The 71,536-nt window shown below is 51.6% G+C and overlaps 3 protein-coding genes across 3 annotated transcripts; all 3 read right to left on the bottom strand.

Moving 5' to 3' along the window:
- Window positions 1–27,472: 27,472 nt before the first annotated feature.
- On the bottom strand, window positions 27,473–28,204 carry LOC112271042. Its single transcript, XM_024459946.1, has 2 exons — window positions 27,791–28,204; window positions 27,473–27,686 (listed from the first exon to the last, which is right to left on the bottom strand). The coding sequence occupies exons 1-2, from the start codon at window positions 28,107–28,109 to the stop codon at window positions 27,670–27,672; spliced, it is 336 nt and encodes a 111-aa protein (XP_024315714.1). The 5' UTR covers window positions 28,110–28,204; the 3' UTR covers window positions 27,473–27,669.
- Window positions 28,205–33,987: 5,783 nt separating this feature from the next.
- On the bottom strand, window positions 33,988–34,638 carry LOC112271060. Its single transcript, XM_024459965.1, has 2 exons — window positions 34,306–34,638; window positions 33,988–34,201 (listed from the first exon to the last, which is right to left on the bottom strand). The coding sequence occupies exons 1-2, from the start codon at window positions 34,622–34,624 to the stop codon at window positions 34,185–34,187; spliced, it is 336 nt and encodes a 111-aa protein (XP_024315733.1). The 5' UTR covers window positions 34,625–34,638; the 3' UTR covers window positions 33,988–34,184.
- A 5,864-nt stretch (window positions 34,639–40,502) lies between these two features.
- Window positions 40,503–41,234, bottom strand: LOC112271041. Its single transcript, XM_024459945.1, has 2 exons — window positions 40,821–41,234; window positions 40,503–40,716 (listed from the first exon to the last, which is right to left on the bottom strand). The coding sequence occupies exons 1-2, from the start codon at window positions 41,137–41,139 to the stop codon at window positions 40,700–40,702; spliced, it is 336 nt and encodes a 111-aa protein (XP_024315713.1). The 5' UTR covers window positions 41,140–41,234; the 3' UTR covers window positions 40,503–40,699.
- Between the last annotated feature and the right edge of the window lie 30,302 nt (window positions 41,235–71,536).

The following is a 71,536-nucleotide window of genomic DNA, read 5'->3' as shown; positions in this document are numbered from 1 at the left end:
CTTCGCTAGTGTAGGAAGCTAACTACGAGCCGGTCGAACTTAGCCCCACTGTCTACTGCAGCCAACTGATCCTCTGCCGAACCACCTTCTCCTCCTCTGAACTCAGCTCACGCGGAACTTTTGACCGTTGGCATGGGTCCTCCTTTTATACTCAAGGGGATGCCACAGGCGCCACGGTGCATGAGCTACAAGTGTCGGGCGGGGAGGCATACAACTCCCCCCGGTGAGCTGGTGGCGTGCATGGATGCCACCTCCGCCGCTAGGGGTCTAAAACCCCTAGAGTAGGATCGGACAGCCACTGTTCCTTTGATCGGACGGGTAACAACCCATCGGTCGGCTCATTTACTGAGCCGTGCGCCTTACTCCTTGCCCTGGTGGGACCGCGCATCCCACGCCCCCCACGCGTCCTCGTGGCGCTATAGATCTGGCTACTGGGCCCCGCGCCTGAGGCGGGGGCATGTGCCCAGGAACCCCCTGTCCCGGAAAGTCGCTCCCCCGAAGTGCCCGGGCCCAGCGCACCCGGGAAGCGGCTTCCCGGGAGGTGCCCAGGCGGGAAGATTCCTCGAAGCCCTGCTAGCCCTTCCGGGCTGGTAGCTTGCCGGGCTGCTCATAGCCGCCGCCCGGGATGGAACGTTCCCGGGAACTCGAGGACGGGGCCCACGCGTCGCGCAGTGGTGGTACCCCGGGTGCCACTGGTGCGACCAGATGAGTCGAGCATTCCTCAGGCGACGACTCCTGCATCGAGTCAACACGTGTGCAAATTTGTCTTTTGCTATTATTTTGCCTCCCGGTAGGAGTGATGCTCAAGAAATAACTTGAGACTTCTATTTGTTTTTAGCCGATCATCCGCTCGATGACAACTCTTATTGAAGAGTTTTAGGAGACGAAGGCAGAGCGGGAGCGACTTTGAGCAGAGCTGGATCAGTGTCGCCAAGAGCTGCAGGAAGCCATGGGCAAGATCCGGCAGGTGACGAAGATTCTGACCACCATAATCAGGAAGTTGTCTCCTGATGGGTCAGTGCCGGAGTCGCTGAATGGCCTCATTGACTTCTTTGCTGCAAGTCAAGACCCTGTAGAGTACTGCCAGCATCGGTTGACGACCGACGCTGAATTATTCTTCACGCTTGCTCTTGCGCATGGCGTTGCGGAAGACACTCTCCATCGAGTAGCCTCTCAATCAACTCGATCGAGAGCAGGCGACAGGGTCAACCTAGGGCCCCTTATGGGAAAGGGCAAAGAGCTTGCTGAGATCTCGTTGCGGCAACCTCGTAGATCAATCGAGGAGATGAACCTAGCTTCATCCGGCGGCCCAGAGGTGGGCGATCTTTCACTAGATATATTTGACTCTCTTTCTCCTTGGTGAATCTTCTTCTTCTGTTCTTTTAGCTTTATAAAGAACTGCTCTAGCTGAGCCTTTTTTGGAAAGAAATCAAAGATCTTTATTTCCACCCCTGAAGGGGCTCTTTTGGATAAATGCTGAGGTAACTTGAGTCTTTTTCGCGCAGAGGGAAAAAGGATAGTCAAGTCACTCGGTTCCAGCTGCAGAGGCAGCCTCTCGCAACGATGCTCTAGCCAATCCTAGCGGAAAGGGTCAGGCTGGGACTACTCTGTCCTCAGAGTAGTTATGAGAAGTTGAGGCTCGGCTCGCTAAGCTGAAGTGTGACATGCTGGGTGACGCTCAAAGTAGCAAGTCTAGCCTGAAAGCTGCGACCAACCAGGAAGAGTTTGTCTTTGGAGAGCTTTGTAACCTGAGCGGTCAAATCCAAGGTAAGGATCACAAGACTTTGCCTTTCGTGTCGGTCTACAAAGTAATCTTGTTGTCTTCTATGCAGCTGTTTGCTTTGACCCTGATGATGAAAAGGCCAGAGTGAACGCTGCCATTAAAGCTTGTCGAGTGCGTGACCCATCACCCTTTTGGCTGGATCAGTCAAGGAGCTACGACTTGATGCTGTTGATCGAGCGGATCAAGCAGGTCAAAAGGTATTTCACCTCCTGCCTTGACATGCTAGCTTCGACTCATCGGGCCTTATGGCCACAGGAGAAGGTGCCTCGTAAACTGGGCAGCCGAATGGTGAAGTTTCACGGCGAGGAGAAGATGAAGGAATTGGTTCGACTCTAGCTGGTGAAGGGTGCCCAGATTGCCCTCGCATTTGTGCGAGTCAACTGCTAGAGTTGGATTTCTGGCGAGTTGCTACACTGCCAGCTACTCTCACCCAGGGTGTAAAGTCGTTCCTGGAGGCTGGGCAGGTGGCGGCGCTGCAGATGATCCGGCAATGGGAAGCAGCCGAGGAGGAGACCATACCTCGTAGTAGATAGTCATGTATTTCTTATTTTTTGTAAAGAATATTCTACTGGGTGCACGGTGAGCGCTCCCGGTGGGAGTAGCCCCTGAGTTCGGTTGCTACTGTGTGTAGTGGCGACCGGACTTAAGGTTGTAATTTGATATCATTGAATTTCTTGGCGAAGTTGCTCCCCTTCTTTTTTGGAAATGGATCGCTATGATTTGCCAATCAGCACCGAGGCGAATTTGACTTGTGGGAGTCGAATTTTAGTCGGATTTCAAGTACTCCTGGTGGGAGTGCCTCGCAGTCGAATATAAATAACCGAGTGCGGACTCGAACGTACTAACCAGCGCAAGGGATTTGTCCTGCTGATTAGCACTTGGGTCTCGCGGGAAGATATGGATTCCTCCGACGCACTCGAGGTTATGCATATCCGTTTGGGACATGTTGAATACCAACTTGCGCAAACAAGGGAGGAGATCTTCTTGCTTTAAGTCGAAGAATCAGGCCGCGTCGGGCCGAGAAGATTTCCTTCTTGGGTAAAGGCTGAGTCCTCTCCTTGAAATTGTTGAGTTAACTGAATTTCGAGTGACTTGGACGCGCCATATTTTGTAGATATGATGCCAGAACCATACGTTGAAGCTGAACGAGTAAAAAGTCATCTTGATGCTTTAGCACGATCTGGTTCAGAGATCCCATCCTTCTGGTCGAACCGCGACAAGGGTTATGCCCTTGTACTGCTGCAGGATCGAGTTGCAAGAGCAGTGGTCTGTCTGAAGTCCTGCAGTCACTGCTTGACTGAGGTGCACCATAATTTGTTTCCGGAGCTTCCTGTTCCTATTAACCTGAAGGGACTGATCGAGAGATTTTGCGAAGGAGCAGTGGTGAGGAGGGGCTACTCATGAAAAATTGGTGGAGGGGGCTGTTCTAGCCCTCTCGTTGTCGTGGTGGTGTCACGGCAGATGCCATAGGATGGCTTATGTTGGGGCCGATGGCCGAAGGAGGAACCGGAGGAGGGAGGACGTGATGAGAACCACGCACAAACACAAGAACACGCACAGATTTACCCAGGTTCGGAGCCCTCTTGCTGAGGTAAGACTTCTACTCCTGTTTTGTTGTATTAACCAAGATATCGAGATCTACAATGGTGCTCCTTGAGCAGTTTTCTTGACGAAGAAGAAGAAGAAGGGGAAACCCTAGATGACTAAGTGAAGGACCCCTCTCCTGGGAGGGGTAGTGCTCCTATTTTGGGCCGCCAATGTCACACTGACATGTGGACCAAAGGCTAACCTTATCTTCTACGGGGCACGCCCCTCGGTTCCTTTCGGGTGGCACGGCAGGGGACAAAACAGCTTTACTTTCCCACGCGTCAGGCGGCACGCATTATGGCCACGTGCCGGCTTCCGTCATCGGTTCTCTTTCGGTGCTTCTTTGTGCAGTCGCCTGGCACTGCGACGTAAGCAACGACTGCTTTCCCATGATAAAGAGGGTGTTGCTTTACTTTGCACATGTGATAAGGATAATACCGTTGCCGTGTCTCGGCGCTGGCCGAGATCGAGCTGCTCGTGCCTATCCTGCAACCACATAAGACAAGATAGACATGCCGGCATATCCTTAGTATGTCAGCCTGGTATTAGTTCGGCTTAAGGATGCCGGCGTACATGCCTGTGCCGGCTTTGCCCTCGTCATCTCGGCTAATGTGTGCCGTCATGACCCTACCCAGCGACATCTCCCCGACACTAGTCCCCGAAGCTGTTGTGGTCTGGCAGGAAAAGATCTTACGCCACGACAGTTTCCCACAACTCGAGCCACCAAAGCCTAGTAGGGCTGAGTCAAGGAAGATGCCGAGATAATCCCGAGCTTTCTTAGCCGAGATCAGGCCACTCCGACATATCTAGTCGGCTTGCTTATTCAGCCCTGAGCCGAGATTCCTTTCTTCCTCGTGGCCGGAAGGAGAAAATTCGGCTGCTGACATTAATGCCACCTGTCACTTGTACCCTGCGTTCTGCTTAAATAACGGGAAGATAAGACCCGAAGTACTGCTGGCGCGCCTTTTGAGGCGAGCGTGTCGTCCCATCGGACAGGAAAACCGGCAGACCATTAAGAGGGGGAGTTTCAGTTCCCACGCGGATCCTTATCTCCCCTAATTCGGCCGTTAATGGGGTTGATTGCCCCCATGATTGTGCGTGGCCTTACCGTTGGCCACAGAGATCGTGGGCGCGGAAGATCCGTGCCCCATTAGTGCGCCGCGGTTATAAATAAGGGGAAGGGGTGGGGTGAAAACCCTTCACTCTCCCCCGACGCCCCTTGCTCTTCTCTGCTCTTGCGTGCCTCACCATTGCCGCTAGCTCAGAACTCCTCTGCAGCTCGCTGCCACAGCCTTGCGCGCGTTTGCCTAGTTCTCCGCCGCGGTTTCCCTCCTCGCTCGCATCTTGCGCCGCCATCTCCTCGCCGGACGCCTAAACCTAGATCTGGTTTCGAGCAATGGCATCTTCTTCTCGCGATGCCACCACTGTCGACCCCGCCGTTCAGCACGTGGAGGAGGAGACTGGCTCGGAGCGCGCCGGATGGGAAAGCTCCGATGTTTCGCCGGCGGATATCGACTGGCTCCGCCGCACCCGGCAGATCCCGGAGGAGGTGGACTGCCGGATCCCCAGTGACGAGGTTGTGCCGACACCCGAACCCGGTGAGTGTGTCGTCTTCCTTGCTCATTTTGAATGTGGATTCGCTCTCCCGGCTAGCGATTTCACTAGGCAGTTCCTTGACTTCTTTGGCCACCAGCCGCACCACCTTCCGGCTAACGCCATTCTTACTCTTTCGGCGTTTGTCACCTGCTGCGAGACTTATCTCGGCCTCTGGCCTTCTATCGACTTGTGGGCCAAGTATTTCATGTTCCGGCCCCAAGTCCTTCCTGATAAGGACAATCCCGGCGCCGCTAAGCCCATGATTCAATGCGGCGCCGCCACCGTCATACCCCGCCGAGGTTCGGCCTTCCCTTGGATCCAAGGTCTTGAGTCCTGCAAAAAATGGCTCAAGACCTTCTTCTACGTCAAGAACTCCTCCGACACCGACAAGATCAATCTGCCGGGATTCATAGTCGACCCTCCAGAGGAGAAGAAGAACTGGAAGCACGATCCCAAGGACTCTCTTCCCAAGATCAATGAGGTTCATGCCGGCATCATCGACCTTAAGGCGAACGGGATGATGGCTGATGACTTGCTAGCGACATTCGTGTTCCGGCAGTTATGCCCGTTCCAAAGCCGGACACACAAGATGAGTTTTTATAGCGGCCAGTTCGACCCAAACCGGGTTTCAACGGTCCGGCTAGACAAGCTTGAAGTCCAGCGCCGAGTCAAGGCGATCGCCAAGACGAACTTGTCCGAACACTGGGTCTGGGGTATGGCCCCGTTCAGCCGGAAGCACCGTTCGCCCCCGGTAAGTCTTCATTTGTGTATGTCTTCCGTTTTCATCCGACATAATGGTTATGCCAGCTTCCATCTGACAATGGCTTATCTCGGCGCAACTTTATTCCTTTGTGCAGAGATTTACTCTTCAGCGTAATGAGGACGGGAATTCTCCGGATAAGCGCTTCAGGAGCGAGTGCTTGATAATCGACGAGGAAGATCCGGACTCGGAGGATCATATGCCAATCGCTCATGCTGGCCCCCGTCGCGCCGGAGGTAATGACTCCCGACATCTTCTCATAGATACTAGAACACTTATCACCAAAATGCTCGTGCCTGCATTAATCTGGGAACAGCTGACTCGGACGATCCCGCCGCTGCTGTGGCGTCGGGTCCGGGTGCTGCTGCGGTGCTGGCCCACGAGAAGCGCATCGCCGAGACTGATCTTCCGAGGACCATGAAGCGGAAGAAAACCGTTGGGTGGCAACCGAAGCCGAAGCCATGGTCGTTGGGTAAGATTTATAGCATGTCGATCCCTGATGTTGGTATTCTTCTTAACTGTCATGAATGTAACAAACTCTCATTCCTGCAGGGAGGCTCTGACGGCTACGTAGTCTCAAACGTGCATTGCGTCCGAGATCCCGGCAGCCTCATCTCCGCGTGCCGAGCCTTCAACTCAGGCCACGGGAGAGGCCGAGTCCGCCATAGATCTGACATCTCCCGTCCGGGATGTCGTCCCTGGCATCGACGCTTCGAGCGTCGCACAAGCCGGGACATCTGCGGCCGGGACTTCGGCGGCCGGGACTGCTCCTTCATCGGCAGCGCCTGAGGCGCAAACACAACCACTGGCCACGAATACACCTTAACAGCCGGCCACACAGCCCCAAGGACCCCAAGGACCCCAAACGACAGCAACGCCACCATCGCCGCCGCCGCAGCCGCAAGCTACCAAATTAGCGGCTACACGAGCAAAAAAGACTCGGAGCCCCGCTATCCCGGAGGGACAAGAGCCTCCGAGTTCTTCCAGCTCACCATCTGTCCGCGGTGGTCATGGAGTTCCCCTTAGGACGGCAAGTGGGCATAGCTGGGGGTCGCTTGGCCAGTACGTAATGGACTGGAACAACGCTGACAACTACGAGGTGAACTCCGGCACCCTCCAGACAGCGTGGCAGAGCCCTCTGGTAGGGACAGCACCTGTAGCAGCGACTCTAGAATCTATGTCGGCCCGGATGTTCCAGGCAAGGGTCGCCCTGTTTGAGTCCAGCCGAGCTCCGAGGTACGAAAAATTCCTTTGAAGTTTTTTATTCTATCTCTAGTATACATACTCCTAGTCCCCAAGGTTTAGGGCGAATAAGAATTAGTCGGCCTGAAGCTCATCTCAAAAAACTTCAAACACTCTGCAACACTTACAAACTTCAAACTCTATTCCCTGAGATTCAGGCCGGGTTTAGAATAGTTGGCCTAAAGCTTAAAGACTTCAAACACTTATTTCCCGAGATTCAGGCCGGGTTTAGAATAGTCCGCCTGAAGCTTAAAGATTTCAAACACTTATTCCCCGAGATTCAGGCCGGGTTTAGAATAGTCGGCCTGAAGCTGATAACTGTTGACTTTGCACCGCAATAGGATTAACTGTAGATCACCGTCTTGCAGAGCTGCATGAATAAGCGCACCGCCACCTTCAAGGTCCTTCTTGCAGCGCACAAGAAATTGGTGGCGCAGCACAAAGCGTTGGTAGCCGAACAGCAGAACAAGAGTAAGTACATTTCCACCGTCATAACAGCTATGCCCAACTATTTATGTACTATGAAGACTGATATGTGCTCTCGTCCACAGCCGGTGTCGCACCCATGGCACCCGGGGTACCACTGCTGCGCGACGCGTGGGCCCCGTCTCCGAGTTCCCAGAAGGATTTCGTTCCGGCCAGCAGCTACGAGCAGCCCGGCAAGCCACCAGCCTGAAAGGGCTAGCGGGGCTTCGGGGAATATTCCCGCCTGGGCACCTCCCGGGAAGCCGCTTCCCGGGAGGGGGGTTCCCGGGTGCGTTGGACCTGGGCGCTTCCCGGGGAGCGACTTGCCGGGAGAAGGGGTTCCCGGGCGCAGGCCCCCGCCTCAAGGATGGGGCCCAGCGACCAGAGCAACAGCGCCACGCGGACGCGTGGCAGGCGTCGGGTGCGCGGCCTCACCAGGGCGAGGAGTGAGGCGCACGGCTCATTAAATGAGTCGACAGGAGGAGTGTTACCCGTCCAAATTAGGTGAACAGTGGCTGTCCAATCCTACCCTAGGGTTTTAGACCCCTAGCAGCGGAGGTGGCGCCCATGCATGCCACCGGCTCACCGAGAGGGAGTTGGATGCCTCCCTGTTCAACACTTGTAGTGCATGCACCGTGGCACCTGCGGCATCCCCTTGGTTAGAAAAGGTGGACCCCCGCCGGCGGTCAAAGGGTTCCACACTTTTCCTAAGGTTGGTTAGACGATCACACGGTTTGACGGACTCAAAGTTCACTGCTAGGAGTATCCAAAAGTAGCAAGTAGCACTTAGCAAGAAAGGGGAGAGTGCCCGGGGACCTTCCCCTGGCAAGGTGTAAACACTTGATCCATAATGAATACTAGTTGAGACAAGCAGGACGTAGGGTTTTACACCTCCGGGTGGCCCGAACCTAGGTAAAAACGTGCGTACATGCGTTCTTGGTTTGTGCGCACCCCGGGTACATTACTTCACCGGTCGCGGAGGACCGTCGGCCACGCCGGCGATCACCGACGCCCCTGCCGAACCTAAAATGGGGCCATGACCGCACGGCCCCGGTGTCGGAGCCCCGTGCGACGACAGCCAGGAACGACGCTCAAGTGTCGAAGCTCCTGAAGCGCGTAGCGGAAGTGCATGGTATAATCTTATCCTTATCTCATCCATTTTAAACTTGAGCTCTTGTAATTCACGTCTTTCAAACAGATGAGAAGACTCGGCTAGAGGAACAGCACCGGGATGAGGTGGCCCGGCTGAAGGCGCAACTCGAAGCGCAGGCAGAGGCGCACAAGGCCGAGGTAGTTCAACTTACCTCGGCTCTATCCACTCAAGCCGATGAGAAGATCCGCCTGGAAGGCGAAGTGCAGAAATGCAAAGATCTTGTCGCCAAGGCCGAGACCCGCGCCACTTTTGCCGAGAAGGAGAAGGCCGAGAGCGGGCACCTGCTCAGTGTGTGCAAGCGGGATCTTGGCAAGATAGACGGGATGCTAACCAGTAAGTTGCCCTTGCCCAAATATTTTCCTTTGATCATTTGTCCGAGAGCAACAATAGGGTGCCGAGATTCATTACTTCCTTTTTGTCTTTGTCAGAATTTTTTCCACACTCTACCGAGACTGCTCAAGCTGTCGTGATCAAAGCTCACGGAAGAAGGGATCCAGCCAAGGCATTACCCTCAGAATATGATGTGGAGGACTACCTCATCAGCATCGCGAGCCGTGTCAAGCCTCTGAAGTCTTTCGGGGCCAATATGCTCAATGCCGGCATTCGTGCCTTCCGAGCTCTGTGGCCGAGAGAAGAAGCTCCAACTGGTATCACGGAACTAGCAAAGCGTCTCCTGGGGGTGGAGGACCAGCTAAAACGAGTGGTGGGAGTCGGCCGCTCGTATCAGTGCCGACGAGGCTCTGTCGTTCGTACTTTCCTGGTATGACGCCATTAACCTCGACGTGCTGCAGCCCATGCGCGTCGGCTCCCCCTTCCTCTCGGACCCGGAGCTGATCGCGAAGCATCAGGAACGGGCCTACTTCTTCATCCAATATGCCGACGTGCATAAATTCGTGGAGGGTCCGACATCAGACGCGGACGAGGAGGCGGCCGACGAAGACGAAGAGGAAGTCGACGAAGAGATCAGGGTCGAGTCGACTTCCACTGCGACGGACGCTCCGAGTGCCGGCACCAACAACCCTTCTGTTTGAGCGTAGCTATGAAGAGACAAATGTTGAAAACTGTTAGATCCACGGGATTCCGGGTGCAGATGTAAACAATTTAAAGTACTTTTGGTTGTGACGCATAATACTTTTTAATTTGCTTATGCCCTTTTCATTATCGAGTTCCCAACTGAGTCCCTGAGTTTATTTTTTCCGTTGGTGAAATTTTATGACTTTGGTTCTTTGTCTGCCTTGTCGGCGTTCGAAGTACGAATCGCAAAGTCATAGAATAGTGTCGGAGCACGGTCTCCGGCACCGGGGATGCCGAGTACCCCCCTTTTGGTTCGGTGGAGGGCGAGGTGATCGCTTCGGCGATCGCCGGCGTGGCGATAGACACGAGGTGTGGACACGTGAATTTACCCAGGTTCGGACCACCCGGAGGTGTAACACCCTACGTCTTGCTTTTTTGTTGTATTCATGGTTGAATATGTTGCTTACAAGGTGTCCCGGGGGTTCGCGGGGAGCTACTTGGTGATGACTCTAACTAGGGCTCCAACTAAGACTGATCAGAGCTGAACCCTTTGACCGGTGGCATTGGCCCTCCTTTTATAGTCAGGGAGATACCACAGGTGCCATTGCATGCAGCGTGACACGCTGCCTAGACGCGTGTCACAGCCACACGGAATACAATTTTACGCATCTATGCTGGATGCCATGCAGCGCCTGTCGCCACTGTACACGGTAGAAAAATGGTTCTCAGGGCAACCGCCCTAGCCTTGCTAAACAAGCCTAGGCCTGCTGATAAGACTCCTGTCGGTGCATTAAATGCACTGCGCCCGCCGTCTTGTCCTGTCTTCACTGTTCTGCGGGTCCCGCCTGCATGCCCGAGCATGGGTTGCTGGGGTGCACCTTCCCGGCTAACGCACCTGCTAGCTGCCGGGAGGCGTTCCTTTGGCATCCCGGGACCGGGGTTCCCGGGAGCATTTTGTAATTGGCTCCTAGCTTTAGCTTCACTAGGGGTCGTTTCCTCGAGGCAAGCTTCCCGGGCTCGTCACTTCCCGGGAGTCCTTCCTGATGGGGCTCAATCACTGGCGACCCACGGGTCCCGTATCAGTGGGACCCCGTGGGCCCCTGGTACGACAGTAGCCCCCAGGCGTGGGCCGGCAGCCTTGAAGCTTCCAGCAAGTGTTATCCTCGGTTGGTTGCCGGGCTACGCCCTATCCGACGCGTGGGTCCCAAGGGGGAAAACCCCCTGGCACCCGGCCTCGTGCGCCGTATTTATAGCTCCCCTGCTTCGAGCGAAACGGTCGGGCGCACGATTTTGTGCCTTATCTCCCTTAATGACCAGAGAGTTAAGGCCACGTCACGCACTCCTCTCTTAATCTCTGATCTTTTAGGGCTCTTTACTAAGCATCGTGGGGGTGTCCGTTGCAGTCCACCAGCCCCAATAAATACACAAGGCTGGCGGCGGGCACTCCCCACTGTCTCTAGCTCCTGCCATCGGCTCCTCCCACGCTCCCCGCACCCCAACTCCGACCAAATCTCCTCTCCACCTCCGCCGATGTCTTCCAAGGGCCAGAACCGTCCCAAGGGGAGCACCAGCAAAGGGGAAAAGCACGATAAGGCCGGCAAGAAGGAGTTCTCGGACAGACCCTGGAAGGATGATGAGATGCGAGGTAAGTTCGCTTTCTTCTCCCTCGGGTACAACGGCGAGGGAGTCGACAAGCTGGTCCTGGCGCTGGCCACAAAGCACAACGAGCATGGGCCAACGCGGATCCTCCCCGTCGGCGTGGAGCGCGACGAGTACTACTTCCGGATCTTCGGGAGGTTCATCCTTGCCGGGTTCGTGCCGCCACACTCCTATTTCCTCTCTTCCATCATGGAGTCCTACGGGCTCCTCATGGCGCAGCTTCACCCCACGTCGTTCTTCACATTGGCTGTTTTCCAATACCTCTGTGAAGTGTTCATGGGGGTGATGCCGTCGGTGGCGCTATTCCGCCACTACTACTACCCGAGTGTGGAGAAGAAGGCTCCCTTGTCCTCGGGGGTAGTGTTCCGATTCCGCGACAGGATAAAATCGGAATTCATCGAGCTGGGGAAGAACAAGATCGAGCACGAATGGTGCCGTGAGTGGTGCTGGGTGCGCACCAAAGAGCTCCAGGAGCTCCACGAGGAACCCCTCGGGCCTCTGAAGGGCTCTCGATCACCACTCCGGCGCCGGCGCCCTGCAAGCAGACGGCGTCGTCGAAGTACATGACCCAGTACCCTTCGTCTATGCCCGTCGACGTTCACTCTGCGACGAAGTCAGCGAGAGCGGTGCTCTTGATACTCTTGGTGTTTGCGAAACGCAGCCCGAACTCCGCCAGCTCCCTCCTCCACTCGGCCACCCTACCGGTGGCTTCACGGTTGGTGAGGGCCCTCTCCAAACAGAACCCCGACACCACCGTGATGCAGTGCGCCTGAAAGTAATGGCGCAGCTTTCTTGAAGCGAGCAGGATCCCAAGCAGAAGCTTCTTGGCTCTCCGGGACCGGGGTTCCCGGGAGCATTTTGTTCCTTGCTCCTAGCTTTAGCTTCACTAGGGGTCGTCTCCTCGAGGCAGGCTTCCCGGGCTCGTCACTTCCCGGGAGTCCTTCCTGATGGGGCTGCATCACTGATGACCCACGCGTCCCGTATCAGTGGGACTCCGTGGGCCACCGGTACGACAAACAGACCTTTCAAAAAAAAAACTTAAACTCAAAAAACTCGCTTGGAAATGCCCGAGACAGGAAGGAAATGCTGGGTTAGGTAAAATAGTGTGCATCTCGGCTCGCTTATTTGCTTGTCTCTGCAATCGTTTTTCATGTGTTCAGTAATTTCATACTCATACTCTAGCTTGCCATGAAGCCGGGTTGCGGACAACAGCTAAGTCGTAGAGGGAGTTTTTAGTACCGACACACTACTAAACCGACATAAGATTACACAATCAAGCCACGCCGACATACAAATAGATAAATGCAATACAACACATAAATAGCATGGAAGTCCCCGAGTTCCTTTTGAGAACCCGGTGGATAATTTCATTCTCTCAAAACATTCAACATAAGGAAAAAATGATACAAATACTCATCTCTTAAGTATAGAACGGACGAAGTAAAGCTACATTCCATGGCCTTTTGGTTTCCTCACCCGACCGGTCCATCCTGTTCACGTTGGGATCCTGCGCATCTATAAGATAGTAGGAATCATTGTATATCGCTTTGCTCACAATGAAGGGTCCTTCCCATGGGGGCGACAGTTTATGCATGTCGGCTGTGCGCTGGACAAGTCGAAGCATGAGATCTCTTTCCCGGAATACCCGCGGGTTTACCTTCCGGCTGTGATAACGCCTTAGGTCTTGTTGATAGATGGCCGACTGAGATAAAGCCAATTCCCATGCTTCTTCGAGCAGGTCGACATCATTTTCTCGTGCCTCTTTTACCTCGGCTTCTGTATACATGGTCACTCACGGGGAGTCATGTTCAATGTCGGCTGGTAAGACAGCTTCCGCCCCGTATATGAGGAAAAATGGCGTATAGCCTGTGGAGCGATTTGGAGTCATCCCGAGACTCCATAGCACGGCTGGAAGTTCATCAAGCCAGCATCCTAGGGTGCTTTCCAGTGGCTCAATTAGCCGAGGCTTTATGCCGGCTAGCACCATCCCGTTCTTCTCCGACTTGGTGGGGAAGCTCGGGGCGCTCGACGTCGGGATCGCCCAGTACGGCGCAACCGAGGTTGCCTACTGCGCTCGGGAGGTCGCCGGGACGATCCTCTCGAGGATACACCTCCGGGACCCGGAATTTCTCTTTGAGTCCTTGCTGGACGCTTGGTCGGACAGCGAGGACGAGCCCACCCACACTCAAGCGGTGCGTGGGTTCGTCGACGAGGTGGTCGAGCGGATGCAGCGGAAGCCGGACCCCGAGCCGTCCCCGGAGCCCCCGGCGGAAGACTTCGGCAACTAGTTGCCGCTGCCTCCTGCCGGTCTCTGCTGCTTTCCTGTTTATCTTCCTTTGTTTTTGCCCTGCAAGTGTGGTGCTTGGCGCCGTTTGAAAAATTACATTCCCATTAGTTCATGGAATCATTCGCTACTTAATTAAGCTTTTCAGTTCTGCTTAGTGCTCGCTTTTTGTTCCCGGGGCTGCCTCGCGGGGTGGATCCCTTAGCCTTTGTGTGTTGTGCTTTGTGTTGCCGGGGACTCGCGCGCATCACTCTTGACCAGACCAGGGACCCGGGACGGACCCGTAGTGCCGACCTGGGGTCAAGCAGTAGCGGCGAGCCACTCCGCGTGCGGGGTAACTCCCCCCGCAGGCGTCCTTCTAACACCCTGGCTACACGCAGGTTCCGGGGACACCCTTGGCGAGGCAACTTTCAATTACGTTCCGTTCTTAAAGAGTTTACCGTTTAGGTTCAAGCAGTTAGCTCTATGTTCGGTTCTGTGCTCGGCACACTAGCCGGTGATGTGCGCCTGGCATGTTTCCCACGAGAGAGTCCGCTGGAGGGATGCGGTGGAGACATCGTGGCAGGATCGCCGTCGACGACAAGCACTAACGACGATGCTCCCACCGCGCCTCCACAACAACCCTCGCCTTTGAAAAGAGACCCTTGCTTCCGGAGGAACCTGTCCCGAGGGGTGCAGCGGGGACATCGTGGCTTCCTCGCCGCCATCGGCGAGCGCGGGTGGCGAGGACGCCACGGCGTACCCGCAGCAGCCCTCGCTGCTTGGGAAAAAACCTGTCTGAGGGACGCAGCAGGGATGTTGCGGTGGGCCGGAGCGAACGGAAAACGCTGGCAGCGGCGCCCTCACAGCGTCCTCGCTACAACCCTCGCCTCTGGAGGGGTGCGGCAGGGACACTATGGCCGCGCACCCGGCGGCGCTGAGCACAGATGGCATGCACCGCCATAGTGTCTCCGCAGAAACCCTCACTCCTTGCGGAGATACCCTCTGGAGGGATGCGGCAGGGGCACTGCAGTAGTGCACCCGTCGGCGCCGGGCGCCGATGGAATGCACCACCACAGTGCCTCCACGGCAACCCTCGCCTCGGAGCCGGTCGCTAGAGGAGACGTGGCAAGGACACGGTGGCAGTGCACCCGTCGGCGCTGAGCGCGGATGGCATGCAGTACCACCGTGTCTCTGTGACGCCCCTCGGAGTGGGCTCGGTGAGGGAATGCGGCAAGGGCGCAATGGCAGGGCACCCGTCGGCGCTGGGCGCGGATGGCATGCACTACCATCGCGCCTCTGCGGCACCACCCGCGTTCATAGCCTCTTGGCTGCGCTCTGAGCTGTCCCATGGCCTGGACGCTCCTTTTATAGGCGCGAAGGGGGGGGGGCTCGCCACCATTCACGTCGGGTCAACACAGCATGCCAAGGTGCTGTGGCACACGTGGCGGCTCCCTCCTGAATCAGGAGACTCGAAGTGCGGCGAGTCCCTCGTTGTGCGGTCGCTCCGCACCACAGGGCGCTGCTACAAGCCGCGACCCGTGGGTGGCCCACGGGTACCATAGTGCGCAAGATTCCACTTTTACCCTGCAGGTTAGATTCTTACCAAGCCCGAGACGCTGCAAAAAACTTTTGAAATTCACGAAAAACTCAAAGCAACATGGATAACCTCCTGCCTCCAGTCTGTGGTGACCCAGACCCGTAAGGATCCGAACCTTTGTGTAAACTATGCTAGTCCCTAGATCAAATGCTAGCACACACAGCTCCATTGATGAAATACCATACACATGTCTATTACATCGGTTCGAATAACAAATCCAGAGTACTTAATACAAGCCAAGCGGAAGTTCAAATAAAACACACTGATAAAGAGGGAGTCCCATCAATGCCACAGGCAAGTTGAGTGTAGACTCGCGACCCTGCGTCTTCTTCCTATGCGTCACTCTCTGCACATGATAGGTGCAGGCCAGTATATTGAATGTACTTGCAAGTCACACCTGTGTGGTTAGGAGGAATGCATGGAAATGATGAAGGATTTCCTAGTTTGGCTACTAGGGTTGTTTTCGCAAAATGCTGCTTTTGGGGTTTCGAAATACTCATAGTATTTACTTTGAAAATCTCCATCCTAGAGTTTTGATAAAACAGGGTTTGATCAATAGTATGGTCATTCTGTGGATGTTCACTCCACGACCTAGCTATGCATTCTGGGTCAACTGACACTCCATAACATCCCTTTTCTCCTGACTCATTCTGTGGAACCTTCCATCGAGTCAAAACAGTTTTGGGGTTTTTGAAAAAAAAACTTGAAGATCGCCACTTCTCCTGACTTAATGACTCAAGGTCCCCCGTAACCAGGGGCATGACTAATCGATTAGATTGACACTCTCGAGAGGTTTGTACACTTTACCCATTTGACACAATCAGTCCAAAGTGTTGCCTGACGACAAGCATGCGCAACAGGTAAAGATTGTGATGAAGTCTTTCACTAGAAGTCCCCTGATACCTAATTCTGGCACCGCCCGCCCCATATGAGCACATTGGCTCCTCTCCGGATGGCGATACCCAGGTAAGGGTTTCCCGCTAGTTAGTCGACCAAGCCAGAGCCCATAATAGCAAGTGGTTACACAAGAAGCATTTGGGTACATGAGAAGGTTTGAACTATTGGATTTCTGGACAGCGGTCCCCACCTTCTCCGGAGCGTGTACCCGTTACGGGGCTACAACACTTGCCGACAGCCAACTGGCCTCCATCATACCACTCCATCCAGATAAAACATTTTGGTTTTATTTCGAAAACATTTTTCCAAAAACATACTCGCTCATAAAGAGCACTTAATACTTTTCAATATAGTTTGGGTCCCATCCCGTTATAATAGTATAGCATGCTTTGGAAAAATGTAAATACATAACCTATCGTATTTGGTGGCATGACAATAAAATCCTATAAGCAATCTACTAGGAATAACTAAACATGTTGCAAACGCATTTAAACATACTTCATATAAAAGTAACTATCATGCATTCCCTAATCATGTAAATCAACATAGCTTAAGCAAAATAATGGGATACTACATGCTCAAAAGTGTAACTTGCCTGGATCAGAAAAGTTGTTGCGGCTGTCAACTCCCTGGCACTCTTCGCAATCGCAATCCGAATAATCTAACGCGAAGAACGAAACAACAATAAATGCATAGTTCCAAACATCTCTCAAAATCCAAATATAACTCCAAATGAACTTCCGATAAAGGATGTATCACAAGCATACAGAAACAGAACCTAAATGTCATCTAAGTAATACCATAGTATTAACAATTCATGTTCTAAAGCCTAAGGTTAAGGCTAGTGAGGCTAAGTCTGAAGATTCAGAAATCTGCTACTGTTAACAGATAGCAACTAGGGCTGACAGGTAATAGGTGTTAATGTACAGAACATGGCACCAAACGTATGCTACAGTATAGTTCTAAGGTTGTACTAACTAACGCAATAGGTTTCAGGTCAATTGGATAAACAGATCAAAAGTTACTGGTTTGCAAAGGTGGCTAGTCAGATTCTGACAGACAAAGAATACTAACTTCTATTGAAAAGCTACCGGTGCTAAACAATTCGAATGACAGAGAAATAAACAAAGAAAGCCAAGAATATGATCTACTCTTCCAAATGGCACTGGCTTCACTAAGTATGAAGATATGAGGCAGTAGCTAAGAACAGATGAATGTGGCTACTCTAAAACAGGACAGTACAGGATATGAACTTCTACCGTCGTGCTGCAAGTGAAGGTGAAGTTGAAATGGCCCATCTAGGAAATGGCTGTGAAGGGGTGTTCCTAAAGTTCAATCTAACGAAAGAAACAACTAAAATGATGCTACGGACAACAACGGGAACTACTGCGAATAAGGCTACCCACTAAGAATGGTGCTGCAACTTTCTGCCGCGGCAGAGATACGGCAGAGAGGCTGCTTAGAATACCAATTTGCGACGACGATGCAATGCACGAGATGAACCATCTACGGCTACTGTCTACAGAGAAATTATAGAGAAACACTCCCTCTATACAATGGTGAAAACTATAGCACATAAAGATCAATGGTCTGCTAACAATCGACGCTTGAACAGAGCTAACCGAAAAGCATAAGTTTCAGAGAACTTTAACAAGTTCATACCCAAATCCCACTTGAGATGAACGAGTCGACGAATCGGGACTCGGGGAAGAAGATGAAGAGTTGGGGGAGGTTCACGGCGTCGCAAGGAGTCCAACGGTGCAAGCGAATTCGCGAATGGGTCGGCGAATCTCCGACGATTGCTCGCCGGAGTTCGGCGGCGGCGGCGGCGGTTTTGGCCGGAATTTGAGGTGCGTGGGCGGGCAGGGAGCGCGGGCGGGCAAGGGCGTGTGCGAGAGGTGCAGGGCGCTTTAAAGGGGGTCGAGGGCGCGTGGGGAGGCGGTCGGGGTGCAGCAGTTGCCGCGCGGCGTGCGGGCGTGGAGGTCGTGGGCGCGTGGGGTGGAGTCGGGCGGCGGTAGTTGCGCGGGCGAGCGGCGGCGGCGGCGGGGCGCGGCGCCGGCGGCGGTGCGCGGGGAACGGCGAGCGGCGCTTGGCCGGAGGTAGAAGATGACAGGTGGGCCCCACCTGTCAGTGAGAGAGAAGGAGAGAGAAAGAGAGAGAGAAAGCGTATTTTCTCCAAATACGTTTGCCTGCGGAGCAAGCGTAATACCAGAGAAAAAGAAAAAGAACAAAAGAAAAAGATTATAAAATACTTTTCAGGATCTATAATTCACCCGAAATTTCATTTAAATCATTTAAAATATCAAATGGCATCAGAAAAATTCCAAAAAAAATCTGTAAAATAATATAGTTCATTTAGAGTCTAGGAAAATTATTCCCACTCAAAAAAGAAATTAATAAAAATAGTTTTAAGGTTTTTAAGCTTTAAATAAATCCAAATAAAATCCTAGAATGCATTTTTAAATTCTAGAAAATTCTCAAATCAAGTTCTATCAACCTAACACATTCCAAAACACCATTTCAAACACTTTAAATAATGCATCACAACGAACACCAATATTTTAAGATATGATCAAGGTGATATGCATAAGAAATGAAAAGGTGCGAACATCCGAATTTGAAAAATTTGGGATGTTACACAGTCCCCGGGCACGGAAGGGTCGATGCCAAACTTGGATGTGAGCATCTCATTCCCGGACGCAGCGGCTCCGTGGTGCATGTTGTGGGGAGCCTGGCAACCGCTCCTCCCTGATGCAGGTTGCGGGAAGCCCGGCAACTGCATGTCCCGTGGCGGAGCGATCCGGCAATGGGTTTGTTGTTTCAAGGCTCCAGCAGCCCCCTGCTCACAAGCAAGTATGGAAAGACACTTCTGTGCACCAAAAGCAGGAGACAGAAGAAGGAGGAGCATGCAAATAAACGAAGCAACCTTAAAACTCAAGGAAAACGCACTTATCTTTATTCACAATAACCAGTGGTTTACACACAGGGGTTGCCCGGCTACACTAGTTTGAGAGGTATGCATCAGCGGCATCACCTGAGGGTCGGGCTCCGCCGCTTCACGGGCAGAACTTGCACAAGTGCTCCCGGCCCGCGTGGATGTACACGGGTGCCGAGGACAGGACACGCCTCTGTCGCGAAGGCGTGGACTTGGAATCCCTCCAGGTGTGGGTGAGGGGGATCTCCGGCGAAAACCTTCCCGCAACGGGGTTCCCACCGAGGGTCATCTCCCTCCACGCCGGCATTGCGGGGCTCAATGACATCGTCGCCGCCTTCCCACCCTGCAACGAGTGGGGGTTGACGGATGATACCCCCACTCGGACCCCTCGCGCTCCCCTGCCAGTGCCTCACAGGAACCAGGTGCTCGAGGAGAGCGGGGCCGAGTCGGAGATCAGCTGGCCCTCCCTCCAGTCCCTGGATGACGAGGCGGGCCAGCCTGCAGTGTTCCCGGAGGTCGTCCCTGTGGACGACGACGATGAGGATAGTGATGACGCGCCCCTGATCGTTCGGAGATCAAGGGCATACGCAGCGGCCGCCGCCCTAGGGACGTCCGCCGGCAGCTCCGCGGCGACCACAACCGCTGTGTTCTCTGGGGCCACAGCGGCGACCACCCCGGTGACGACCGCCAGCAGCCCAGCGGCGGCACCTCCCCCGGGGGCAGCCCCCGGCGTCGCGGCAGCCCAGCCTCGGGTCATGGCACCCCACTGGCACCCACGACGCCGCCCGCTCGGTGGGTCTTCCAGGGTTTCGCGCTCCGGCGCAACCCCCCGAGAACCGACTCGCCGACGAGCGCCAGCAAGAGGGGGAGGGGCGACTCCCCGCCCGCCGCGCCGAGCAAGAAGGCACGCGCGGACGCCTACAGCGCTGCCGACCCCGGCATCACTGCGGCCCGCAGCGTCGCCATCGCACCCGCCGGCGGCCCAACTCCAACGGAGGTGGTGCCAGCAACAGGTACAGCTCCATCCTGTCTCCTTTGCTACATTTTCGATTGTTAGTTAATCACACAACCGTACCTTTTCTTTCAGCAGGTGGCACTTCGCCCGCGGCAACCCTCTCGGAGGCTCCCGCCGGGACGGATGAGGTGGGGGAAGCTCCCCCCGCAAGTCCAATGGCCTTGCAAGGTAACCACCCTGATCCCCTTCCTCTCGCTTTCGGCTACTCTTTCGCTCGTCGATTCTCACACTTCTTGTTGCTGCAGGCCCAAGCGCGCCCGCACTGGGAGCGGGCACTACCGTGGTTGATCTCGACTCTGATGTCGAGATCATGGGGGCGGCGGAGGAGCCGTTAGTGGCTCCCGCACCAAGCCCAGCCGCGCCAGCCCCGGCGGTCGCGGTGAGCACTGGCACCGCCGGGACGGCATCCGGCGTTGTGCCAGTAGCCGCAGACGCAGCTGGCGCGGATTCATCTGCTGCCCAGCAGGGGGCGGCCCCAGCGGGGGGCGCGGCAACCTCACCAGCCCTGCAGTCCCCGAGCGTGGGTGAAGGGGAGGTTGCCGGGGAAGGGCGACAGGATGCCCCGGCACATGCAGACGACCCCCCGCTCGGCTCCACGGTGGCGGCGGGGGCTTCGTCGTCCTCGGCCGCCTCCCTCGACGCCAACCTTAGCACCCTTGCCGGGGTGGCTTGGAATCCCATCACCTGGGATCCAAGCGTCTTCGAGCAAGGACACCGGTTCCTGGACGCCGTCAAGGACTAGCAACTGGCCTTCGTCACCTCTTTCAACGAGGTGAGGGAGCACATGGCCATCGCCAAGAGCCAACTTGGCGAGGTGCGGGAAGCCATGGAGAAGGAGCGGCAAGAGCTCTCCCGGCTGCGCGAGGAGACGCGACTCGCCAGAGAGGAGGCGCGCCTTGCCCGGGAAGCCCTGGAGGACGCCGAGGAACCTGTCGTCCCAGAGCGCACCCCCCTCGCAAGCGTCCTTCTAACACCCTGGCCACACGCAGGTTCCGGGGGCACCCTTGGCGAGGCAGCGTTCAATTACGTTTAGTTCTTGGAGGATTTGTCATTTAGGTGCCAGCACTTAGCTTCTCGTTCAGTCTCATGCTCGGAACGTTTGCCGGTGATGTGCGCTCGGCACGTTTCCCTTGAGAGAGTCCGCTGGAGGGATGCGGTGGAGACGCCGTGGCAGGATCGCCGTCGGCGACAAGCGCCAACGACGATGCTCCCACCGCGCCTCCACAACAACCCTCGCCTTTGAAGAGAATCTCTTGCTTCCGGGGGAACCTGTCCCGAGGGGTGCGGTGGGGACGTCGTGACTTCCTCGCCGCCATCGACGAATGCGGGTGGCGAGGATGCCATGGCATCCTCGTAGCAGCCCTCGTTGCTTGGGGAAAAAGCTACTTGAGGGACGTAGGAGGGACGCTGTGGGGGGCCGGAGCGAACGGCGAACGCCGGCACCAGCGCCATCACAGCGTCCTCACGACGACCCTCGCCTCTGGAGGGGTGCGGTAGGGGCACTACAGTAGTGCACCCGTCGGCTGGCCCTCCCTCCTGCTCACAACCAAGTATGGAAAGACACTTTTGTGCACCCAAACCAGGAGGAACACGCAAATAAACGAGGCAATCTTAAAATTTCAGGAAAGAAGCACTTATCTTTATTCACAATAACCAGTGGTTTACACACGGGGGTTGCCCGGCTACACTAGTTCGAGAGGTACGCATCGGCAGCATCACCTGAGGGTCGGGCTCCGCCGCTTCACGGGTAGAACTTGCGCAAGTGCTCAATATTCCAGTTATTTTGCACCGGCAAGCCATCTTCGGTTTCCAGCCGGACAGCCCCCGGTCTGGTTACCTGTACTACCCGGAAGGGGCCCTCCCATTTCGGAGTCAACTTGTTCCCGGCCTTCGTTCCTTGTATCCGGCGCAGGACAAGGTCTCCGTTCTCGAGCCCCCGGGGACGGACTCGCCTGTCGTGATAACGACGGAGTCCCTGCTGGTAGCGCGCGGCCCGCATAGCAGCCCGGCATCGAAGCTCTTCGATGAAGTTCAGATCGTCGACCATGAGGAGGGGATGACATGCAGGGCCCGCGCCAGCTGATTGCTCTTCTTCGAGTGGAACTGGCACGCTTCGCATGTCTTCACCAGCCGTTCCGCGTCGGCCAGGGCCGTGGGCCAGTAAAAACCGTGCCGAAACACCTTGCCGGCCAGCGCCTGGGAGGCCACATGGTGGGAGCATGTGCCTCGATGTATCTCTTCCAACAGCACGCGCCCTTCGTCTTGCGGCACGCAGATGAGCTTGACCCCATTTGCACGCCTGCGGTAGAGGTTCCCGTCCACCACGGCGTACATTTTGGCTTGCCGGGCCACTCGTTCTGCGGCAACGTGGTCTTCCGAGAGGACCCCCTCCTTCAGGTAGCGGGCAATTTCCACCGCCCAGGGAGGGGCCTCCCTGCCAACGCACGCCGCTATGTTGGCGGTATGGACCCCTGCTGTTGCGGGGTTTCCTTCGGTTGCGGGAGGGGCGTCCCCGGCAACCGGCTTGGGGGCGACTGAAGGAGCTGCTTGCTTCTGGCAGAACACCCCCGCCGGAGGCTTCTGGCGCTCTACTGCCATCTTGGGCAGCTCGTCACCCGCGAAGTTGTCCTTCCGCTTGACGTGTTCGAATCGCAAACCCTTGAACATGCATTCTAGCTTGCGGACTTCCTCCACGTACGGTGCCATCTGTGGGCAGTCGTAGTCCTTGTTAACCTGGTTGATCATGAACTGGGAGTCGCCCCGAACGACCAGGCGCTTGACGTCGAGGGCGATTGCCGCCCACAACCTGGCGAGCAAGCCCTCGTACTCCACCGTGTTGTTGGTGGAGTTCGGGAAATCGAGTTGGACGGCGAACCTTAGCTGGTCCCCCATTGGTGACTCGATGACAACCCCGGCGCCAGCTCCTTGGAGACTGAACGTGCCGTCGAAGTAGAGGACCCAGTGGCCTTCGTCCAGCTTGCCGGGCAGGCTGGTCTCCGGCTCCTCCTCTTCTACGCTCGTCGACGTCCATTCTGTGACGAAGTCCGCCAGGGCCGCACTCTTGATGCTCTTGGAGTTGGTGAAGTGCAGACCGAACTCTGACAGCTCCATCCTCCATTCGCCACCCTTCCGGTGGCTTCACGGTTGGTGAGGGCTCGCTCAAGGCAAAACCCCAACACCACCGTGACGCGGTGCGCCTAGAAGTAGGATCCCCAAGAGGAGCTTCTGTACTTGCAGGTACCTCGTTCGGGTGTCGCGCAACACCGTACTGACGAAGTACACCAGGTGCTGAACTAGCCGTTTGCGCAGTGCTGGAGTTGCCGGCTCGGGGGTGGTCCCCGGGTCCGAGGCGGTTGCTGGGGGCTGTTCAGCCCCCTATCCCGCAGCCTCAGTCCCCGGAACGTCCTCCTCCCTCTCGGCAACTAGCACCAAGCTGACCACCTGGTCAGTCGCTGCTAAGTAGAGTAGCAGTGGCTCGCCCGGCTTGGGGGCGACAAGGACGGGCGCCGATTTTAGGTACTACTTGAGTTCCCGGAACGCCGCTTCGGCCTCGGGGATCCAGTCAACCGGACCCTTCTTCTTCATATCCTTGAAGAAAGGCAGGGCGCATTCGCCGAGCCATGAGATGAAGCGACCCAGTGCGGCAACACAACCGTTGAGGCGCTGGACATCCTTCACCTTGCGGGGAGCCTCCATCTTCTCGATAGCTTCTATCTTGCTCGGGTTGGCCTGTATCCCCCTGTGAGAAACCAAGAAACCCAAAAGCTGGCCCGAGTCCACACCAAAGGTGCACTTCTCAGGGTTCAGCTTGAGTTTGATCCTACGGAGGTTATCAAACGTTTCCCGCAGGTCATCAATCAGCGAGTCCCCACGCTTCAACTTGATGACGATGTCGTCCATGTAGGCCTCCACGTTTCGGCCTAGCTGGGGTCCCGAACACTCGCGCAGCGCGTGTTGGAATGTTGAGCCCGCGTTCTTCAACCCGAAAGGCATGCACGTATAACAGTAGCAGCCAACCGGGGTGATGAAAGCTGTTTTCTCCTCATCTTCGACTGCCATCTTGATTTGATGGTAGCCAGAAAAAGCATCCAAAAAGCTCAACAGATCGCAACCAGCAGTGGAATCAACTATTTGATCAACACGGGGTACATGGAAAGGATCCTTGGGACATGCACGATTAAGATATGTGAAATCTACGCACATGCGAAGCTTGTTTCCCGCCTTGGGCACTACTACAGGGTTAGCTAACCAAGTAGGGTACAGAACTTCCCTGATAGCCCCGGCAGCCTTGAACTTGTCCACTTCTTGGTTGATGAAATCCTTCCGCTCCTACGCCTGTCGGCGGATCTTCTGCTTGACGGGGCGGGCGTCCGGGCGCACCGCGAGTCGATGCTCAATCACCTCCCTAGGGACTCCAGTAAGATCCGACGGCTCCCAAGCGAACACGTCGGCATTCTCTTGGAGGAAAATTGAAGCGATCCTCCCCCTTGTAGGGTTCGATCTCTGTGCTTACAGTGCAAGTCCCTGGATTGACTCGCTAGCACACACAGTTTCAAGATGTAATATCAAGATACAAAGGTCAAAAGTATATTACATCGCATTGATCCAGAATTTTAATAATACCTTACATATTGCATAACCTCATGGGTCAGCTCAAAAGAAAATAAAATCTTGCAGCGGAAAGCAGAAGATGCATGAGTCCCATAACAACTCCACAATTGAAACATGTTGGAATGTAAACTCGCGACCCTAACAATTCGTACCTCACTTTTCACCTGGTTCACCTGCAACATTTAAACGTTGCAGCCACTAGGGAGTCAATACATTGAATGTATTGGCAAGTTCACAAAAGGGTTATAACAGATCCTATCAAGTATATGCAGTATTTGGCTAGGTGGAGATCAGGCTTTTTGTGTGGAAGCAGAACATTATTTACCCTACTACAAATGAATGTTACAATAAGGTTAACTAATGGACACGGGGTAGAAACACCCATGCTCCTATTAACCTAGAGCACATTGAGTAGATACATCAAGTGCCCCTACCCTGTTCAAACCATTCATTTTATTTAAAAGTTGGAATGAGTGAGACTTTCCTTACAGCCCCAATATCTAGTTGCTCATAATTGTCCGTAACCGGGGACACGGCTAAGTACTTAGTTTGACACTCTCGAGAGGTTGTACACATTCCCCACAAGAAATCGACATGTTAATCCCTTGCTGTCCTCAGAGTAGAGTAGCAACGGCATCGACTTCAAGAATTTTCAGAACATATTCCCCCAGACCACCTGAGGGACCCGCGCTCCCACCTACACAACTACCTCAGTAGAATCCCTCGGATCTGGGTTCATATTTCTTACTCCATCCAGCCAGAGCCCATTTAGCTTGTGGTTGTACTGGAAGCTACTAAACAGGAAACTAGTCCAGTCTCTGATAACCCAGGTGGCATTCCACATTTACGACGCAAGCGCTCCCCGAATCCATGGGAGAGACGTCCATGGACGATCCATCTCCGAATCCACGAAGACTCGACTCTTTGGGACCCATAGAAATGGACCTGACGTCGCATAACATCTCAAAATCTCAAAGCAGTCCACCCAGGATGGTTCGTTAGGATTGTTTTGCCAAGTTTCCAAAATCACTCCACATCATCATTTCACGGTGATTGAGATTCCCTCCCACGTTTACTAAAATAGCATGGCTAAGCAAAACTAATCACGATGGCTATTGGTGTAGGATTCATGGCAAAAGGTAACCCTATAGCTAGTAGGTCAATCAGAGCTAGCATAAGTACGAAGGGCCTTCTTCGTTGCCGGGCTGTCGCCTCGCGTGACGGTGGGTGACGAGTCCGACAACGCCTCCGGGTCCCTGTCTCCCTGGCCTCCCTGCGCGGGAGGGTTCTCCTCTTGCCATGAGGTGCGGGGCGCGTCTCCGCGCTCAGGGTTCTGCCCGCGGCCGGAGCCTGCCAGGACGCCCTCGCCCTGCGGCTGTTGGGCGACGAGCGCGAGGAGCGGGTCCAACTCCTCGCCCCCCGTCTCGTGCGCCGACGTGCCTTGCTGCGGTTCGTACCGCACCATGACCCGTGAGGCGATGATGGCCTCTGCCGGGGTTCGTGCGGGAGGCAACCGGTTTCCAATGCGGCTACATTCCGCTCTATCCCCGGACGCACCCGGGTGCGCGGGGTGTGACCCCCCGGGCGTCGCTCGCGACGCGGTATGCTCACGGCGCAGCTGGCGCTGCGCGTCCTCGGCCCGCGACTCGACTCGCTGGCCAGTGTGGGCAGCACCATGCCCGCTCTCGCGGCTGGCCCCGGCACTGGGGGCCGCCTGCCCCCTCAGCCAATTGTCTGCCGACGGCCGGGGAGGTGGAGGAGGCAGCTGCGACTGCTGCACTCGAGAGGGTTCAGGGTTGTCTTGAACCCGCGACGCGGGTTGCGCGTCATGCGACCGCGTGTGCACCGCTGTGGCCTACCGCGGGTCAATCTGAGGGTCACCAGCCCGCTTGGGGGGCATGGTGGCCGGCTCCGTCGGCGAAGAAGACGAGGCCCACGTTGGTGTAGACGCGGTCGCCGGCAGTCACCGGCGAGCTCTCCTCTCGCGCCCCCTACCTGGCGCACCAGATGTCGTAGCACGGGGCCTTGACACCGGGGGCCTGCGGGGGCCCCCTTTTAGGTTCGGCAGGGGTGGCGGGGATCGCTCCGGCAATCGCCGGCGTGGCCGATGGCGTACGTGAACTGTGGAGTACAAAAACACATGCACGCGCGTTTTTTACCCAGGTTCGGGCCACCCGGAGGTGTAAAACCCTACGTCCTGCTTGTCTGAGCTTGTATTACCGAGAAAACAGCCGATTACAGGGTTGCCGGGGGGAGACCCCGGGGTGATCTCTTTTTAGCTAAGTGTTTCTTTCTACTCCAGGCCACTGCCTGTGTGCACTATGAGTTGGCTTTGCAAACAATCCAATGAGCTAAAAGGAAAAACCTAGCAAACCGACTGAATCGGCTGAACCGAACTAAACCCAACCCTTTGACTGTTGGCGAGGGTCCTTCTTTTATAGCCAAGGGGATACCACAGGTGCCACGGTGCATGGTTTACAAGTGGCGAGCAAGGAGCTCGAGCAACTCCTCCTCGGTGCGCTGGCATGCATGCATGAGCGCCAACCCCGCTGCTAGGGGTCTAGAGCCTAAGAGAATAGGACTGGATAGCCACTGTTTGTCCGACAAGACGGATAACGCCCCTCCTGACGGCTTATTAAATGCACTGTGGGGCTCACTCCAAGTCGAATGAAGTTAAAAGTCCATCATCATGGAGCTTCTTCATGCGCTTCCAACTTATATGACCAAGCCGACAGTGCCAAAAGTAAGTCATATTCAGATCATTTGGTTTTAACCTTTTCACATTTATGTTATAGACTGATTCACTATCAAGATTCAAAATAAATAACCCGTCCTGGACGGGTGCAAAGCCGTGAAACATATCTTTCAAATATAAAGAACAACCATTATTCTTAATATTCGACTCATAACCTTGTCTCATTAAACATGAGGCAGAAATAATGTTTCGACTAAGCACTGGAACATAATAACAATTATTCAGCTCCATTAAGAATCCTGAAGGTAAATGAAGTTGCATCGTGCCGACTTCCAACGCAGCGACTCTCGCTTTGTTGCCGACTCGAATATCAACCTCGCCTCTTGCCACGCTCCTAGTTCTTACCAGCCCCTGCAACGAGTTGCAGATGTGAATTACTGATCCGGTATCATATACCCATGAACTGTTAGGTGCATCAGCAAGATAAATGTCTATAACATTACAAACAAGCGTACCTGAGTTAGAAGTCCCACTTCCACTCTTGGCTTTGTCAGCCAAAAACTTGCTGCAGTTCCTCTTCCAGTGCCCATCCGTCTTGCAATAGAAGCAAGTGGATCCAGCTGCAGGAGACGGCTTAGTCCCTGAGGCAGCGCTCGGGACAGAGTCCTGAGTTTTGCCTCCTGACTTAGCCTTCTTCTTCTTAGTCCAAGAACCCTTCTTGAACTTAGCCTTATTCTGCACCATCAACACTTGACTGGTGCCTTTCTTGAGGTCAGCCTCTGCTGTCTTGAGCATCCCATGTAGTTCAGTGAGCTTCTTATCCATACCATGCATGTGATAGTTCGAGATGAACGGAGCATATGCACTAGGAAGAGAGTTCAGAACTATATCTGTAGCGAACTCATCGCTTATGGGAAAACCCAGCCTATCCAAAGACTGCACGTGACCAGTCATCTTGATCACGTGCGGACTCAGTGGATCACCGTCTTTGAGCTTACAGCCAAGCAAAGCTTGAGAGACTTGATACCTCTCGGTCTTTGCCTGAGCCTGGAACATACTTTTGAGGCTTTCGATCATATCGTAGGCCTCAACATTCTCGAACTGCTGCTGCAAGTCCGGTTCCATGTGTGCAAGCATAAGACAGCTAATTTCCGTAGACTCATCTCTAGCCTTACGGTGGGCATTCATGACAGCGACTGTCGCATCTTCATCAGGCTCATCTGGAAGTGGAGTGTCTAGAACATGGTCCTTCTTTTCTTGCTTGAGGACTATCCTCAGATTACGATACCAATTGGTGAAATTAGTTCCATTAAGTTTATCTTTCTCTAGGATCGACCTCAACGCAAAAGTGGACAAATGAGGAAGGTTGCTAGGTGCCATTGATCTACAACAGAAAATATGCAAAACACTTAAGACATGTATTCATAAAAGAGCAGGAATATTAAACGCTTTAATACTTATGCTCCCACTAGAACCAACATCTCTCCGATGGTTACTAAGTGATTCAGGATCCTAAATAAGCAAAACGACTAGTGAGCTTTAGCATCACCGCTAGCCGCCAAGTGATCTAGGTAGGCAACACCTTGCCAATCGCATCTCATACGACTCCTGTTAGTCAGGTGGCATCACATGCCCCGGCTCCCGACCTACCTCGCCCCGAGCCCCACAACCGTTGTGATGGACTCGTCTAGCTTACCAAGTGCTTCCGCTGTAAGAGTCCGACTCAAACCCACCTAGTTGGAAAGAATTGGTAGCACCTCAATTTCATGAGCCCACTACCAAGAATGTCCAACTTGTGATGGTGCAGCACTTGGCGGGGCGACCGACTAGACCTTCTTTGAGAGATTTAAACTACCAACTATCTAATAGAGGTAAAACTGAGACATAACAATAACACAAATAAAGCAATTATAATGTGAAATGGTATGGCTCTCTTCATGGTGATCTCCATCTCCACAAAGCTTGTAAGTAGACTCGTGCCAATTCTTGTCACGTGCCGCCTTACTCCATGTCGCCGACTTGTACATCGGATTGCATGTCCTCCAGGTTCTCCAAATAGCTACACTAGCTAGTGAACGGAAATTACATGGAAAATTCGACACGCAGGTCGTTATACAATAAATGACAGCACCTAGGCTCCAGCCGGCTGACAAAAAAACGTGACACGCAGATCACGTATGGATTACACACATCACATGCACATAAGCCATACCATTCACAACATCCTGCAAAAGAAGTTATGCATAGAAACGATATCTATCGGCGTTGTGAATCTCGCAACGACATCTAAGGCGCTACAACAGGGCGAAGCCGGCGGTCCCGCTAGCCGGATAGCGGGCGGGGATCGAAGGGGCAGCCCGATGGCGGAAACCGACCGGTAGGGGTATGTCGTTCCACGACCTTAGCAGTATGATCACGGACAACAGATCATCCATATCCCCGAGTATGATTGATCCAATCAACCTTGTACAAAACCGATCTATCTCATAGACCGACCACCAAAACAGCAACTAGATCCAATCTAATGCCTACTGCATAACACATATGCGCGATCAAGGGCCAAATACCAGAAGCTACCGCTCTGATACCACTGAAGGGACGCGTAGAGATAAACAAAACTTTTCCTACGCGAACTCCCAAGATCTAGCCGAGGTAGAAGGCCACGAGGATTACCACTAGACGCGCAGTTGCGGATTATCGATGCGGCGCCTTGATGCAGTGCAGTCCCTCGATCCGATCCAGCCGATCCAATCCCGCGATCGTCGAAGTGCTGAACGTACAGCACCTCTGCCGGTATCCACACGTGCGAGGAGGAGCTCCGGCGGCAGACTGCTAGGTCCGGTGCGACGGTTGAACTGAATCGGGCTAGGGTTCTCAACGCATGAGAGTGGAAAAAACCGTGCCCCTTAGGCATCCCACGCCCCTGCTTATATACCGAGTGGAAGTGGGCTCCAAGCCTTGTGGCCCATCCACCCTGCGAGTCCAACTCGCATTGTCAGCCCAATTCCAGTTCGGGTCCAACCCGACCAAATACTTGCTCCCGCTCTTAAGTGTGTGACCCCGCAGGCTCATGGCAACTTGGACACGATTGGAGTCCGACTCACAATCGATCAATCGGTAGCGGCTCCTAGCAGAACGTGCCGACTCCCAAGTACCATCGAGTCATGACGACGTACCTTCCAATGTGACATACGTCTTAGTCCCTTTTGCCTCACGATATACCTTGTTGAACTATAGGCGATTAATCGTCATCCCTTTAATAGTTCAACTCTCTTCTCGATCTGTGATATACGATTCATCCGACTAACTCTTAGTCGATCGACCCGGTTAACAGTTAACCAAGTCGCGCATGGCCATGCTTCCCAAATCATATCACTCGAGAGGGCCCAGATAATATCTCTCCAGTCGGAGGGGCAAAATCCCATCTTGGTTATCCACATCACACAGCTTGATTCTCAGTCAACCCGAACTCTGCCTTTATAACTGCCCTGTTACGGAACAACGTTTGACAGAACCTAAGTTGGTGATCCACAACTCGGATTGTACGATAACCTCAGGTCTAAGGATTACATTGATTGAGACATGCAAATGACGACCTACTCGTTGCATCTCAATATGGGTCAGTCCGACTCGCTAAACTCTTTAGCCGAGTCCGTGTAAGCTGGAATGACATCACCATGCCCATGACAAGTGGAACCGAGTCATCAGCCAACTTTCACATTAGTCTAGGTTATGTGTCAAGCACAACCTCAATGACTAAGGACAATTTAGTATGAACAACATGAATACATAGTTCCACAATCAAATCACATATTCAATGATACATATCAGATGTTCAAACAAGGACAACTTAATAATATTTATGAATACATTGGGAATTACATCATACATGATTGCCTCTAGGGCATATTCCCAACAGTCTCCCACTTGCACTAGAGTCAATCATCTTGACATCATATGTCTAGACATCTAATGCCCATACCTCTCATGTGCGCCTCATGCTTAGGCTGTGGTAGCGCCTTTGTCAACGGATCTGCAATGTTTGCATCCGTGTGTACCTTGCATAACTTGATATCACCTTGTTCGACGAACTGGCGAATGAGGTGGTAACGCATGAGTATATGTTTGTTCTTCTGGTGTTGTCTAGGTTCCTTGGCTTGTGCGATAGCACCATTGTTGTCACAATATACGTCCAATGAATTGGACGCGCCCTGAACCACACCAAGATCAATCAGGAGATTCCTGATCCAAACGGCTTCCTTTGCTGCCTCTGAGGCAGCAATATACTCAGCCTCTGTTGTAGACGCAGACACGGTATCTTGCTTGGAACTCTTCCAGCTCACAGCCCCTCCGTTCATCACGAACACATATCCAGATTGCGAACGAGAATCATCTGAGTCGGTGAGATAACTCGCATCCGTGTAACCCTTTACACTGAGTTCATCCTCACCTCCATAAACTAGGAACATGTCCTTAGTCCTTCTCAAGTACTTAAGGATGTTTTTAACTGCTACCCAGTGGCTTTCGCCAGGGTCAGCCTGGTATCTGCTTGTTGCACTTAGAGCATAGGAAACATCAGGCCTAGTACAAATCATGGCATACATGATGGATCCGACTGCCGAAGCATACGGGATCGCACTCATCCGATTTCGCTCATCAGTTGTCGAAGGACACTGAGTCTTGCTAAGCTTTACACCATGGGACATCGGTAAGAATCCCTTCTTAGACGATTCCATGTTGAATTTCTTCAACACTTTGTCCAAATATGTACTTTGACTCAATCCAATGAGCCGCCTAGATCTATCTCTATAGATCCTGATTCCCAGTATGTAAGTTGCCTCACCCAAATCTTTCATTGCGAAACTCCTTTCCAATGATTCTTTGGTTTCTTGCAACATCAGGACATCATTTCCCATCAATAATATGTCGTCCACATATAAGATTAGAAAATTTACTTTGCTCCCACTAAACTTCTTGTACAAACAAGAATCATGATCGCTCTTGATGAAGCCAAACGATTTGACTACCTCATCAAAGCGAATGTTCCAACTCCGAGATGCTTGCTTCAGTCCATAAATGGATTTCTGAAGTTTGCATACCTTGTCAGCGTTAGCCGGATCGACAAAACCTTCGGGCTGTATCATATACACGTCCTCAGTTAAATTTCCATTGAGGAAAGCCGTCTTGACATCCATCTGCCATATCTCATAGTCGAAATAGGCTGCTATAGCTAACATGATCCGAACCGACTTAAGCATCGCTACGGGCGAGAAGGTCTCGTCGTAGTCAACTCCTTGAACCTGTCGGAACCCCTTCGCGACAAGCCGTGCTTTATAGACAGAAACATTTCCATCCATGTCAGTTTTCTTCTTAAAGACCCATTTGCTCTCGACGGGTCTTGCACCGTCTGGCAGATCAACCAAGGTCCAAACTTGATTTTCATCCATGGACTTTAACTCAGATCTCATGGCTCCAAGCCATGACTCAGAATCAGATCCCACCATCGCTTCCGAATAAGTTGTCGGCTCATCACTGTCTAACAGTAATACTTCACGAGCACTTTGCAATCTAGCAGATCTCCGTGGTTCTGGTGCTTTTGCCGGCATAGATACCACGACCGGCTCAGCCTCTAAGACTGTAGCCGACTCGCCTCTAGCAGGTTCCTCCCGAATTTCTTCGAGTTGCACTGTGCTCCCACTGACTCCCCGACTGAGAAACTCTTTCTCAAGGAAGACACCGTTCCGAGCGACAAACACTTTGCCCTCTTCTCGGTTGTAGAAGTAGTACCCTAAGGTTTCCCTTGGATACCCCACGAAAATACACTTATCCGACTTGGCCGTGAGCTTGTCCGACTGAAGTCGCTTTACGAATGCTTCACAGCCCCAAATCTTAAGAAAAGACAAACTCGGCCTTTTGCCAGTCCACATCTCATGCGGTGTCTTCTCTACCGATTTCGATGGTACTCTGTTTAGTGTGAACGCTGCAGTTTCTAGACAATATCCCCAAAATGACAAAGGTAGATCTGTTCGACTCATCATTGATCGTACCATGTCCAACAAGGTCCGATTCCGCCGTTCTGATACACCGTTCCTCTGCGGCGTACCCGGTGGAGTGAGCTGAGGAACTATTCCACAACTCTTTAGATGGTCATCAAACTCATGGCTCATGTACTCGCCTCCACGGTCCGACCGTAGAAACTTTATTTTCTTGCCGAGTTGATTTTGTACCTCACTCTGGAATTCCTTGAATTTCTCAAAGGCTTCCGACTTGTGTTTCATTAAATAGACATATCCATATCTACTCAAATCATCAGTGAAGGTAATGAAGTACTCATAACCACCTCTGGCTGTCGTGCTCATTGGGCCACATACATCACTATGTATTAGTTCCAACAAGTCGGACGCCCTTTCACAACTCCTTGCAAAAGGTGTCTTGGTCATTTTGCCGAGTAGGCATGACTCGCATGTCTCGAACGACTCCAAGTCGAATGAAGTTAAAAGTCCATCATCATGGAGCTTCTTCATGCGCTTCCAACTTATATGACCAAGCCGACAGTGCCAAAAGTAAGTCATATTCAGATCATTTGGTTTTAACCTTTTCACATTTATGTTATAGACTGATTCACTATCAAGATTCAAAATAAATAACCCGTCCTGGACGGGTGCAAAGCCGTGAAACATATCTTTCAAATATAAAGAACAACCATTATTCTTAATATTCGACTCATAACCTTGTCTCATTAAACATGAGGCAGAAATAATGTTTCGACTAAGCACTGGAACATAATAACAATTATTCAGCTCCATTAAGAATCCTGAAGGTAAATGAAGTTGCATCGTGCCGACTTCCAACGCAGCGACTCTCGCTTTGTTGCCGACTCGAATATCAACCTCGCCTCTTGCCACGCTCCTAGTTCTTACCAGCCCCTGCAACGAGTTGCAGATGTGAATTATTGATCCGGTATCATATACCCATGAACTGTTAGGTGCATCAGCAAGATAAATGTCTATAACATTACAAACAAGCGTACCTGAGTTAGAAGTCCCACTTCCACTCTTGGCTTTGTCAGCCAAAAACTTGCTGCAGTTCCTCTTCCAGTGCCCATCCGTCTTGCAATAGAAGCAAGTGGATCCAGCTGCAGGAGACGGCTTAGTCCCTGAGGCAGCGCTCGGGACAGAGTCCTGAGTTTTGCCTCCTGACTTAGCCTTCTTCTTCTTAGTCCAAGAACCCTTCTTGAACTTAGCCTTATTCTGCACCATCAACACTTGACTGGTGCCTTTCTTGAGGTCAGCCTCTGCTGTCTTGAGCATCCCATGTAGTTCAGTGAGCTTCTTATCCATACTATGCATGTGATAGTTCGAGATGAACGGAGCATATGCACTAGGAAGAGAGTTCAGAACTATATCTGTAGCGAACTCATCGCTTATGGGAAAACCCAGCCTATCCAAAGACTGCACGTGACCAGTCATCTTGATCACGTGCGGACTCAGTGGATCACCGTCTTTGAGCTTACAGCCAAGCAAAGCTTGAGAGACTTGATACCTCTCGGTCTTTGCCTGAGCCTGGAACATACTTTTGAGGCTTTCGATCATATCGTAGGCCTCAACATTCTCGAACTGCTGCTGCAAGTCCGGTTCCATGTGTGCAAGCATAAGACAGCTAATTTCCGTAGACTCATCTCTAGCCTTACGGTGGGCATTCATGACAGCGACTGTCGCATCTTCATCAGGCTCATCTGGAAGTGGAGTGTCTAGAACATGGTCCTTCTTTTCTTGCTTGAGGACTATCCTCAGATTACGATACCAGTTGGTGAAATTAGTTCCATTAAGTTTATCTTTCTCTAGGATCGACCTCAACGCAAAAGTGGACAAATGAGGAAGGTTGCTAGGTGCCATTGATCTACAACAGAAAATATGCAAAACACTTAAGACATGTATTCATAAAAGAGCAGGAATATTAAACGCTTTAATACTTATGCTCCCACTAGAACCAACATCTCTCCGATGGTTACTAAGTGATTCAGGATCCTAAATAAGCAAAACGACTAGTGAGCTTTAGCATCACCGCTAGCCGCCAAGTGATCTAGGTAGGCAACACCTTGCCAATCGCATCTCATACGACTCCTGTTAGTCAGGTGGCATCACATGCCCCGGCTCCCGACCTACCTCGCCCCGAGCCCCACAACCGTTGTGATGGACTCGTCTAGCTTACCAAGTGCTTCCGCTGTAAGAGTCCGACTCAAACCCACCTAGTTGGAAAGAATTGGTAGCACCTCAATTTCATGAGCCCACTACCAAGAATGTCCAACTTGTGATGGTGCAGCACTTGGCGGGGCGACCGACTAGACCTTCTTTGAGAGATTTAAACTACCAACTATCTAATAGAGGTAAAACTGAGACATAACAATAACACAAATAAAGCAATTATAATGTGAAATGGTATGGCTCTCTTCATGGTGATCTCCATCTCCACAAAGCTTGTAAGTAGACTCGTGCCAATTCTTGTCACGTGCCGCCTTACTCCATGTCGCCGACTTGTACATCGGATTGCATGTCCTCCAGGTTCTCCAAATAGCTACACTAGCTAGTGAACGGAAATTACATGGAAAATTCGACACGCAGGTCGTTATACAATAAATGACAGCACCTAGGCTCCAGCCGGCTGACAAAAAAACGTGACACGCAGATCACGTATGGATTACACACATCACATGCACATAAGCCATACCATTCACAACATCCTGCAAAAGAAGTTATGCATAGAAACGATATCTATCGGCGTTGTGAATCTCGCAACGACATCTAAGGCGCTACAACAGGGCGAAGCCGGCGGTCCCGCTAGCCGGATAGCGGGCGGGGATCGAAGGGGCAGCCCGATGGCGGAAACCGACCGGTAGGGGTATGTCGTTCCACGACCTTAGCAGTATGATCACGGACAACAGATCATCCATATCCCCGAGTATGATTGATCCAATCAACCTTGTACAAAACCGATCTATCTCATAGACCGACCACCAAAACAGCAACTAGATCCAATCTAATGCCTACTGCATAACACATATGCGCGATCAAGGGCCAAATACCAGAAGCCACCGCTCTGATACCACTGAAGGGACGCGTAGAGATAAACAAAACTTTTCCTACGCGAACTCCCAAGATCTAGCCGAGGTAGAAGGCCACGAGGATTACCACTAGACGCGCAGTTGCGGATTATCGATGCGGCGCCTTGATGCAGTGCAGTCCCTCGATCCGATCCAGCCGATCCAATCCCGCGATCGTCGAAGTGCTGAACGTACAGCACCTCTGCCGGTATCCACACGTGCGAGGAGGAGCTCCGGCGGCAGACTGCTAGGTCCGGTGCGACGGTTGAACTGAATCGGGCTAGGGTTCTCAACGCATGAGAGTGGAAAAAACCGTGCCCCTTAGGCATCCCACGCCCCTGCTTATATACCGAGTGGAAGTGGGCTCCAAGCCTTGTGGCCCATCCACCCTGCGAGTCCAACTCGCATTGTCAGCCCAATTCCAGTTCGGGTCCAACCCGACCAAATACTTGCTCCCGCTCTTAAGTGTGTGACCCCGCAGGCTCATGGCAACTTGGACACGATTGGAGTCCGACTCACAATCGATCAATCGGTAGCGGCTCCTAGCAGAACGTGCCGACTCCCAAGTACCATCGAGTCATGACGACGTACCTTCCAATGTGACATACGTCTTAGTCCCTTTTGCCTCACGATATACCTTGTCGAACTATAGGCGATTAATCGTCATCCCTTTAATAGTTCAACTCTCTTCTCGATCTGTGATATACGATTCATCCGACTAACTCTTAGTCGATCGACCCGGTTAACAGTTAACCAAGTCGCGCATGGCCATGCTTCCCAAATCATATCACTCGAGAGGGCCCAGATAATATCTCTCCAGTCGGAGGGGCAAAATCCCATCTTGGTTATCCACATCACACAGCTTGATTCTCAGTCAACCCGAACTCTGCCTTTATAACTGCCCTGTTACGGAACAACGTTTGACAGAACCTAAGTTGGTGATCCACAACTCGGATTGTACGATAACCTCAGGTCTAAGGATTACATTGATTGAGACATGCAAATGACGACCTACTCGTTGCATCTCAATATGGGTCAGTCCGACTCGCTAAACTCTTTAGCCGAGTCCGTGTAAGCTGGAATGACATCACCATGCCCATGACAAGTGGAACCGAGTCATCAGCCAACTTTCACATTAGTCTAGGTTATGTGTCAAGCACAACCTCAATGACTAAGGACAATTTAGTATGAACAACATGAATACATAGTTCCACAATCAAATCACATATTCAATGATACATATCAGATGTTCAAACAAGGACAACTTAATAATATTTATGAATACATTGGGAATTACATCATACATGATTGCCTCTAGGGCATATTCCCAACAGTCTCCCACTTGCACTAGAGTCAATCATCTTGACATCATATGTCTAGACATCTAATGCCCATACCTCTCATGTGCGCCTCATGCTTAGGCTGTGGTAGCGCCTTTGTCAACGGATCTGCAATGTTTGCATCCGTGTGTACCTTGCATAACTTGATATCACCTTGTTCGACGAACTGGCGAATGAGGTGGTAACGCATGAGTATATGTTTGTTCTTCTGGTGTTGTCTAGGTTCCTTGGCTTGTGCGATAGCACCATTGTTGTCACAATATACGTCCAATGAATTGGACGCGCCCTGAACCACACCAAGATCAATCAGGAGATTCCTGATCCAAACGGCTTCCTTTGCTGCCTCTGAGGCAGCAATATACTCAGCCTCTGTTGTAGACGCAGACACAGTATCTTGCTTGGAACTCTTCCAGCTCACAGCCCCTCCGTTCATCACGAACACATATCCAGATTGCGAACGAGAATCATCTGAGTCGGTGAGATAACTCGCATCCGTGTAACCCTTTACACTGAGTTCATCCTCACCTCCATAAACTAGGAACATGTCCTTAGTCCTTCTCAAGTACTTAAGGATGTTTTTAACTGCTACCCAGTGGCTTTCGCCAGGGTCAGCCTGGTATCTGCTTGTTGCACTTAGAGCATAGGAAACATCAGGCCTAGTACAAATCATGGCATACATGATGGATCCGACTGCCGAAGCATACGGGATCGCACTCATCCGATTTCGCTCATCAGTTGTCGAAGGACACTGAGTCTTGCTAAGCTTTACACCATGGGACATCGGTAAGAATCCCTTCTTAGACGATTCCATGTTGAATTTCTTCAACACTTTGTCCAAATATGTACTTTGACTCAATCCAATGAGCCGCCTAGATCTATCTCTATAGATCCTGATTCCCAGTATGTAAGTTGCCTCACCCAAATCTTTCATTGCGAAACTCCTTTCCAATGATTCTTTGGTTTCTTGCAACATCAGGACATCATTTCCCATCAATAATATGTCGTCCACATATAAGATTAGAAAATTTACTTTGCTCCCACTAAACTTCTTGTACAAACAAGAATCATGATCGCTCTTGATGAAGCCAAACGATTTGACTACCTCATCAAAGCGAATGTTCCAACTCCGAGATGCTTGCTTCAGTCCATAAATGGATTTCTGAAGTTTGCATACCTTGTCAGCGTTAGCCGGATCGACAAAACCTTCGGGCTGTATCATATACACGTCCTCAGTTAAATTTCCATTGAGGAAAGCCGTCTTGACATCCATCTGCCATATCTCATAGTCGAAATAGGCTGCTATAGCTAACATGATCCGAACCGACTTAAGCATCGCTACGGGCGAGAAGGTCTCGTCGTAGTCAACTCCTTGAACCTGTCGGAACCCCTTCGCGACAAGCCGTGCTTTATAGACAGAAACATTTCCATCCATGTCAGTTTTCTTCTTAAAGACCCATTTGCTCTCGACGGGTCTTGCACCGTCTGGCAGATCAACCAAGGTCCAAACTTGATTTTCATCCATGGACTTTAACTCAGATCTCATGGCTCCAAGCCATGACTCAGAATCAGATCCCACCATCGCTTCCGAATAAGTTGTCGGCTCATCACTGTCTAACAGTAATACTTCACGAGCACTTTGCAATCTAGCAGATCTCCGTGGTTCTGGTGCTTTTGCCGGCATAGATACCACGACCGGCTCAGCCTCTAAGACTGTAGCCGACTCGCCTCTAGCAGGTTCCTCCCGAATTTCTTCGAGTTGCACTGTGCTCCCACTGACTCCCCGACTGAGAAACTCTTTCTCAAGGAAGACACCGTTCCGAGCGACAAACACTTTGCCCTCTTCTCGGTTGTAGAAGTAGTACCCTAAGGTTTCCCTTGGATACCCCACGAAAATACACTTATCCGACTTGGCCGTGAGCTTGTCCGACTGAAGTCGCTTTACGAATGCTTCACAGCCCCAAATCTTAAGAAAAGACAAACTCGGCCTTTTGCCAGTCCACATCTCATGCGGTGTCTTCTCTACCGATTTCGATGGTACTCTGTTTAGTGTGAACGCTGCAGTTTCTAGACAATATCCCCAAAATGACAAAGGTAGATCTGTTCGACTCATCATTGATCGTACCATGTCCAACAAGGTCCGATTCCGCCGTTCTGATACACCGTTCCTCTGCGGCGTACCCGGTGGAGTGAGCTGAGGAACTATTCCACAACTCTTTAGATGGTCATCAAACTCATGGCTCATGTACTCGCCTCCACGGTCCGACCGTAGAAACTTTATTTTCTTGCCGAGTTGATTTTGTACCTCACTCTGGAATTCCTTGAATTTCTCAAAGGCTTCCGACTTGTGTTTCATTAAATAGACATATCCATATCTACTCAAATCATCAGTGAAGGTAATGAAGTACTCATAACCACCTCTGGCTGTCGTGCTCATTGGGCCACATACATCACTATGTATTAGTTCCAACAAGTCGGACGCCCTTTCACAACTCCTTGCAAAAGGTGTCTTGGTCATTTTGCCGAGTAGGCATGACTCGCATGTCTCGAACGACTCCAAGTCGAATGAAGTTAAAAGTCCATCATCATGGAGCTTCTTCATGCGCTTCCAACTTATATGACCAAGCCGACAGTGCCAAAAGTAAGTCATATTCAGATCATTTGGTTTTAACCTTTTCACATTTATGTTATAGACTGATTCACTATCAAGATTCAAAATAAATAACCCGTCCTGGACGGGTGCAAAGCCGTGAAACATATCTTTCAAATATAAAGAACAACCATTATTCTTAATATTCGACTCATAACCTTGTCTCATTAAACATGAGGCAGAAATAATGTTTCGACTAAGCACTGGAACATAATAACAATTATTCAGCTCCATTAAGAATCCTGAAGGTAAATGAAGTTGCATCGTGCCGACTTCCAACGCAGCGACTCTCGCTTTGTTGCCGACTCGAATATCAACCTCGCCTCTTGCCACGCTCCTAGTTCTTACCAGCCCCTGCAACGAGTTGCAGATGTGAATTACTGATCCGGTATCATATACCCATGAACTGTTAGGTGCATCAGCAAGATAAATGTCTATAACATTACAAACAAGCGTACCTGAGTTAGAAGTCCCACTTCCACTCTTGGCTTTGTCAGCCAAAAACTTGCTGCAGTTCCTCTTCCAGTGCCCATCCGTCTTGCAATAGAAGCAAGTGGATCCAGCTGCAGGAGACGGCTTAGTCCCTGAGGCAGCGCTCGGGACAGAGTCCTGAGTTTTGCCTCCTGACTTAGCCTTCTTCTTCTTAGTCCAAGAACCCTTCTTGAACTTAGCCTTATTCTGCACCATCAACACTTGACTGGTGCCTTTCTTGAGGTCAGCCTCTGCTGTCTTGAGCATCCCATGTAGTTCAGTGAGCTTCTTATCCATACCATGCATGTGATAGTTCGAGATGAACGGAGCATATGCACTAGGAAGAGAGTTCAGAACTATATCTGTAGCGAACTCATCGCTTATGGGAAAACCCAGCCTATCCAAAGACTGCACGTGACCAGTCATCTTGATCACGTGCGGACTCAGTGGATCACCGTCTTTGAGCTTACAGCCAAGCAAAGCTTGAGAGACTTGATACCTCTCGGTCTTTGCCTGAGCCTGGAACATACTTTTGAGGCTTTCGATCATATCGTAGGCCTCAACATTCTCGAACTGCTGCTGCAAGTCCGGTTCCATGTGTGCAAGCATAAGACAGCTAATTTCCGTAGACTCATCTCTAGCCTTACGGTGGGCATTCATGACAGCGACTGTCGCATCTTCATCAGGCTCATCTGGAAGTGGAGTGTCTAGAACATGGTCCTTCTTTTCTTGCTTGAGGACTATCCTCAGATTACGATACCAGTTGGTGAAATTAGTTCCATTAAGTTTATCTTTCTCTAGGATCGACCTCAACGCAAAAGTGGACAAATGAGGAAGGTTGCTAGGTGCCATTGATCTACAACAGAAAATATGCAAAACACTTAAGACATGTATTCATAAAAGAGCAGGAATATTAAACGCTTTAATACTTATGCTCCCACTAGAACCAACATCTCTCCGATGGTTACTAAGTGATTCAGGATCCTAAATAAGCAAAACGACTAGTGAGCTTTAGCATCACCGCTAGCCGCCAAGTGATCTAGGTAGGCAACACCTTGCCAATCGCATCTCATACGACTCCTGTTAGTCAGGTGGCATCACATGCCCCGGCTCCCGACCTACCTCGCCCCGAGCCCCACAACCGTTGTGATGGACTCGTCTAGCTTACCAAGTGCTTCCGCTGTAAGAGTCCGACTCAAACCCACCTAGTTGGAAAGAATTGGTAGCACCTCAATTTCATGAGCCCACTACCAAGAATGTCCAACTTGTGATGGTGCAGCACTTGGCGGGGCGACCGACTAGACCTTCTTTGAGAGATTTAAACTACCAACTATCTAATAGAGGTAAAACTGAGACATAACAATAACACAAATAAAGCAATTATAATGTGAAATGGTATGGCTCTCTTCATGGTGATCTCCATCTCCACAAAGCTTGTAAGTAGACTCGTGCCAATTCTTGTCACGTGCCGCCTTACTCCATGTCGCCGACTTGTACATCGGATTGCATGTCCTCCAGGTTCTCCAAATAGCTACACTAGCTAGTGAACGGAAATTACATGGAAAATTCGACACGCAGGTCGTTATACAATAAATGACAGCACCTAGGCTCCAGCCGGCTGACAAAAAAACGTGACACGCAGATCACGTATGGATTACACACATCACATGCACATAAGCCATACCATTCACAACATCCTGCAAAAGAAGTTATGCATAGAAACGATATCTATCGGCGTTGTGAATCTCGCAACGACATCTAAGGCGCTACAACAGGGCGAAGCCGGCGGTCCCGCTAGCCGGATAGCGGGCGGGGATCGAAGGGGCAGCCCGATGGCGGAAACCGACCGGTAGGGGTATGTCGTTCCACGACCTTAGCAGTATGATCACGGACAACAGATCATCCATATCCCCGAGTATGATTGATCCAATCAACCTTGTACAAAACCGATCTATCTCATAGACCGACCACCAAAACAGCAACTAGATCCAATCTAATGCCTACTGCATAACACATATGCGCGATCAAGGGCCAAATACCAGAAGCTACCGCTCTGATACCACTGAAGGGACGCGTAGAGATAAACAAAACTTTTCCTACGCGAACTCCCAAGATCTAGCCGAGGTAGAAGGCCACGAGGATTACCACTAGACGCGCAGTTGCGGATTATCGATGCGGCGCCTTGATGCAGTGCAGTCCCTCGATCCGATCCAGCCGATCCAATCCCGCGATCGTCGAAGTGCTGAACGTACAGCACCTCTGCCGGTATCCACACGTGCGAGGAGGAGCTCCGGCGGCAGACTGCTAGGTCCGGTGCGACGGTTGAACTGAATCGGGCTAGGGTTCTCAACGCATGAGAGTGGAAAAAACCGTGCCCCTTAGGCATCCCACGCCCCTGCTTATATACCGAGTGGAAGTGGGCTCCAAGCCTTGTGGCCCATCCACCCTGCGAGTCCAACTCGCATTGTCAGCCCAATTCCAGTTCGGGTCCAACCCGACCAAATACTTGCTCCCGCTCTTAAGTGTGTGACCCCGCAGGCTCATGGCAACTTGGACACGATTGGAGTCCGACTCACAATCGATCAATCGGTAGCGGCTCCTAGCAGAACGTGCCGACTCCCAAGTACCATCGAGTCATGACGACGTACCTTCCAATGTGACATACGTCTTAGTCCCTTTTGCCTCACGATATACCTTGTCGAACTATAGGCGATTAATCGTCATCCCTTTAATAGTTCAACTCTCTTCTCGATCTGTGATATACGATTCATCCGACTAACTCTTAGTCGATCGACCCGGTTAACAGTTAACCAAGTCGCGCATGGCCATGCTTCCCAAATCATATCACTCGAGAGGGCCCAGATAATATCTCTCCAGTCGGAGGGGCAAAATCCCATCTTGGTTATCCACATCACACAGCTTGATTCTCAGTCAACCCGAACTCTGCCTTTATAACTGCCCTGTTACGGAACAACGTTTGACAGAACCTAAGTTGGTGATCCACAACTCGGATTGTACGATAACCTCAGGTCTAAGGATTACATTGATTGAGACATGCAAATGACGACCTACTCGTTGCATCTCAATATGGGTCAGTCCGACTCGCTAAACTCTTTAGCCGAGTCCGTGTAAGCTGGAATGACATCACCATGCCCATGACAAGTGGAACCGAGTCATCAGCCAACTTTCACATTAGTCTAGGTTATGTGTCAAGCACAACCTCAATGACTAAGGACAATTTAGTATGAACAACATGAATACATAGTTCCACAATCAAATCACATATTCAATGATACATATCAGATGTTCAAACAAGGACAACTTAATAATATTTATGAATACATTGGGAATTACATCATACATGATTGCCTCTAGGGCATATTCCCAACAAAGCGCCCAGGTGGCGTCGCTGCTCTGCCCACTCGGCCCCGCCCTCGCGGTGGGAGCCTGTGCCCGAGAACCCCTCCTCCCGGCAAGTGACTTCCTGGGAGGTGTCCAGGCGGGAATATTCCCCGAAGCCCCGCTAGCCCTTCAAGGCTGGTAGCATTCTGGGCCGCTTGTAGTTGCCGCCCGGGGTGAGATCCTCCCGAGAACTCGGCGACGAGGCCCACGCGTCGTGCAACAGTGGTACCCCGGGTCCCACTGGTGCGACAACTGAAGATAATCCAGACGGGGCATGAAACTTGATCTAAGCATAGTAGAAGGAATCGGATAAATAGGATGTACGGTTGATAATCTACAAGCTACAGAAGTAGCCTATTCAATACAGACTGCAGCTCGAAAAACAGAACAAGAAAGCTCACCGGAGAAGATGAAGTTCGCCGGAGTTGATGAGAGTTGGCGAAACTAAGCTTTCCAAAGGCGAGGCTGTGGTGAATGGTGTTCTAGGCGTCGATAGGGATCTAAAGGTGGTGATGGCTCGAGCTAATTTGAAGGGAGGTGGTAGCAATTGCTCGCCGGAGTTCGTGTGGAATTTGCGATGAAACCTCGAAATTGGCTGCGGGATTGACAGTGGCTTCGATCTCGGTTTCGAGGGATAGGTTGGGGCTCTCTAGGGCGTCCGAGGGGAGGTATTTATAGGAAGGATGGAGCTTGGGATAAGGCTGGCATCGGTGGAGGTTTAAACGAGTCGGTTTCGCTTAAGATTCGGATGAGATAGAGTCCGTGATGGTTTCAATCTTGTTGGGATTGATTCCTTGACGCGAGGGTCACGAATTGGCGAAGAAATCATGGAGAAAAACGGTTCGGAAGGGAAGGTGGAATTCATGGTGGAGGAGGCCATGGAGTCCTGCTCGTCCTCGAGCTCGAGCTCGGGCTCGGCTGTGGTGCTACTCGGGCAAGGGAAGGGGGCAGCGGAGCAGGAGGGGCGCGGGCTGGGCGGGCGGCGTCCGGCGTCGAGGCGTCCAGGCGGTGCCGCAGGGGCTGGACCAGGCAGCCATGGCGTTCTGCCAGGAGGAATGCACGAGCACGGCTGCTGTGCTGCCTCCTGTCTTCGTGAGGAAGAAGAAAGGAAGGAGAGAAAAGAAAAAAGAAAAAAGAAAAGAAAAAAGAAAAGAAAAAAGAAAAGAAAGAGAGAGAGATGGGCCGTTAGATGAGAGATGGATGGACAAGATTAGAAGATACCTCTTCGGTACACTTAAATGGAGACGGGTTTCAGTAGAATAAGCCTCCTCACAGAGAAAACATACTCCGCGGAAGAAATAGAAAATAAAATAAAAGAAATAGCTTTTCTGGATCTCTAAATCGTTAGAAATTTACATAAGGCAAATAAAATCCCAAACGGATTCGGAAAAATTTCAGAAAATTACAGGAATGCTAATTAACTGTTTAGAATGCAAGAAAAGTAATTTTCCTCATGGAATAAAATATTTCAATAGGTTTTATAGCACATGAACCTCAAATAAATTCCAAATAAATTCAAAAAAATATATCAACGTTCCAATAAATTGCCAAATGGCTATGTAACCCAAAATAAAGCTTCGGTGTACCAAATTGAATGTTCTCCAAATTTATAATCTGGAAAGTCACATTATTCCTGGTCATTAACAAATAGGCATGTGTTGGAAAAAATCATATAATTGATTTTAACGCCAAACCAAGAACATGTAGAGTTTTGAAAATGTTTTCCCAACTATAGGATTAGGAAAATCATGTTATTCCCACTCTTGAATAAATGTCGGAAAATCATCAACACGCGAGGATGTCATGTTACCCTCTTCTCTGTATTTGATAATTTACTTTGGAAATGAAAAGAATATACCAAAATAATAATCAACTAACATATAGGTGAACTATTAAATTTGTTTTCCAACTATATACTTGGGAAAGTCATATTATCCACTCTCTTTATCATTTAATAAATGTTGGGAAACTTCTGAATTGATTTGAAAATTCCAATGATGCTCTCGAATGGTCATGGCATCCAAATTGGAAATTTGGGATACCATAAATCCTTTATATGATCCCCAAAAAGGAATAGGATTCATTTCGGTTCTTGAAATCCCATACAACAACATAAGATTCAAAAATGGATCCAAATTAAATAATTTTGAATTGTTAAAATCTTTCAACCATGTGATATAATTTGGATAGTCATATTAATCCACTCTTTTGTTAAAAATTCAAACATGGTGAGAAAAATTCAAACAAGTCTTGAAAATTTTAAATTCTTCAGAAATTCTCAACCAAAATATGTTCAAATCAAACAAATTAGATAAAATAAATAATATTAATTAACATTCCAAAATGATGAGACAAACTGCTGAGGTATTAATAATATTAATTAGACATACTGCTGACCCCACGGTGGGCGCCAACTGTCGTGGTGGTGTCACGGCAGATGCCATACGATGGCTTATGTTGGGGCCGATGGATGAAGGAGGAAACGGAGGAGGGAGGACGTGATGAGAACCACGCACAAACACAAGAACACGCACAGATTTACCCAGGTTCGGAGCCCGCTTGCTGAGGTAAGACTCTTACTCCTGCTTTATTGTATTAACCGAGATACCGAGATCTACAATGGTGCTCCTTGAGAAGTTTTCTTGAGGAAGAAGAAGAAGAAGGGGAAACCCTAGATGACTAAGTGAAGGACCCCTCTCCTGGGAGGGGTAGTGCTCCTATTTATGGGCCGCCAGTGTCACACTGACATGTGGACCAAAGCCTAACCTTATCTTCTACGGGCCTCGCCGGGCAAGCCCCTCGGTTCCCTTCGGGTGGCACGGCAGGGGACAAAACAGTTTTACTTTCCCACGCGTCAGGCGGCGCACACTGTAGCCACGCGCTGGCTTCCGTCATCGGTTCTCTTTTTCGGTGCTTCTTTGTGCAGTCGCCTGACACCGCGACGTAAGCAACGACTGCTTTCCCGTGATAAAGAGGGCGTTGCTTTACTTTGCGCCATGTGATAAGGATAAGACCGTTGATGCGTCTCGGCGCTGGCCGAGATCAGGCTGCTCGTGCCTATCCTGCAATCACATAAGACAAGATAGACATGCCGGCATATCCTTAGTATGCCGGCCTGGTATTAGTTCGACATAAGGATGCCGGCGTACATGCTTGTGCCGGCTTTTCCCTCGTCATCTCGGCTAATGTGTGTCATCATGACCCTACCCGAGGTCATCCCCCCGACACTCGTTTGTTCGTCTTCGCTACCCCTCATTGAATCTGGACTCCCTCCTATGTTCCAGATGATGCTCAGCTTGGACCGGTTTCCAACATGATGGAGAACACGGCACTGCAGCTGGTGACTCTTATGGCCTTGGAGTAGAGTAGACTTTGATATTCGTTAACGATGTAGGCGTAGTTGCATGAGTTGTATTTTTACCGAGTGCGCAACCAGTGCTCCCAGTGGGAGTAGCCCCCGGGTCTGTGCATGACTGTTTTGCAGTCATGTGGAGACCCAAATACTTTGAAATATTTTGTAACTGAAAGCTGTTTAGCATTTTAAAGAGGTCGCACCTTCTTGTTCTGTAATTTCTTTGATCTTGTATGAGAAAACATCGTGATCCCAATTTTGCGTGCTTGGAAACTGCTAACCGTTGAATGATTTTGCCGATGCTTGTTACGCGATAACCCATGAATGTCGGGTGTGTCGCACCAGTGGCACCCGGGGTACCACTGCTGCTTGATGCGTGGGTCGCCTCACCTACTCCCCACAAGGATAGCACCCTGGGCAGCACCGCACAAGCTGCCCGGCAAGTCACTAGCTCGGCTGGGCAAGCCGGGCTGCGGGGGTTATCCGGGAAGGCGACGAGAGAATTCCCACCTGGGCGCCCCCCGGGAAGGTCACTTGCCGGCGAGGGCGTTCCCGGGCGCAGGCACTTACAGCAGGGACGGTACCCAGCAGGCAGAGCATTGACGCCACGTGGCCGCCCGGCAGGCTCCCTGAGCGCATGGTTGATCAGGGCGAGGAGTGTGGCACAAGCAAGCATTTAATGTTCCGATAGAAAGGTGATTCCCCGTCCAGTCAGCCCACAGTGACTGGCCCGCAGTGAATCTAGGGCACGTACCGCCCTAGTTGCAGCGCTACGTACCATGCATGCAAGCCACCGCAGCAAGGGCAAGCTGCCTAGGGTCTTTGCTCAACACTTCTCACCCATGCACCGAGGCACCTATGACATCCCCTTGAGTATAAAAGGAGGACCATCGCCAACGGTCAAAGGGTTCGGTTCTTACTAGTTTTAGCCCAGAAATAGCAAGTAGCACTTAGCTGGAAAGGAGAGAGCGCCCGGGGACTCCCCCGGCAACTTGTAAACCCTAGTTCATTGGCTAATACAAGGTCAGAAGCAGGATGTAGGGTTTTACACCCCAGGGTGGCCCGGACCTGGGTGAAACGGTCTTGTGCATCTTTACGCTTGACATTAACCTCGCCGGCGATTGCCGGAGCGATCCCCAACGCCCACTGCCAAACCAAAAAGGGGGTGCCTCGCGTCCCCGGTGTCTAAGCCCCAGGCTACGACATCTGGCGCGCCAGGTAGGGGGCGCGTGTGGAGAGCTCGCCGGCGCCATCGTCTGCAGCTACGACCGCTTCGTCTTCTCCGACGACAGAACCTGTCTCCATGCCTCCCAAGCGGGCTGGCGACTCTCGGATCGATCCGCGTGGTGACCCAGCGGCGCACATGCGGTCACACGACATGCAACGCGCGTCGCAGGGTCAGGAGAACCCTGAGCCCTCTCGGGTGCAACAGCAGCAGTCGCAGCTGCCACCCCCACCTCCTCAGCCGTCGGCGGACAACCGGCTTAGGGAACCAGCGGCTCCCAGTGCCGAAGCTAGTCGCGCGCGCGGCCACGACGCCTCCCGCGCCGGCCGGCGAGTCCCCTCGCGGGCCGAAGACGCGCAGCGGCAGCTGCACCACGAGCATACCGCGTCGCGTGCGACGCTGTCGGGATCTCGCCCCACTCACCCAGGGGCACCGGGGGACAGGGCGGAGGGCAGTCGGTCGGAGAATCGGCAGCCTCCCGCTCAAACCCCGGCGGAGGCCATCATTGCCGCGTGTGTCATGATGCGCTACGAGCCACCGCAAGGCACACCGGCGCACGAGGCATGGAGTGTAGAGTTAGACGCGCTCCTTGCACTCGCCGCCTAGCAGCCGCAAAGCGAGGGCGCCCCGGCCGGTTCAGGCCGAGGGCAGAACCCGGGACGTGGAGACGCGCCCCGCGTCTCGGGGTAGGGAGAAAACGCTCCCCCGCAGGGAGGGCAAGGAGGCGAGGATCCTGAGGGGTCCTCGGATTCGTCACCGACCGTCACACGGGGTGATGTGCGGGCCGTCTTGAACGCCCACCAGCAAGAAGACCTCCATCTGCGCTTGGAGCGCCGGTGCCGGCGTAAGGTGGAACGTCAACGCCCAGAGGAGTAGGAGGATGCTCCCATGGGCACCGAGGACGGCTACACCGCGTTCACCCGCGAGCTGCGCCGGGTGACATGGCCCCGCAAGTTCCGAGCACTGGCGCTGGGAACGTACGACGGGACTGCGAACCCCAAGGATTTCCTCCTAATCTACACGTTGGGGTTGCATGCCATCGGTGCCGACGACAAGGTCAGGGCCAACTGGTTCCCGATGGTCCTTAAAGGATCAGCGAGGACCTGGTTGCTCAACCTACCCGCCGGGTCCATAGCCTCCTGGGCTGACCTGCGCGAGCATTTTGTGAGCGCGTTCCAGGGCAGCTACAAGCGCCCGGGAACCATGGCGGAGCTGCACACCGTTGTGCAGAAGCCAGGGGAGACGTTGTGGAGCTTTGTCGACCGCTTCTCCAGCCTCTCCTACTCAACACCTTCGCCATCAACGTCCGTGACCACAAGATACGTGAGAAGCTGAGAACGCACCAGATACGGACGATGCAAAAGCTCTACGCCTTGTCGCACAAGTGCGCCATGGCCGAGGAAGGGCGCTTGGCGCACGAACTTGCAGCCAAGGCAGCCGCGAGTCCCGCTGAGGGCTCGCAGAAGAAGGGCTCCCGGAAGCGCAGCGGGAAGCAAGTGCTTGCCGCGGAACCGGGGGCCGCCTCGAGACCTGCGAAAAAGACCTCACCCGCTGGCGGGTTTGGTGGCAAGCCGGGCGACGGGCCCCGCTGCCCCATCCATGCCAATGCCACCCATGATGCGCAGGATTGCCACATCCTGCAGGGTATCAAGCAGAGGCGCGAGCACCGCCACGACGAGCGCCGAGCAGCCGGCGCCTGCTTCAATTGTGGGGACATCGGGCATCTCTCCCGCGACTGCCCGAATGACCCCAAAGCTGGAGCGAAGCCTGCCGGCGGGGATGCCAACAGAGAGGAAGCCCGGGGGGTCAAGCCCAAGCCCGCACTGGCAGGGAGCAGCCTCCCCGGGGACGAGACAAGGCGCGCGCTGAGGAGCAGCGCGGGTCCGAGTACAGTGAGGGCGACGAGCCTGGCTTTCAGGAGCCTCGCGGCATCGCCTGCATTCATGGGGGAGCTTATGCTCTCTCATACCATAGCGCGGTGAAGCGCCTCACCCGGAAAGTGTGTGCATTGTTGCCGGATATGGAGCCGCAGCCCTGACAATCACCCAGCCCGGCAGCTGGGGTCAGGGGTTTTTCCCTTCGTGGTCTCGCCGATCATCAACAACATGACGGTGACCAAGTTGCTAGTGGACAACGGAGCTAGGTTGAACCTCCTGTCCGCCAGGTTGGTGGAGAAGCTTCAGCTGCCGCTAGAGCAGATGAAGCCCACCGACCCGTTCCGGGGAGTGAACCCCGGGATCGTGCGCCCCTGGGGCGAATCATCTACGGGTCCCGGGACGTTTTGGACCGAGCACCTCGTGTTCGACGTGGCTCATACCCCGTTGCCGTACAATGGGATTCTTGGTCGGCCGGTGCTGATCAAGTTCATGGCGGCAACTCATTGAGCCTACGGCGTGATGAAGATGCCGTCCACGTACGGAGTTCTCTCCATCAAGTGCGACCTCAAGGACGTGGCTTGGTGTGCTGGCGAGGTCGTCAAGGCTACCGCCGCAGCTGATTCTGGTGACGAAGGCGTCGCCGGAAGTGAAGGCTCGCTGCCGGGCGACGGCCCCGCAGCGAAGAAGGCTCGTGTTGCCCCGCAGGAACTTGCCGAGGGAGGCACGAGCTCAAGCTCACGCCCCAGCAAGGGCCAGAAGCTCAAGGAGGAGGCCGCCAAGATGAAGAAGCTGCCCCTCCAGGCCGGCAACGAGGAGCGCACCGTCACCATCGGTGCGAACCTCAATGCCAAATAGAAAAGCGCCCTCATCACTTTCCTCCGGGAGAATGACGACGTGTTTGCTTGGGAACCGTCGGATCTTACTGGAGTCCCTAGGCAGGTGATTGAGCATCGATTTGTGGTGCGTCCAGACACCTGCCCGTCAAGCAGAAGATCCGCTGGCAAGCACAGGAGCGCAAAGGCTTTATCAAGCAAGAAGTGGACAAGCTGAAGGCTGTGGGAGCTATCAGGGAAGTAATGTACCCCACTTGGTTAGCGAATCCAGTTGTAGTACCCAAGGGGGAGAATAAATTACGCATGTGTGTAGACTTTCCAGATCTTAATCGTGCATGTCCACAAGACCCTATCCCTGTACCCCGCATTGATCAAATAGTAGATTCCACTGCCGGTTACGATTTGTTGTGTTTTTTGGATGCTTTTTCCGGCTAACATCAGATTAAGATGGCAGTGGAGGACGAGGAACAAACGGCGTTCATCACCCCGATTGGCTGCTACTGTTACACGTGCATGCCTTTCGGGTTGAAGAACGCAAACTCAACATTCCAGCGTGCGTTGCGCGAGTGTTTGGGACCCCAGCTTGGCCGAAACATTGAGGCCTACATGGATGATATCGTCATCAAGTCAAAGCGCGGGGACTCGCTTATTGATGACTTGCGGGAGACATTTGATAATCTCATGTTGATCCCTGAGAAATGCATTTTTGGTGTAGAATCGGGGCAACTTCTGGGCTTCTTGGTTTCGCACAGGGGCATTCAGCCAACCCAAAGAAGATAGAAGCTATCGAGAAGATGGAGGCTCCCCGCAGGGTGAAAGATGTCCAGCGCCTCAACGGCTGTGTAGCCGCACTGGGACGATTCATCTCAAGGCTGGGCGAACACGCCTTGCCTTTCTTCAAGGTAATGAAGAAGAAGGGCCCAATTGATTGGACCCCCGAGGCTAAGGCGGCGTTCCGGGACCTCAAGCAGTACCTAAAGTCGTCGCCAATCCTCGTCGCCCCCAAGCCGGGCGAGCCGCTGCTGCTCTATCTAGCGGCGACTGACCAAGTGGTCAGCTCAGTACTTGTTGCCGAGAGAGAAGAAGATCTCCCGGGGGCTAAGCTTGCGGGGCAGGGGGCGGAATCCGCCCCGGCGACCGCCTCGGACCTGGGAAACGCCAACGAGCCGGCGGCAACGGCACCGCGCAAGCGGCTCGTGCAGCACCCGGTGTACTTCGCCAGCACAGTGTTGCGCGACGCCCGCACGCGGTACCCGCAACTGCATCACGCAAGCTCTTGCTGGGGATTCTGCTTGCGTCACGCAAGCGGCGCCACTACTTCCAGGCGCATCGCGTCACGGTGGTGTCGGGATTCGGCCTCGAGCAGGCCCTCACCAACCGTGAAGCCACCGGAAGGGTGGCCGAGTGGACGATGGAGTTGTCGGAGTTTGATCTTCACTTCACGAACACCAAGAGTATCAAGAGTGCTGCTCTGGCTGATTTCGTTGCAGAGTGGACCTCGACGGGCATAGAAGAAGAGGAGCCGGAGACCAGCCTGCCCGGCAAGCTGGACGAAGGCCATTGGATCATGTACTTCGACAGCGCTTTCAGCCTGCAGGGAGCTGGCGCCGGAGTTGTCATCAAGTCACCCATGGGAAACTAGCTGAAGTTCGCCATCCAACTCGACTTCCCCAACTCCACCAACAACACGGCTGAGTATGAAGGGTTGCTCGTCGGGTTGCGGGCGGCGATCGCCCTTGATATCAAGCGCCAGGTTGTTCGCGGGGATTCCCAACTCGTGATCAACCAGGTCAAAAAGGACTACGACTGCCCGCAGATGGCAGCATACGTGGATGAAGTCCGCAAGCAAGAACGCAAGTTCAAGGGTTTGCGATTCGAGCACGTCAAGCACAAGGACAACTTCGTGGCTGACGAACTGTCCAAGTGGACAGCAGAGCGCCAGAAGGTCCCGGCGGGCGTGTCCTAGCACAGGCAGACTGCGCCTTCAGTCACTCCCAAGCCGGCGGCCGGGGAAGCCCCCCCGGCAACCGAAGGAAACCCCGCAACAACGGAGGTCCATGCCGCCGATGTGGCGGCATGCATGAGAAAGGAAACCCCGCCTTGGGCGGTGGACATCGCCCGCTACCTCAAGGAGGGAGGCCTCCCTGAAGACGACGTTGCCACGGAGCGCGTAGCCCGGCAAGCCAAGATGTACGCTCTGGTAGACGACGATCTTTACCGTAGGCATGCAAATGGAGTAAAGCTCCTCTGCGTGCCCCAATACGAAGGGCGCGCACTTCTGGAAGACATACACCGGGGCACATGCTCGCACCATCTGGCCTCCCGGGCTCTAGCCGGCAAGGCTTTCCGGCACGGCTTCTACTAGCCTACAGCGCTAGCCGATGCCGAGCAACTAGTCAAGACGTGCGAGGCGTGCCAGTTCCATGCAAAGAAGAATAACTAGCCGGCACAAGCCCTGCAAGTCATTCCATCCTCCTGGCCGTTCGCGGTCTGGGGGCTGGACATCGTCGGCAAGTTGCCGAGAGCGGTTTGCGGCTACGAGTACTTTCTCGTGGCCATCGACAAGTTCTCCAAGTGGGTGGAAGTGCAGCCAGTGCGGAAGGTGACCGCTCAGGTAGCCATCAAATTCTTCAAGGGCATTGTGTGTCGGTTTGGTGTGCCTAACGGCATCATCACCGACAATGGCACACAATTTACGAGCGCCGGGTTCCAAGCCTACTGCGAGGGCATGGGCACCAAGATCCACTTCGCTTCTGTTGCTCACCCGAGGAGCAACGGATAGGCAGAGCGAGCCAACGCAGAGGTGCTGCAGGGCTCAAGACGAGAACCTTTGACAAGCTCAAAGGCCACGGGAAGCACTAAGTCGAAGGACTCCAGCCCGTGCTGTGGTCAATTAGGACCACACCTAGCCAGGCAACGAGAGAAACTCCTTTCGCCCTTGTCTACAGAGCAGAAGCGGTGCTGCCCCTCGAGTTCAAGCATGGTTCCCCTCGGGTACGCGCGTACGGCAACCATAGCCAACACGAGCAGAGGGTTGACGATCTTAACTTCATCAAAGAACTTCAATGCCAGGCTGTTGTACGAGCTGCATGCTATCAGCAGGGACTCTGCCGTTATTATGACAGGCGGGTCTGTACCCGGGAGCTCGAGGTCGGAGACCTTGTCCTGCGCCGGATACAAGGAACGAAGGACGGGATCAAGTTGGCTCCGAAACGGGAGGGCCCCTTCCAGGCAGTGCACGTGATCAGGCCGGGGGCTGTTCGGCTGGAAACCGAAGAAGGCTTGCCGGTGCAAAACAGTTGGAATCTTGAGCACTTGCGCAAGTTCTACCCGTGAAGCGGCGGAGCCTGTGCCACGGGTGATGCTGCTGCAGCATGCCTCTCGAACTAGTGTAGCCGGGCAACCCCCGGTTGTAATCCACTAGTTTCTATGCATAAAGATAAGTGTTTTCCTCTAGATTTCAAGTTGTCTCGATTTTTGCATGTTCTTTCTTCTGTCTCCTGCTCTAGGTGCATAGAAGGCTCTTTCCATCCTTGGCTATGAGCAGGGGGCTGCCGGAGCCTCGAAAACAGAAATCCTGTCGTCAGATTACTCGGCATGGGGGCGTGCCGTTGCCGGGATCCCCGCAACATGCACCATGCAGTACCTGCGTCTTGGGAAAGGAAGAGTGCTCACACCCAAGTTTGCTATCGACCCTTCTGTGCCCGGGGGCTGGGAGACAGGAGGGATGTCTGTGCTGTGCACTTTTTTTGTGTAGGATGAGGATAGGGGTCGGGCACATTATGACGCTCGTGGAGTACTCACGGGCCATGTCGTCTAGCGGGGAGCCACTTGAACATGGTGACCACTTCAAGGTTCCTACCGCAGGAGAGTGTTGCCACATGTGTCGTGGTAGCTCGGCACGCGCGGCGGCAAGATTCTTCGCCATGCCTACAAAAGGGCATGGTGGCCATGGAGCAACTCGGAGCAAAGCTAAGGAGATGGCTACATAGGCGAGGGAGGCCGCAGAGACACGGTGGTGGTGCATGCCATCCGTGCTCCGCACCGATGGGTGCACTGCCACCGTGCCCCTGCCGCATCCCTCCAGCAGGCGGTTCCGAGGCAAGGGTTGCCACGGAGATGTTGTGGTGGTGCATGCTATCAGTGCTCAGTGCCGATGGGTGCACTGCCACAGCGTCTCTGCCGCACCCGTCCATCAGGCGTTCCAAGTGCAGAACTGATGCGTTCGGCATGAGAACAGACAGCTAAGTGCATTATCTTAGGCGCCTAGCTTTCTAGTACTCAATGCTGGCTCATCGGTGTGGATCGGGTCTTGCATGGGGCTGGAGTGTTAAAAGGACGTTTGCGGGAGGAGTGCGCTCCTCATGCGGCTTGCGGGTCCGCCTCGTGGGCGCGTGCTTGGGAGTAATTAACCCGCAAGCGGAGTGGCTCGCCGCTGCTACTTGGCCCTGGGTTGGCACTGTGGGTCCGTCCCGGGTCCCTGGTCTGGTTAAGTGGGTAGCTCACGAGTCCCTGGTAACACAAAGCATAACACACGAGGACAAGAAAATCCATCCCGCGAGTCAATTTCAGGGACAAGTACCAAGTAGAACCAGAAAGTCAAAATGCTAAAAGAGTAGCGAATGATTACATGGACTAATAAAATAATAATTGTTCAACGGCGCTAAGCGCGCCACTTGCAGGAAACAAAAGGAAAAATAAAAGCTTACAGGGGACTAAGACGGCTGGTTGCCGGGGGCTTCCGCTAGGGGCTCCGGCTCTGGCTCCGGCTTCCTCTGCATCCAATCCACCACTTTGTCGATGAACCGGTTTATCGCCCTGGAGTGGGTGGGACCGTCCTCGCTGTCCGACCACGCGACCAGCAGCGTCTCGAAGGGGAAGTCGGGGTGGTGGTAGTGCACCTGGGGGAGGATCGTCTCGGCGATCTCCTTGGCGCACGACGCTATCTTCCCGTCGCAGAACTTGGAGATCCACAGGTCCAGCGCCCCGAGCTTCCCCACCATGTCAGAGAAGAATGGGATCAGGGTGCTGACGTCCACCTTCACGGCCTGCAGCTCGAACCTCGGCAGGAGCTCGCGCACGGCATGGGCGATCTTGTACAGCTTCTCGGTCTCCCTCCGCCGCTGCTCCGCCAACTTGTCGTGGTTGCCGCGCGCCAGTGCCGCCGCGTGTTTGGCCTTGCGGAGGAGTTCCACGAGCCACCCGATCTCCTTGGCCTTGCTCACATTGTTGAAGCGATCCCCCTTCACAAGGGTTCGATCTCTGTGCTTACTTGTGCTAGTCCCTGGATCGACTCACTAGCACACACAGTTCAAGATGTAATACCAAGATACAAAGGTCAAATGTACTTTATTACATCGTATCATCCAGAACTTAAATTGTACTTACAAACTTGCATGACCTCTTGGGCCAGCATAAACAAATAATGTTCAAAACCATGACAACAATGTATCATGAAGCTGCAGCGGAAAAGTAGAGTATAAGGGCCTCATCTACCCCCAGAGGAGAGAGCATGTTGGAATGTAAGCACATGACCCATGACAAAACGACGAGCCTCACTCATCGTCGGACCCACCTGCATTATTAATTGCAGCCACTACGTGGTCAATACATTTGAATGTATTGGCAAGCTCACTAGAGTTATAAAGGACCTACCAAGTACATGCATAGTTTGGCTAAGTGGGGTTTGGCTATTTTGCATAAAAGCATCATTGTTCAAATCCTATCATTTTTAGACAAATAGTTTTGAATTCTATTGGGCACGGGGTAGAAACACCCATGCTCCTATTAACCTAGGCACATTGAGTAGAAACATCAATGCTCCTACCCAGTTCAAACCATTCATTTTATTAGGAAGTTGGAATGAGTGAGACTTTCCTTACAGCTCCGATGTCTAGTTGCTCATAATTGTCCGTAACCGGGGACACGGCTAAGCACTTAGTTTGACACTCTCGAGAGGTGGTACACTTTACCCACAAGAAATCGACGTGTTAATCCCTTGCTGTCCTCCAGGTGGAGTAGCAACGGCATCGATTACAGGAATTTTCAGAACATATTCCCCCAGACCACCTGAGGGACGCGCCCCCACCTACACTGCTACATACCGATGTCACCTCGGATCCGGGTTCATATTTCTTACATCCATCCTGGCAGAGCCCATAATACCATGTGGTTGTACTGGAAGCTACTAAACAGGAAACTAGTCCAGTCTCTGGTTATCCCGGGTGGCATCCCACATTGTGACGCAGGCGCTCCCCGAATCGCACGGGGAGACGACCATGGACGCTCCCGAATCACACGGAGAGACGACTCAGCGGGCCCCATAGAAATGGACCTAACGTCACGACATCCGAAAACTCAAAGCAGCCCACCCAGGATGGTTCATTGAATTACTTGTTTTGCCATACGCTAGGAAATTCATATTGTAATTCAATAGTATCACATTGTATTAATACCACCCTCGTATATTATCATAGCATAGCATTTTACTACTACGATGGCAATTGGTGGTAAGGTCATGACAAAGGTATCCTATACTAGTAGGATAGATCATAGCTAGCATAGATATAATAATAATCCTGACAATGCAACTAATAAAATCTAGTGCATAATAAAATAATAGGTGAATGATCAAAGTGAACTTGCCTTGATAGTAGATGGAGTTCAAACACTCGTCACAATCGCAAGGTTCGCTCTCCGAGACTACTATACAATCAACAAACATATACACACACATAAACACATAATACAAACATGACAAAAGAATATGTATGCCATGATGCGATGCAAAACATATGACATGGGTGGGTTGGTTTTATTTGGGTGATCTACTGGTCCAAGGCATTGATAATTAGGCACATGCAATTAGGGTTTTTTTTTAAATGAATTGCAAAGCCTAGGGTTTAAACCCTAAAATGAGGTTTTATTAGCATCAGCCAAATAGATTAATTCAAAACATTTATTTCTCTGTCCCATTGGACAGAGGACATTAAAACAAAATTTTGGGCATTGGTTTCATTCAAAAAGGACTTCTAAATAATTAGTTATGATTTAAATGGTATGACCCCTAATCTGTAATTTGAATGTGATTCAAATATTCAAATTTAAATTTGGACAGTGCCAAAAGATTCTACACTTTCTAAGGATTCCAAAAAGGTGTGGATCATTAAATTTGGCCAAACAGATTTAAAGTTATGATCATTTGAAGTTACAGGGGCCTATCTGCAAAAGTGCCTTTTATTAATCCGGGAAATTAAAAATTAAAAAAAATTAGATTTTCATTTTTTTTTTAACTAGGGCCACGTGGCGCGTTCTCATTGGTGCGTACCGGTTCGGTTTAAGTGGATTAATCCGATCTAATCTACACCGTTGAGAAGAAATGGGCGGCCGAGATCTCACCTCCGGGAACTTAGGGTTCCGGCGGTCTTCTCCGGCGGCGGCGCGGCACGGGCGGCGGCGGCGCGGGGTCTCCGGCGTGGCTGGCGGCTCGGGGAAGGCACGGGCGCGCGCGGCTCGTCGAGGCTAAGGCGGGGGCGCGGCCGAGCGCGGGGTCGGGCGGTCGGGGATGGCGGACGCGTCGCCTAGAACGAAGGCGGGTGCGGCGGCGCGGGCGGCGGACTCCGGCAAGCGGCGGCGCGGTGCGTCCGGCGAGAAATCGCGGCGGCCTCGCGGCAAGAGAGAGAGAGAGAGCAGGGGGAAAAGGAAGAGGGAGCTGCGCCCTTTATAGCGGTGCGGGAGGCAGCTCGCGGGAGGCACGGCCGGACGGGGAGGCGATGACGGCGGCGCCGATTACGCGCGGGCGGCGCGCCGTGACGGGCGGGCCTTCCCTGCGGGGAAGACGCCCCTGACAGGCGGGCCCCGCCTGTCAGCGGGTGCGGGCGAGAGGCTGGGCCGGCTGGGCTGCGGGCGCGCGCGAGGAGTTGGGCCGGTTCGGCCCAGTTCGGCCGGGCCGGTCCGTTTGCTCCCCTTTTTTTTTCTTTTACACTTTTCTTTTTCTGTTTTTCTTATTCCTTTGATATCATTTGATTTTGAACTCCAAATTGGTCCAAATAAATCCCAGAAAATTTGTAAAATCATGTTCCACCATGATACAACTTTTGGAAGTAGTTTTTATTCAAAATAAAATATGTAAAAATACATTTGCCCTATAAATGCCTTTAGGGCCATATATCTATTTAAATAATAAAAAAAAAATTCAATTCCAAATAATTATCCAAAAATTATGGGATAGCTCATATATGCATTAAACCCTTTTTACACATCAACCCTATTGGTTTGAAAATCCAAAGGTTACAGGGATGTAAACAAAATCTCTTAAAGCCTTTTGTGATTCAAAATTTGAATTCAAACATGCAATTGTGGCATGATGCTCATGGATGCAATGCACATGTAAAGGTTTGAAACTTTGGGATGTTACAGACCTAACCCCCTTAAGATGAATCTCGTCCTCGAGATTCGGTGTGGCCAGCAAAGAGGTGTGGGTGGTCTTCTCGAAGTTCATCTTCGCGTTCCCAAGTGGCTTCTTCTTCTGTGTGATGGTCCCACTGAACTTTGCAAAACTTGATGGTCTTGGATCGAGTCTGTCTCTCAGCTGTATCTACGATCCTGACCGGTTTCTCCTCATAGGTGAGGTCACCCTGTAACTGGACTTCCTCAAGTGGAATCGTATCCCTCAGGGGTGTGTCGGCCATCTCGGGGTGACACTTCTTCAGTTGCGATACGTGGAAGACATTGTGGACGTTTGACAGTGCTTCCGGCAAATCCAACTTGTAGGCTACCTCTCCTTGTCGCGACAATATCTTGAAAGGTCCGACGAATCGGGGTGCTAGTTTCCCTTTTATACCAAATCTCTTTACTCCGCGTATCGGTGAAACTCTGAGATACGCTCTGTCTTCAGCCTCGTAGATGACTTCCCTACGTTTAGAATCTGCGTAGCTTTTCTGCCTTGACTGGGCTACTTTCAGCCGGTCTCGGATGAGTCTAACTTTTTCCTCGGCATCCTTGATCATATCCGGGCCGAATAGGCTACGGTCTCCTACACCATCCCATAACAATGGTGTTCTGCATTTCCTTCCATACAAAGCTTCAAACGGTGACATTCCAATGCTGGCTTGGAAACTGTTGTTGTATGAGAATTCTGCATACGGCAAATTGTCATCCCAACTAGACCCATAATCCAGAGCGCAGGCTCTCAACATGTCCTCAAGAATCTGATTTACTCTCTCGGTCTGTCCATCCGTCTGCGGATGAAAGGCTGTACTGAATTCTAGTCTTGTTCCTAGAGACTCATGTAGTTGTCCCCAAAATCTTGAGGTAAACTGGGTACCTCTGTCTGAAACTATTTCCTTGGGTACTCCGTGTAAACACACTATTCTGGACATGTAGCGTTTCGCTAACTGTGCACTGGTGTATGTAGTCTTCACTGGTATGAAGTGGGCAACCTTGGTCAAACGGTCAACCACTACCCAAATGGAATCATATCCTGATCTAGTCCTTGGTAGCCCGGTGATAAAGTCCATGCCGACTTTATCCCATTTCCAGTCCGGTATAGGCAATGGTCTCAGTAACCCTGCTGGCTTCTGGTGTTCTGCCTTAACTCTGCTGCACACATCGCACAAGGCAATGAACTCTGCGATGTCATGCTTCAATCCGGACCACCAAAATGTTTCCTTGAGGTCCATGTACATCTTTGTGTTTCCAGGGTGGATTGAATATGGTGAATCGTGGGCTTCTTGCACAATCAACTTTCTGATTTTCGGATCTTGCGGTACGCAAATGCGTTTTCCGAACCATATCGTTCCCTGATCGTCTTCTCGAAAATCTTTGGCCTTTCCACTAATCATATTCCCTCTTATTTCCTTTATTTCCGAATCATCTTTTTGTGCTTCTCTAATCTTATCTAGCAGTGTGGGTTGCACTTCCAAAGTGGCTAAGTAACCTTCCGGTACTATTTCTAGTCTGAGGTCTTTGAACTGTTCGCACAACTCTGGTGGTAACTCTCCAGCTGTTAGTCCATTTACATAGCCCTTGCGGCTCAATGCGTCGGCTACGACGTTAGCCTTGCCTGGATGGTATTGTAAATTCAGGTCGTAATCTTTTATCAGTTCTAACCATCTTCTCTGCCTCAGGTTCAGCTCCTTCTGGGTGAAAATGTACTTCAGACTCTTATGGTCAGTAAACAGCTCACAGTGCTTTCCCATCAGATAGTGCCTCCAGGTCTTCAAGGCGTGCACTACTGATGCTAACTCCAAGTCATGAGTGGGATAGTTGCCTTCGTGGCTCTTTAGTTGTCGCGAAGCGTACGCTACAACTCTTCCTCCTTGCATTAACACTCCTCCCAAACCTTGACGTGAGGCGTCACAGTATACTTGAAAATCCTCTTGTAGGTCAGGCAAAACAAGGATGGGTGCGGACACTAGCCTTTTCTTCAATTCCTGGAAACTCTCTTCACAAAACTCATTCCAGGCAAACTTCTTCTCTTTCTTTAACAGCTCTGTCATGGGTTTCGTTATTTTGGAGAAATTCTCAATGAATCTCCGATAGTAACCAGCAAGTCCAAGGAAACTACGGACTTCTCCGACGTTCTTCGGTGCCTCCCATTCTGTAACTGCTGCAACCTTAGCTGGGTCAACGGCTACTCCGGCTCCTGACACTATGTGTCCAAGAAAGCTGACTTCTGATAACCAAAATTCACACTTGCTGAATTTGGCGTACAGCTGGTGCGCTCTCAACTTCTCCAAAATCATGCGCAGATGCTGCTCATGTTCCTTTTTGCTCTTGGAATAGATCAGTATGTCATCGATGAATACTACGACGAACTTGTCCAAGAATTCCATGAACACCTTGTTCATCATGTTCATGAAGTATGCAGGTGCATTGGTCAAACCAAAAGGCATCACGGTGTACTCGTACAGTCCATACCTAGTGGTGAATGCTGTCTTGGGTATATCCATTTCCCGGATTTTTAGCTGAAAATACCCTGATCGCAGATCGATCTTTGAGAACACTTGAGCTCCCTTCAACTGGTCGAATAAATCATTGATTATGGGTAAAGGATACTTATTCTTTATCGTCACCTCGTTGAGTGAACGATAGTCAATGCACATCCGTTGGCTCTTGTCCTTCTTTTCTACAAACAGGACAGGTGCTCCCCAGGGTGATGAACTGGGGCGGATGAACCCTTTCGCTAACTGTTCAGCTAGCTGCTTCTTCAATTCTTTCAACTCGTCCACAGCCATCTTATATGGTCTCTTGGCTATGGGTCCACTTCCTGGCATTAACTCAATAAGGAACTCCACATCACGGTCCGGTGGCATGCCTGGTAATTCCTCTGGAAACACGTCTGGGTATTCCTTCACTATTGGTACTTCGTCCATACTAACCCCCTTAAGAGCATTAACCTTGGGTCTCTTATGCCCGTGGGTTGACTTGTACCGGATGCGTCTCTTGTCTGGGGTAGTGAGGGTGACAGTTCTCTGGGCACAGTCTACTAATCCTTCATATAAGGTCAACCAGTCCATTCCCAAGATTAGGTCCAGTCCTCGGGAATCTATAACTATGAGATCAGAGGGAAAAATATGTCTCCCAATACTTAGGGGTAGCTGGCGACAGTGTCGGGTTGCTAGTATTGTTCCACCCGGTGAGTTCACTTTCATGGGTCTAGCCATGGTCTTAGAGGGTAATTTGCCTCTTTCTACCAATACTCTTGAAATGAATGAATGCGATGCTCCAGTGTCAAATAGAACAAGTACTTCATAAGCATTAATGTGGAAGGTGCCAAGTATGATACCTGGTTCCTCGGTGATCTCTTCCACATCCACGTGATTCACGTGGCCCTTCTGGAATGGATTGGGCTTGTTCCCAGTGCCATCCTGGTTGTCCGGGCAGTTGGTGGCATAGTGTCCCATCTTGTGACACTTGTAGCACTCCACCTTGCTCATGTCCTTATTGGCATTGTGGTTCTGACCATTGTTGTTCTGGCCATTGCCGTTGTTCCTGCCGTTCCCGTTGCCATTGATGGGCCTTGGGCGAGCGAACTGGTGCTGTTGCTGAGGCTGGTGCTGTGGATGGTGCCGGTTCACATTGCCACCATGATGGTGGTGTCCTTGGATTCCCTGGTGGTGGTGGTGACTATTACCTCCACTACGGTGGTTGCTCTGGTTCCCGTTCCTGCTCAAGGAGGAACTGCCACTTCCGTCATAGGAGGTGCGCTGCTTCTGGTGCGGTCCAGTGTGAGAGCCCCCCTGGTGAAGTCTTTTCTTGCGGCTCTCCATTTGTGCGAGCTTGCTTTCCAAAATAATGGCCTTGTCAATCAAGGACTGGTAGGTCGGGGTGTAAGCAATAGCAAGTTGAACTGACAGCTCGTCGTTCAGACCATCCAAGAACTTCTCTCTGCGCTTGGCGTCGGTGTTCACATCGTCCGGTGCATAGCGGGACAGCTGGTTGAACACTTCTATGTACTCCGACACAGTGCGGCTTCCTTGTCGTAGCCTGTGAAACTCCTTCTTCTTCAGGCTGAGCACTCCCGCAGAGATGTGGGCAGTGCGGAAGGCTTCCTGGAACATGTCCCAGGTGACATCCTCGATGGGGGTGGTGATCTGAAAATTTTCCCACCATGACGCTGCGGGTCCTTCTAGCAAATGAGCTGCGAATCGCACTTTCTCTTCGTCAGTGCAGTTGATGGTGACCAAGTTCTTGTTGACTGACCGGAGCCAATCGTCAGCCATAATAGGCTCAGTGGAGCTGGAAAAAGTGGGCGGGCGCAAACGTAGGAATCTGGTCAGCATATCCACTTGGGGTGGTTGGTGTTGCTGGTTGTTGTGGTTCTGCTGGTGGTTGGCATTGTTGTTGGCCAATTGCTGGGTGATCATCTGGAAGAATTGGGTCTGAGCGGCCAATAACTGTTGCATGGTGGCAGCGTTTCCGTCAGCTTCGGCATTGTTAGCCTCAGCGTTGTTGGCGGGGTTCCGGCGTCTCGGAGGCATCTGCTTAGGGTAGCATAAATGAGGAAAACAGATAGAATAGAGCTAAGGATAACTAAACCCTCAAAACCAGGTAGTAACTCAAGCATATAACAATCATACACTCATCAACATAAAAGGTTTTGAAAAATCATAACAAAACACACTTGTTTATGGTGGGGCATTGCCCATAAAGAAAAGAGTACGAGGAGAAAGCAATCGACCTACATTGCCATACACATAGATTGTATGGTCAATGACTAACTCGCACTACCTATAGCTAGAAGAAAAGATAAATTCTGGTAGGCATCAACAGATCTAAGGGAGTGTGGCTGTCGGTGTGGTCCCGTTCGCCTTCATCTTGGAGCGGGTGTTTGTAGCAGGGGTGTCCATCTCGTGGACCTCCTGGGGCTCCTCCTCCTCAGTCGGCTCCTCCTGAGCCTCCATCTCCTGATCCTGTGGTGGAGGTGGGACCTGGTCTGGCGCCGGTGCGGCAGCTGGTGCTGCTGCGGCTGCTGCTGCGATGAACGCCTGGAACTGCTCGCAGTAGTAGCGAGCCTGGTCCCTCTCGTACTGCAGCTGCTCGATGGCGTCTCCCATATTGAGGACAGTGTTCTCCAACACGGCCTTGTCCTCCAGCCACTGGGTCTTCTCTCCCATTAGGTTACCAACCTGCTCCTCGGCGAGGTCGGCCCTGGTCATCTCGTGCTCGAGACAAGACTCCAAGTCCACGGTGTTTATCTCCATGTTCTCGAAGTGGGTCGTCACTGGGGTCGCATCCTCGTCGTTGGTCGTAGCCACCGCCGAGCATGCATGGTTCCGCCTTCCAAAGAGGAGGAAGGAGGAATCCTCGGGGAACTCGTGCCGATAGTCCCGGCACACCTGTGCGAAGGCGCACTGCATGGCGAACTGAAGGCCCTGCTCGAAGGTGGGGTAGCGGCTGATGAAGGTGATATCCGGTGTAGCTGGCGCGATCTCACGCCCCCGGATCTTCGCCTCGATCTCCCACCGTGGCTGCCATCCCTCGGGTGCGGCGGTCTCAACTCGGCCTCTGAACCTAGGTGGTGGCAGGTCGAGGAAAGCACACAGTGCCGCCAAAGGGGCACTGAACAGCTGGTCGTCGTCCGTGGAAGGGTAGTAGACGCGGGTGAACGGCGGTACATTGCCGAACGGTGTTGGGCTTCCCATCTATAGAAAATAAAGAAGGAGATAAGGGAGTATCAGTGACATGATCAAATGGTCGAATGTAAGTAAAAATAAAATAAAAGTGGTAGAGTGGGAATCAAGTGATAACATTAGTATCAAGGGTGGAAATGTAAATATAAAATTGGATGCATACTAACATGTGAACAACATGGCAACATGATTATAGTGGTGTATGGTGTAAAAATCGAATATGCATCTGTGGTAAAATATATTAAGCATACATATGTAGTAATAAACATAGTATTCGGTGTATATGTGGAATAAAACAATAAACATGTCATGCATATGTAAGTTATAAATGCAAAGATTTAGATGAATAGGGATAAGGAATAAAATGTATGTATATAGATATAGAACAGAAAGGGATGAGAACATTTCCTAAGGTTTGGTCTTTGGTCTTGTCTTATCTTAATCCAAACTAGGGTCACGTTCCTACAGGCAACACTTTGCTCTGATACCATCTGAAGCGATCCCCCTTCACAAGGGTTCGATCTCTGTGCTTACTTGTGCTAGTCCCTGGATCGACTCACTAGCACACACAGTTCAAGATGTAATACCAAGATACAAAGGTCAAATGTACTTTATTACATCGTATCATCCAGAACTTAAATTGTACTTACAAACTTGCATGACCTCTTGGGCCAGCATAAACAAATAATGTTCAAAACCATGACAACAATGTATCATGAAGCTGCAGCGGAAAAGTAGAGTATAAGGGCCTCATCTACCCCCAGAGGAGAGAGCATGTTGGAATGTAAGCACATGACCCATGACAAAACGACGAGCCTCACTCATCGTCGGACCCACCTGCATTATTAATTGCAGCCACTACGTGGTCAATACATTTGAATGTATTGGCAAGCTCACTAGAGTTATAAAGGACCTACCAAGTACATGCATAGTTTGGCTAAGTGGGGTTTGGCTATTTTGCATAAAAGCATCATTGTTCAAATCCTATCATTTTTAGACAAATAGTTTTGAATTCTATTGGGCACGGGGTAGAAACACCCATGCTCCTATTAACCTAGGCACATTGAGTAGAAACATCAATGCTCCTACCCAGTTCAAACCATTCATTTTATTAGGAAGTTGGAATGAGTGAGACTTTCCTTACAGCTCCGATGTCTAGTTGCTCATAATTGTCCGTAACCGGGGACACGGCTAAGCACTTAGTTTGACACTCTCGAGAGGTGGTACACTTTACCCACAAGAAATCGACGTGTTAATCCCTTGCTGTCCTCCAGGTGGAGTAGCAACGGCATCGATTACAGGAATTTTCAGAACATATTCCCCCAGACCACCTGAGGGACGCGCCCCCACCTACACTGCTACATACCGATGTCACCTCGGATCCGGGTTCATATTTCTTACATCCATCCTGGCAGAGCCCATAATACCATGTGGTTGTACTGGAAGCTACTAAACAGGAAACTAGTCCAGTCTCTGGTTATCCCGGGTGGCATCCCACATTGTGACGCAGGCGCTCCCCGAATCGCACGGGGAGACGACCATGGACGCTCCCGAATCACACGGAGAGACGACTCAGCGGGCCCCATAGAAATGGACCTAACGTCACGACATCCGAAAACTCAAAGCAGCCCACCCAGGATGGTTCATTGAATTACTTGTTTTGCCATACGCTAGGAAATTCATATTGTAATTCAATAGTATCACATTGTATTAATACCACCCTCGTATATTATCATAGCATAGCATTTTACTACTACGATGGCAATTGGTGGTAAGGTCATGACAAAGGTATCCTATACTAGTAGGATAGATCATAGCTAGCATAGATATAATAATAATCCTGACAATGCAACTAATAAAATCTAGTGCATAATAAAATAATAGGTGAATGATCAAAGTGAACTTGCCTTGATAGTAGATGGAGTTCAAACACTCGTCACAATCGCAAGGTTCGCTCTCCGAGACTACTATACAATCAACAAACATATACACACACATAAACACATAATACAAACATGACAAAAGAATATGTATGCCATGATGCGATGCAAAACATATGACATGGGTGGGTTGGTTTTATTTGGGTGATCTACTGGTCCAAGGCATTGATAATTAGGCACATGCAATTAGGGTTTTTTTTTAAATGAATTGCAAAGCCTAGGGTTTAAACCCTAAAATGAGGTTTTATTAGCATCAGCCAAATAGATTAATTCAAAACATTTATTTCTCTGTCCCATTGGACAGAGGACATTAAAACAAAATTTTGGGCATTGGTTTCATTCAAAAAGGACTTCTAAATAATTAGTTATGATTTAAATGGTATGACCCCTAATCTGTAATTTGAATGTGATTCAAATATTCAAATTTAAATTTGGACAGTGCCAAAAGATTCTACACTTTCTAAGGATTCCAAAAAGGTGTGGATCATTAAATTTGGCCAAACAGATTTAAAGTTATGATCATTTGAAGTTACAGGGGCCTATCTGCAAAAGTGCCTTTTATTAATCCGGGAAATTAAAAATTAAAAAAAATTAGATTTTCATTTTTTTTTTAACTAGGGCCACGTGGCGCGTTCTCATTGGTGCGTACCGGTTCGGTTTAAGTGGATTAATCCGATCTAATCTACACCGTTGAGAAGAAATGGGCGGCCGAGATCTCACCTCCGGGAACTTAGGGTTCCGGCGGTCTTCTCCGGCGGCGGCGCGGCACGGGCGGCGGCGGCGCGGGGTCTCCGGCGTGGCTGGCGGCTCGGGGAAGGCACGGGCGCGCGCGGCTCGTCGAGGCTAAGGCGGGGGCGTGGCCGAGCGCGGGGTCGGGCGGTCGGGGATGGCGGACGCGTCGCCTAGAACGAAGGCGGGTGCGGCGGCGCGGGCGGCGGACTCCGGCAAGCGGCGGCGCGGTGCGTCCGGCGAGAAATCGCGGCGGCCTCGCGGCAAGAGAGAGAGAGAGAGCAGGGGGAAAAGGAAGAGGGAGCTGCGCCCTTTATAGCGGTGCGGGAGGCAGCTCGCGGGAGGCACGGCCGGACGGGGAGGCGATGACGGCGGCGCCGATTACGCGCGGGCGGCGCGCCGTGACGGGCGGGCCTTCCCTGCGGGGAAGACGCCCCTGACAGGCGGGCCCCGCCTGTCAGCGGGTGCGGGCGAGAGGCTGGGCCGGCTGGGCTGCGGGCGCGCGCGAGGAGTTGGGCCGGTTCGGCCCAGTTCGGCCGGGCCGGTCCGTTTGCTCCCCTTTTTTTTTCTTTTACACTTTTCTTTTTCTGTTTTTCTTATTCCTTTGATATCATTTGATTTTGAACTCCAAATTGGTCCAAATAAATCCCAGAAAATTTGTAAAATCATGTTCCACCATGATACAACTTTTGGAAGTAGTTTTTATTCAAAATAAAATATGTAAAAATACATTTGCCCTATAAATGCCTTTAGGGCCATATATCTATTTAAATAATAATAAAAAAATTCAATTCCAAATAATTATCCAAAAATTATGGGATAGCTCATATATGCATTAAACCCTTTTTACACATCAACCCTATTGGTTTGAAAATCCAAAGGTTACAGGGATGTAAACAAAATCTCTTAAAGCCTTTTGTGATTCAAAATTTGAATTCAAACATGCAATTGTGGCATGATGCTCATGGATGCAATGCACATGTAAAGGTTTGAAACTTTGGGATGTTACAGACCTAACCCCCTTAAGATGAATCTCGTCCTCGAGATTCGGTGTGGCCAGCAAAGAGGTGTGGGTGGTCTTCTCGAAGTTCATCTTCGCGTTCCCAAGTGGCTTCTTCTTCTGTGTGATGGTCCCACTGAACTTTGCAAAACTTGATGGTCTTGGATCGAGTCTGTCTCTCAGCTGTATCTACGATCCTGACCGGTTTCTCCTCATAGGTGAGGTCACCCTGTAACTGGACTTCCTCAAGTGGAATCGTATCCCTCAGGGGTGTGTCGGCCATCTCGGGGTGACACTTCTTCAGTTGCGATACGTGGAAGACATTGTGGACGTTTGACAGTGCTTCCGGCAAATCCAACTTGTAGGCTACCTCTCCTTGTCGCGACAATATCTTGAAAGGTCCGACGAATCGGGGTGCTAGTTTCCCTTTTATACCAAATCTCTTTACTCCGCGTATCGGTGAAACTCTGAGATACGCTCTGTCTTCAGCCTCGTAGATGACTTCCCTACGTTTAGAATCTGCGTAGCTTTTCTGCCTTGACTGGGCTACTTTCAGCCGGTCTCGGATGAGTCTAACTTTTTCCTCGGCATCCTTGATCATATCCGGGCCGAATAGGCTACGGTCTCCTACACCATCCCATAACAATGGTGTTCTGCATTTCCTTCCATACAAAGCTTCAAACGGTGACATTCCAATGCTGGCTTGGAAACTGTTGTTGTATGAGAATTCTGCATACGGCAAATTGTCATCCCAACTAGACCCATAATCCAGAGCGCAGGCTCTCAACATGTCCTCAAGAATCTGATTTACTCTCTCGGTCTGTCCATCCGTCTGCGGATGAAAGGCTGTACTGAATTCTAGTCTTGTTCCTAGAGACTCATGTAGTTGTCCCCAAAATCTTGAGGTAAACTGGGTACCTCTGTCTGAAACTATTTCCTTGGGTACTCCGTGTAAACACACTATTCTGGACATGTAGCGTTTCGCTAACTGTGCACTGGTGTATGTAGTCTTCACTGGTATGAAGTGGGCAACCTTGGTCAAACGGTCAACCACTACCCAAATGGAATCATATCCTGATCTAGTCCTTGGTAGCCCGGTGATAAAGTCCATGCCGACTTTATCCCATTTCCAGTCCGGTATAGGCAATGGTCTCAGTAACCCTGCTGGCTTCTGGTGTTCTGCCTTAACTCTGCTGCACACATCGCACAAGGCAATGAACTCTGCGATGTCATGCTTCAATCCGGACCACCAAAATGTTTCCTTGAGGTCCATGTACATCTTTGTGTTTCCAGGGTGGATTGAATATGGTGAATCGTGGGCTTCTTGCACAATCAACTTTCTGATTTTCGGATCTTGCGGTACGCAAATGCGTTTTCCGAACCATATCGTTCCCTGATCGTCTTCTCGAAAATCTTTGGCCTTTCCACTAATCATATTCCCTCTTATTTCCTTTATTTCCGAATCATCTTTTTGTGCTTCTCTAATCTTATCTAGCAGTGTGGGTTGCACTTCCAAAGTGGCTAAGTAACCTTCCGGTACTATTTCTAGTCTGAGGTCTTTGAACTGTTCGCACAACTCTGGTGGTAACTCTCCAGCTGTTAGTCCATTTACATAGCCCTTGCGGCTCAATGCGTCGGCTACGACGTTAGCCTTGCCTGGATGGTATTGTAAATTCAGGTCGTAATCTTTTATCAGTTCTAACCATCTTCTCTGCCTCAGGTTCAGCTCCTTCTGGGTGAAAATGTACTTCAGACTCTTATGGTCAGTAAACAGCTCACAGTGCTTTCCCATCAGATAGTGCCTCCAGGTCTTCAAGGCGTGCACTACTGATGCTAACTCCAAGTCATGAGTGGGATAGTTGCCTTCGTGGCTCTTTAGTTGTCGCGAAGCGTACGCTACAACTCTTCCTCCTTGCATTAACACTCCTCCCAAACCTTGACGTGAGGCGTCACAGTATACTTGAAAATCCTCTTGTAGGTCAGGCAAAACAAGGATGGGTGCGGACACTAGCCTTTTCTTCAATTCCTGGAAACTCTCTTCACAAAACTCATTCCAGGCAAACTTCTTCTCTTTCTTTAACAGCTCTGTCATGGGTTTCGTTATTTTGGAGAAATTCTCAATGAATCTCCGATAGTAACCAGCAAGTCCAAGGAAACTACGGACTTCTCCGACGTTCTTCGGTGCCTCCCATTCTGTAACTGCTGCAACC

The sequence above is a fragment of the Brachypodium distachyon genome, chromosome 2 (genome assembly GCF_000005505.3).
Source record: "Brachypodium distachyon strain Bd21 chromosome 2, Brachypodium_distachyon_v3.0, whole genome shotgun sequence".
NCBI classification, from domain to species: Eukaryota; Viridiplantae; Streptophyta; class Magnoliopsida; order Poales; family Poaceae; genus Brachypodium; species Brachypodium distachyon.
The sequence above is the reverse complement of the archived record's forward strand: the minus strand, read 5'-3'. Positions and strand labels throughout refer to the sequence as shown.

Excerpts from the sequence above, each read along its gene's own strand:
- LOC112271042 (XM_024459946.1), bottom strand. The coding sequence starts at position 28,109 with ATGCATGGTATGGATAAGAAGCTCACTGAACTACATGGGATGCTCAAG.
- LOC112271060 (XM_024459965.1), bottom strand. The coding sequence starts at position 34,624 with ATGCATAGTATGGATAAGAAGCTCACTGAACTACATGGGATGCTCAAG.
- LOC112271041 (XM_024459945.1), bottom strand. The coding sequence starts at position 41,139 with ATGCATGGTATGGATAAGAAGCTCACTGAACTACATGGGATGCTCAAG.